Below are 62,718 nucleotides of genomic sequence, written 5' to 3'. Positions count from 1 at the left end.
GTCTTAGTTGTAAGTCGTTCTAGTTCTTCTATGTGGGATGCCACCACAGCACGGCTACTGACAGAGACGGGTGGTGTGGTTCCACAACTGGGAAACGAACCTTGGCCGCCAAAGCTGTGAGAGCTCCGAACCTTAACCACCAGGCCATTAGGGCTGGCTCTTAAGTAATTCTGTCCTCACGGCTCTAAGAGCAGTAAATCTTCAGGTTTTATCGTCTGGAAATGTCTATTTCTCCCTCACTCTTGAACGAGACTTTGTCTGGGTGCAAATTTATTGGTTGACAATTCTTTTCTTTCACTAGTTTGAAGATCTTGACTTCTCAACTCTGATGTTGCCCTGGAAACAAATGCATCCATCTCACTCTTGTTCCTTTGAAGGGGATTTCTCCTCCCTCTCTGCTTGCTGTAAGGTTTTCTCTGTGACTTTGGTGTTCTGCAGTTTCAACCTGATGTGTCCGGGTTAAGTTTATTCTCATATCTCCTCCTCAGGAGTTGTGCATCTTAAATTTGAGGATTTATGCCTTTGATCAATTCTAGAAAGTTCTCAGCCATTATCTCTTTGACTATTGACTCTGCCCATTTTCTTTATCCTCGCATTGTGAATCTCAGATTAGTATATGCTGAGCTTTTTCATTCTGTCTTCTGTGCCTCATAATCTCCTTTCACATGGTGCATACCTTCATCTCATCTTCTGCATCTGGCTGATTTCCAGTGTCAGCCTCCCCAATCACTAGTTGCCTCTTCAGCTCTGTTATTAGCTGGTCAACTTTCCCTGAGGTTTCCATTTCTTACTGCAGACTTTTTCCTCTCTCCCAGAGCCTGGGAACAGACCAGCTTCTTAGCCCTCTCACTCTCTCACTGGGGCCACAGGTAGAGTTTTTCCGGCCCCTATTCCTGTGAGTACAGCCTTTTGAATGCCCAGCTCTGTGCAGGATTCTTAATTTCAACTCTGCTCTTACCAGGCACAGGTCCTTGTCTCCTGACTCTCTGTGGATAGAAAATCTCAAGTGCTTAGACATAAGGGATATTTCTGGGCTCATAACTGCCCCCCAGAGATGCTGCAACGTCAGCTCCTGACCATTCTGGCTTTCAGTTCCCGCTTAGTTTCTGGTACATGGCGATTTCCCCTTACCTCTTATCATCTCAGCTTTGTGTCTGGTTTTGATTTTGTTTTTAGCTAATGATTCTAGGTGTTCCAACTGGTAGAGATGAAGCAGTGATGGTGAGAGGCTGTGAGGAGGCGGAGAAACCAGGACACATCTCAGCAGACTCACAAAGCGAGGGGCGTCCACCGGAGCCCAGGCCTGCCGGGGCCACCAGGATTCTTAAGAGAAAGGGGAGCAGAGAAGAGAACTTGGTGCCAGTCTCCCTCTGAGGCTTCTGCCGACTCTTGTGCTGCACAGGACCGAGAGGCTGGACATAACGTGTCTGAAGGTTGAGCAAAGATTAATAACATTACGGTTCTGGGGAGACAACACTGAATCAGTGAAACAGGATCTCCTTCAAAGGAGGAGGTGCCAGTAGGCTCGCCTGACCCCTATCGGGACCCTGGAGGGCTGCACCCCAGAAGCAAACGAAAGTAGCACAAACCTCATTGCATCCAAAGCCAGCTTCAGGCCAGCCTCGTCCCCAAGTGGGTTGACGGGTCAGCCCCCGCTCCGTGGCGGAGGCGGGTGGTCCTCTCTGATGAAATACGACCCCATCCAGAGACTCTCCTTTTTCACTCACAACGTCTGTGGTTTTAAATCAGGAGTCACCAGACGTGTCAAAAAATAGAACCAAGTATAAAAGCAGGGGGTCCAGGTATCAAACACAAGCTGTGAAATAACTGTGATCGATATGTTCAGAACAATAAATGACAAGATGGAAATGTTCACTTGGAGAAATGAAATATTTTTTTAAAAATCAAATAGAAATTTCAGAACTAAAAATAAAGTAACCAGAGTGAGGAGAGCGGTGGACAGGTTGACGGACAATTGGACAGACCCGGAGGGAGGACTCTGAGTGGCCACTTGGGTCAGCAGAGAATAAAGGACTGACGCTCAGGGGGAAATGTACAGAGAGACGGAGAAGAGTACAAGGGGCGCAGAGGGCAGGGTGTAAAGAAAACCTGAGCCCAAGAAAGGGGAGACTGGAAATGGGGCAGAACAATATCTGAAGAGAAAAGGGGAGACATTTCCGAGGCTGATGAAAGACACAGCAAGCCCCAGATTCAAGAAGTGCCGGAAATTCAACCCAGATAAATACAGAGATACTCCTAGGCACAGCATGGTCAAACCACTGAAAAACTAATAACACAGACAATCCGAGACAGCCAGGAAAAACAGACCCCATCTCGAAGGGATGACAGTGCTTTTGGCTTCTCCCCACGACCAGTGAACTCCAGAGGACGGCGGGCGCTAGGGGGTAAGTGCCGCAAGACGGCGCCTGCCGGCCCAGAATGCTCTATCAAATGAAAGGAAAAGGCAAAAGAAAAACATTTTCAAACACCTGCACCCAGGAAACGGAGAGATGTCGTGACAACAAAACCACACGAGAAACCAAAACTGCTAACGGAGGTCTTCTGGAAAAAGGTCCCAGGTGGGAACATGGAAATGCAGGAGGAGCAGAAGAGGACACTCGGATGAGTTTAGGTGCGTCTGGGCTGTAGAAATTAACAGAACAGTTTATTGTGGGGTTCACAGTCTGTGCGGGATTAAAATGCCTGACCACGACAGCTCAAGTGGTGGCAGAGGCAGACGGGTTGAAAGTGGCACAGGGTCTTTGCGCAGTCCAGGAAGCAGTCAGAGTACACATTTACATGAGGCCCTAATAAGTGGGGGTAGTTTTTTTATTGTGAATTATTTTATAATGGCCAGGAGGTAGTAAATAGAACAATTTATGTGAGACCGTAAGAAGTAAAGGATAAGTTTTCTAACTAACCACTAAGAGTATAATGGAAGTAAGTATTGTAACAAGTAAACAGAGAATGTAGAACAATTAAAAAAATGCAATTAATCCTAAAAAAGATAAAAAGGAAGAAAAATGGAACAAATAACAGACATAATATAGCAGATTTAAGCCTAAAAACTGTAATAAATGCACTAAAAATATTCCGATGAAAAGACAAATATTGTCAAACTGAATTTTTAAAAACAAAATGCACGAAAGTTCAAGTAAAAGGATGGAAAAGGATAAGTGATTATAACATCAGCCAGAAAAAAAGCTGGCATACCTGTGCTAATATCAAAGTAGACTTTAAGGTGAGAAAAAATGACGAGAGATAACAAAGGCTTCATAATGACAAAAGGCCCATCAGCCTGGAATAGAATGGTTCTAACTTGTATGCACCTAATAACATAGCCTCAAAATACATAAAGAAAACCTGACAGAACTGAAAGGAGAAATAGATAAATCCACAATCATAGTGGCTTTAACACAGCCCTGCAGTAACTGGTAGAGCCAGTAGACAAAACATCAGTATGGATATATTTGAAAATGTGAACACAATAAAGCTGATCAAATTGACAAAAGAGAATATATCTCAAAAAAAAAAAAAAAAGGAAGTGTACATCTTCTTTTCAAGGGTACATGAAACATTTAACAAAATTGTCTACATTCTGGGCCGTAAAGCATACTCTATAATACCTTTCAAATGATTGAAATAATTTTAAGTATATGTTCTGACCACAAAAGAATAACTGGAAAATCCTCAAATGCTTGGTAATTTAGCAACACACATGTAAGTAACTCATGGGCCAAGGAAGAAATCATAATGGACTCTAGAAATTGTCTTCCCTGAAAGATAATGAAAATACGATCTAGCAGTCTTTATGGGATCAGCTAAAGCTTACGTTCAGAAGGAAATCTGTGGCCTTAAATCCATGTATCAGAAAAGAAGAAATGCTGAAAATCAACGGGTGTCCATCTCAGGAATTAAAGAAAGAAAGGAGGAAGGGAAGAAAGAAAGTAACACTAAATCAGGGAAGAAAGGGAAAAAGCTAACAAATGAAAATAAAAAATAAGCAGAAATGAACAAAACAGGAAAAAATGTATAACAGAGCAAATCAACAAAACCAAAAAGTTGGTTCTATGAAAGGAATACCAAAATCGATAAACCCCAGAAGGCTGAACACAAGAGAGAGACTGATGGTCACCAACATCAGGAGGGAGCATGAAGGCACAGGAAAAGATCCTACAAGAGTTAAAAGACAACAAGAGCATATTATGAGCTATTTTATGCCAATAAATTCATTTTCTATTCTGTGTTACTTTTTCTAATTCTCCTTGCAGTATAATATACACGTGCAGCGGGCGTGGATTTTCAAGTGTACGGTGCGATGAATTTTTGCGCATGCGTGCACCTGTGTAAGCACCATCTAGATAAGATGGGGGACCGTCCCTCAACCGCCTTCTCAGTCAACACCCTCCTCCGAGAGGCAGCCCCGGGGCGCGAATCCAGGAGGGGAATGGCAGCCTCACGTGCGCCATGCACAGAGCTGCAATAAATTCTGCCAGTTTTCCCAAAATAGTTGACTGCCACCCTCTCACCGGCTTTGACAAGGATCCAGCTTTAGCTCCTCTGGTGGGTGTCGGGGTGTCTCATTGCAGTTTAATTTGTGCATCTCTGATGACAGATGCTGTGGGGCATCTTTGCACAGTTGTCTGGCTGCGTGGTTGTGCCCTGGACAGCGCCTGCTCAGTCTTCTGATCGTTTGTGACTGTGTTGCTTGCCTAGTTCTCTCTGCCTTGTAGTAGTTAGTATATATTTTGGATATGAATCACCTGTTGGGTCTAAGTAGGGAGATCAGGAACCGGGCCACACACCCAGCCGCCGCCCACCCACACCGCCCCTGCTGCTCGGCTGGCCCCACCTCCAGGTCTGGCCCCACCTCCAGGTCGTTAGCCCAGAAACCCGCTGTCCCTCTCACCCTCTCTGATGTCGTCTTGGTGACCGGGTCCCCTCCCCACCGTGGCACCTGCCCTGGTCCAGGCCCACGTCTCCTGTCCCCGCTTGCCTCCCAGCACCGTCCAGTCCCCCTCCACGACATCCCCAAGCACTTTCTCCTCGGCAGCCCCTAAGACCTCACCCAACCCAAGACCTTCCTTGCTCAGATCCAACCAGAAGGGAAGAGCAGCCCCCGGTCCCCAGGGAAAGGCCCAACAGCGAACCCCCAGCCCCTTGCATCTCCGCCACCCCTTCCATGCATAACACAGATCCCAGGGCCGCCAGCCGCTCCAGCCCGGCCACACTTCCGCCTCCAGGGACCTCCCTCCCCCACTGGCCTGGCCTGCACCTCGGAACCGGGAAGGTGGGCTCCAGTGAGTTTCCACAGCTGGAGTGGGCGGGGCCAGGTGCTCGTAGGTCTTCAGGATGACTGGCGGGCCGAGGGGCTGTGTGAGGGTGCCACTCGCCAGCCCCCCGCCTCCTCTGCTTCCGCCTGGCTCTGGGGGGCTGCCATGCACCAGAGAGGTGACCGAGCAGGGAGTGGAGAGGTGGCCTCCTGAAGGTCTCCAACTAGCAAGGGGAACAGAGCTGGCACGGGGAACAGAGCCGGTGTGGGGAGCTGAGCTTGTGTAGGGAACAGAGCTGGCGTGGGGAACAGAGCAGGCATGGGGAACAGAGTTTTACATGGGGAATAGAGCTGGCGTGGGGAACAGAGCTGGGATACTAGTGCTTCCTGTGCTGCTGGTGGGGACCTAGCAAGCAGGCTCTGGTGGCAGGCAGCCATGTGGAGTGCCAGTGCGCTGGACACTTGCTCCCTCTGGACTTGTCCACCCTCCCTCTGGGTCCTCCCTGCAGCTGGAGGTGGGGCCGTGACTGCCCGGGTGTGAAGGCACAGGGCTCTGAGTGCTCGGTGGTGTGCAGTCCCCCGTGATGGGTGAGGTCAGAGACCCTTTGGAGGCCATGAAAAGGGGGACGGGATGGGAGTAGCCGGGTCTTGGCACAGGGCTGTGCCCTCCTGCTGCCGCCTGGACGTTAGAGCGCTCTGGGTGAGCCTCCTTGAATAAAACAGCTTTTCTCTTTGAGACGCAAACATTCGGAGGTTCCCTGCTCCACTTTCTCACCTAGGCCGCCACCTGGTGGCAGTATGCCGCACTGCAGCGTCCCCTGGTCTCGGGGGTCAAATCAGATTTTCCAACCCAGAAAAGGAGACCCCTCGGGCCAAGCATCCCCACGCCCTCCAAACCCCACCAGTAGAGAAACGAGGCCAAGGACACCGACGCCAGGATGTTGCCACGTGATAGAAGAATGATTTATTAGAACAAATTCCATGACAAATCATATAAAATAACCATTTTCTGAGACCTCCATAAGACCACCTGAGGACAAACGCACAGAGGTGCCTCCGAGAAGCCAGACAATAAGTTACCGATCCCAAGTCAAAGACTGGAGGGGAGGAACACGAACTGGTGAATAAAAAAAACCGTACAGCGATCGCCAGGGGGTGTGGGTGCAGGCCGTGGACACAGGGACGGCCACGGCTGCTTCCGGGGGCAGGCTGCGGGCAAGTGTGCGGCATGCAGGGGCGGACCTGGACTAGCACCTCCTCCGTGCGGACACAGCAGGCTCGCGGGCGGGGCCGGGCGGGATCCCCGCCACTCACACACACACACATACACACACGTAAACACCGGGTGGGGACACAGGACCCAAGGGCTCGGCTCCTTGTCAGCTCAATGTAAACACAGGGACACGCTGTCTTGGGGTCCCCCAGCAGGCAGTGCTGTCCTGCAGAGCCCACCCACACCAGGATGGTCCAGGTGGGCCCACCCCACCCCCCGGGCCACAGCCACCGGGCTCTTTGGCTTAGAGGCTCGAGAAACATCAGCCCCCAGGAGGGGGCCGCACTCGGCTCTCCCGGCACGCTCCCAGCTGAAAGAATCCTGAGAAAACAAGACTGTCCCTGGGGCCTCTCTCTGCCCCCCACGGGACCAGGAGCAAAGGGGCCTGTAAGGCCCAAGCCGGGTACAGACACCCAATTAATGCCCACAACATCCGGGAGGCCAGGGGCGAGGTCACAGCAGAAGGTGCGTGTCTAGGGAGCTTCTGGAAGCCTGGTGTCCGGCCACTTTGGTCTAGCGCTCACCCCACCCAGCCTAGAACCCCCAAAGCCGGGTACAGAGGCCCCGCACTGCTCGCAGGGCTGTGCCTGATGCGTGGAGATGTGCTGGGCTGGCCGCGAGCACGGGTGTGTGTGTCTGGCGTGTGCGTGGCCAGCCCCGCAGCAGCCCGCACGATTCGGGGTTTGGCAGTTGTGTTGGCACCAAAGGCTCAAAGCGGCGGGGGTCCTGCCCTGAACGTCTCTACAGGCCACATCCCTGTCCCAGGTTCTGGACTCTGGGGCGGCTGCAAGCGGCCTGCCCAGCTTGCTCCCTGCCTGGTCCCCAAGCCGGGGGAGTCACGAGCCCCCCAGCTCCGTTTGGCACTGAATGACCACACGGCCCAGCCCCTCTTCCTCTGCCTGCCCCGTCCAGCACACGGGGACAGGACAGGTAAGCTCATGGGGCCTCCCAGCAGAACAGCCACTCCCCGGGGGTCGGGGGGGCCCTTCCGGGCCAGGGAGGCTGCCACATGGCACAAACTACTCTTTCCTTGAAAGCGAAAGACGAGAACAACAGAGACAGAGAGGAGGCGGCGCTCGCCTGCAACGCTGGCCCTTGGCAGGGGCCACAGCAGGAGCTGGGCCAGGAGGCCAGCAGGGCTGCCGCGGGGGCTGGACAGTCCGGTTGGGGTGCTGGTTGGGAGCTGGGGGGGGGACCTGGGCATGGAGGCGCCCGCCCAGGGGGTTATGGCACATGTGGGGGTCTCTGATGAGCTGTCCGCAGCCAGGAGGGGCCGGTGCAGGGACAGACGGGCGATGAGGGGCCGCCGGCCTGCCCCCTAGATCAGGAACCGCTCCGCGTCGGGGAGAAAGTCGGGGAGGAAGGTGGCGTCCGAGAGGCCGGGGGCCCCGCAGTTCGCCCGCGGCGGGACGCTTCTCAGGGGCAGGGGCAGGGCCGAGGCGGGCGACGATGGGCTCTGGGCAGCTGGCCGGCCTTTCCCGAGCTGGGCTGAGCCTGCAGAGCCCCTGTTTGCCGTCAGCAGGTCCAGGTTCCCGCTGGGGTCCACGATGGCGTTGATGACTATGGGGGCGGGGAGGGTTAGGCTGGCTGGAGGGTCCTGCACGGCCTCCCAGGCCCACCTAGGGGTCTCCTGGCCGTTAACTCTGGGTATGAGTCAGCTCTCCCACCAAGGTCGCCACCAGCTCCCCCTCCACCTGAACAATGCAGGCAGCCCCGGTGCAGCACCCACAGCCCGGGCCACACCCACCTTCCAGCTGCTTCTGCACACGCCTCAGTTCCTTCAGGATGGAGCTGATCTCCTGGAAGCGGGGCAGGAAGGAGGTAGATAAAGCAGGATCACCAAGGGGGTCACCTCTCCCCGGGGGCTCGAGGGGCAGGAGTCAGGGTCCCAGGCTTGGGCCAGACCCCCAACTCCCTCCTTGTAGCCAGGCAGGCTGAGTGGGCAGGACCCGGGGACCGGCAGGGGCCTCCTGTCCCATCTCATCCCGGTCCCTGTGTCCCAGCCCCCCGGCCCTCACCTTGTTGGATGTCTTCAGGATGGGCACCTCGTTCTCGGCGTTGATCCTGGCTTCCAGCTCCTCCCACGCACGCCCCGTGTTCTGAAAGAGGATCCTGCCCGCCAAGGGGGGGTGGGCGGCAGCAGGCAGATGACGGTGACGATGGAACCTGGGCATGGCACCCAGCCCTCTCCGCCTGCCCCAGGGAAGCTCGTGCCACCCCCTCCTGCGCGCAAAGGGAAACAGGCCAGGAGCAGGACTGGGCTGGCCGGTACCAGAGTCCCTGTCCCTGTGCCCGATAGGGGAGGAATGGGACGGAGGGGGCTCTGCCAGGCTCAGGGTCCGGCTGCCAGGAGCCGTGTAAGCCTGTGTGTGCACATCTGCCCGGGTGCCCTCGGAGGACATCAGCCACGGTACAGTCTCAGCTCGCACACACGTGTTCATGTCTCTGTCTGAGGGGAGTCTGGCGGGGTGTCCACTGAGCGGTGGGTGCTCCTTGGCACCCAGGGGCTCCCACGGGCTGCAGGACATGCAGGTGCCCGACTCACTTCATCTTCTCGGCGAGGTGCTCCGTGTTCTCACGGATGGCCTGAGACAGCTGGGACACGGGGTTCAGCATCAGGTTATCAAAGATCACCTGCAAGGAGGCAGGCATCAGCACGGAGACCCCGCTCCCCCGGCAGCCCTGACTCGGCCCAGGGGGCCCCGTGTGCTCACGGCCGGGCCCGCTCTCAGAGCGGTGGGTGGGGTGCCTGCCTCCTCGCGGTTCCGAGGCCGCGTCTTGGTGGCCAGGGAGTCCTCACGACGGTCATTCATGTTCTGGTCCAAGTCCCGGGAGTTCAGGGAGCCAGGCGGCACCTTCTGGAAGTTGAGGCTGGCCTCAGGGATGCGCTGCACCAGCTGTGGAGACAGGGAGGGGGCGGCGTTGGCCCACCTGGTGGGGGCATCCCCCAGGAGGTGGAGAGCTGCACCTCCCCTGCTGTGACAGCAGGTGGCCAGTGCAGACCCCAAGCCCCCTCTGCTCAGGGTACCTGGACCTGATGGAGGCAGGTCCTGCGCCCGAGTTCTCGGGGTGTCCGTCTGGGGAGCTAAGCACCGAGGGGCCTCAGTGAGGGCTTGTGGCTGTGACCGGTCTCTGCTGAGGAGCGCAGGGGGCCACCTCGGCAGGGCGGGGGCCGGGCTCACCTCCTCTCGGGCAGAGATGGTGGAGGCGGGGGTACTGGGTACGTTGTTGAGGGAGGGGCTGCGGGCGGACCCCGGTGAGCCCAGCGAGTCGCCGTCCCCAGCCACATCGTGGATCTCCCGGGCCAGGATGGCCACGTCCTTCACCAGTGTCTGGCTCAGCCTGCAGCCAGCAGGAAAGAAGGGAGAGCCTGTGAGTGCTCCTGGCTCAGCGCCAGCACGGGGGAGGCTGGGGAGGGGAGCCAGAGAGGACTCAGCGTTCCCCTCCCCAGGCAGATGCTCCCTCCCAGGTCGGGGCGGGAATCCCTCCCAGGAGGCAGCTGCTGGGTGAGGGGCAGGGACTGGCGTATGCAGCCTCCAACCTGGCCCAAACTGCTCCCAGCTGGTCACTGGCAATGCCGGAACTGACGAGGCCCCACCAAGAGGCTCAAGTGCCTGATGCCCCAAGGTGGGGTGGTGGGGGTGGGGCTGGGGGCAGGGCCCAGGCAGAGGGCTGTGCGGAGATACCCACAGCCTCCCAGGCAGGCCACACCACCTCCTCCTCTGGCCACCAGGGCTGGGCATTGGGGCTGCCATAGAAGCCATGGGCCACACAAGCTCCACTCTGCAGGCAGGGAAACTGAGGCAGGGGAGAGGGCGGGGTCACAGACAAGGATCAGAATAGGCCAGACGGTGTGGCAGGCAGACCCAGAGAGGCTGAGGACCTCCCCACAGGGCAGAGAGGCCAAGGAAGGCTGAGCCCCCAGTACCAGCCTGGTCCCCTCACCCTCAGGTTTCCTTGGCACTTCAATGCCTGTAGTCACCCAACCAACGGGGGAGCCGGGGGCCCACCGAGGACCAGGTCTCTGCCCTCAGCTGTCCCAGCTCCACCCAGGTGCCTCCCAGCTGGCCCTCAAGGCGCACCCACTCCCAGCGGCACCTCCAGCCTCTGTCTGGCACAGCCACCCGAGCTCTGCCCCCACCAGCGCTGCCCTCAGCCCCCTCAAGATGGGGGTCCCCAACTTGGTCCCACCCTCCCTACGTCGCAAACACAGAAGAACGTCCCTCAAACTCCCGGTGATACCCAACCGACATGTGCCCCTGCCTCAGTGCCCACCCAGCCCCCTCGGTCCTCTCTCTGCTCCTGCGCTCAGCAGGTTGGTGGGCTCAAGCCCGCCCAGGTTGAAAGCAGGGACCTCAGGAAGCCCAGAGGGGCCTCCACTCCCCACTTCCTCTCTCCCCACCTCCACCACCTTCATCTCTCTCACCCAAGTGCATATCTCCTTCCAGAACCCCACCCTTGCCTTCTCGGCTGGCTCCTCAGCCCCTCCTCGCCACCGTTCTCACAGGTGACTGCCCTCCAACCCCTCCTCAGGCGTCCTGAGGGCTCGGTCCCAGGCCTCCTTCCCTTCGCGCCATCCACGTCCTCTGCACAAGCTCATGTGCTCTACCACCTCAGTCGCCGTCTTCATGCTGACGATACCCATGTCTCCATCCCCCACATGGGCCACTCTCCTAGGAGCCACTGCCTCTGGTCACCTCCTTCCAGGTGCCTCATGGGCTCAAGCTCAGCATCCTCAACACCAAACACTTGCCATCCACCCAGCCCCAGGACTCCTCCTGCCCACTTCTCTGCACCATCCTCCCCTACACCTGGCCCGGAGGTGACTCTTCCACTGAATGACCACAGGAGAGAGTTCACCTTTAAAAATTTTGGTGGAGGCCTTCCTTGTACCAGAGGTCCCCCACCCTCATTCACCCTCAGGCAGATCTGCATTCATCCATTTATCCACCCTTCCATCCATCTACCCATCCATCCACCATCCACCCATCCACCTATCTACCCATCCATTCATCCATTCTCCATCCACCCACCCATTCATCCACCCACCATCTGTCCATTCATCCATCATCTGCCCATCCATCCACCTGTCCATCCTCGCAGCCACCCATCCACCTATCTACCCATCCATTCATCCATTCTCCATCCATCCACCCATTCATCCACCCGTCATCTGTCCATTCATCCATCATCTGTCCATCCATCCACCTGTCCATCCTCGCAGCCACCCATCCACCTATCTACCCATCCATTCATCCATTCTCCATCCATCTACCCACCCATTCATCCACCTATCATCTGTCCATCCATCCTCCCAGCCACCCATCCATCCAACCATCCATCCATCATCCATTCACTCACTCTTCCTCTTTCCATCATCCATGCTCCCAAGCATCCATCTACCCATCTTCCATCCTTCCTATCATCTATCCACCCATCCATCATCTATCCCACCATCGAACTCTCCAACCATCCAATCATCATCCACCCAACCATCCATCATCCATCTATCCATCCAACCATCCATCCATCTGATAAACATTTTCCAAGCCTATTTAGGAAGAGAGCCCCAGCCAAGTTCCTGCCCTCAGGGGCTCTCGGCTCCAGGGGCAGGCACCCAGAGGATCAACGGCTTGTGCTGTCAACTGGCGCCACTCACCTGGCAATCTCAGCAATCTCGGCTGTCTGCACAATGAAACCATAGGGGTCAGGCTCTTCTTCCTCATCATCTGTGTCCCGGAGGCCAGGGGCCCGGGGCCGGGGCCGTCCAGAGCCGCCAGCCCGTGGGGTCTGCGTGGCTGTAGAGGCCTGGGAATGTGTGTGCTTGGGGGAGCCGTGGTGGGAGCCATACTCTTCCTCGGAGGTGGATGTGCAGTCCGAGCCCTGCTGCCGGCGACGTGTACCTGCAGTGAACGGATCATTTGCGGAAGCAAGAATAGACCACAGTAGCATTCAGCACCCTGGGGCAGCCCCAGGGTCCCCCAAAGGCCCAGCGCTGCAGGACAAGCCACACTGCAGCTGGCGCCCCTGCACCCAGAAGCCCTTCAGCTGAAGTGCCAGCAGCTGCTGAGCTCCGGGGACCAGAAGGCCACCACCAGCCAAGAGGCACATGTAGGGACACGCAGCCCGGCATTTCCATAGCCCCTTGGGGAGTAGCCCAGAGCTGTGGTTGGTGGGCCAGTGGGCGGGGGCCATGTGCATCAGATGGGAACCAGCGCCCTTGGTGGCAGGGAAGTGGTGTCCTGAGACACCCCGAATAGGGGTAAACCCCCACCATGTGGGTCGACCCTGGCCCTGGGCCAGACCGTATGAGTGGCCGAGCACGGCCTGTGGTTGGAGCCTGAGCTCGGCCCTCACGACCTCTCCCTGCACCTGCCTGGCCTTCTCCGACCTGACTCCTCGCCCTCCCTGCTCTGAGCTCCTGGGGCGGCTGCAAATGAGGAGGGACAGGCGGGCAGCAGGTTCCTGCCAAGCAAGTGTGGTCCTCAGCCCGCAGCCATGCTGTCCCGCTCCATCCCATCCTCCAGTGAGCCTGTCCCTCCACAGTCCTTGCCCCCAGCAGACCCAGTGGGCAGGGAGGGGCCCCGCGGGGGTGTCAGGTGAGTGGCAGAAGCAGCAGCAAGGAGCTGGGCCAAATTCACTCAGAGGACAGGTGGCTCCCCAGCAGGGCGAGGCTGCCTGAGTGGATGTGGACATCCAGCCCCCCTAGGCAGGACACCAACGCTGGTGGCCACGGCTCCTTCCTTGCGATACGCATGGATCGCAGGTTCCACGGGGCCTCTGCTCGCAGAGGGGTGGGAGACACTGACATAGCCCTCTTCTGGCCACAGATCTGGGCTCACAGAGGGTCCCTGATGGAGCTGCACAACCCCAGCAGCCTGGGGTGGATGGCCCTCCCCAGGCACCCAGCCTAAGAGTGGACAGCTTGGGCCTGCACATGTGCCTCACAAGCCATCGGGCTCCCAGCTGGTGTCTGGATCTCCAGGGAAGAGCAGGCAGGCCCAGCTAGGAGACGGGAGCAGCCGCTCCACCCTGGACATGGTGGAGGCCCTCACGCCAGGACAGCCTGGGGGCTGTGGATGCTGGAGGCCCTGCAGCCCGGCACTGGGCTGCCACACAGGAAGCTGCAGACCCCACTGCCCGGGCCGAGGAGGCTCAGGGCTACCCGCCCGCTCCCAACACTCACTGGGTGAGGAGTACCGGGCACTGCCCGGGCGGGCCCTGCTGAAGGGCTGGCGGGCAGCCGTGGCAGTGGCAGCGGCCTTTCTGGCGGCAGCTCGGGCCTCGGCCATGGTGGGCTTGCGGCCGGCACAGTACAACTCGACGCTGCGGCCGGAGAAGCCAGTGCGGGTGGCAGCTGCCTCTGAGTCGCTGGGCCCCGTGAAGGAGCCGGCCCGCTTCCGGGGCATGGCCAGGATGTCCAGGCGCGACAGCTTCTTGGCCTGATCAGCGGCCGGCCGCCCCGCTGGCTCGGGGTTGACCAGGGGTCCCCGTTCACCATCCGTGGCCTCAGTGTCCGAGGCATCCCCCAGCCGGGCCCGTCTCAGCCGGGAGGCACGCGTGGGCCGAGGGGTGGACAGGCTGTTGGAGCGGGTCAGTGCTTGCTGCACCTTCTGAGCGCCGGCTGAGGGGCGGCTCTGCTCATCCCGGGCAGCCGGGGACGGCGGCGGCGCTGTGGGTTTTCGGCGAGGCCCCGGCCGACCTGCCCCAGTGGCTGCAGGGGTCTCGTGGTCAGAGGTGACCGTGTCTGAGCTGGGTGGGTGGGTGAGACCAGAGCCTCGTTCTTCATCAGGCCAGTCCAAGGACCCCCGGGGACCGCAGCCACGCCGCACGGCCAGGCGCCGTGCTGGCTCTCCGCGGCCCACATCCGTCGGGCCTGATGGGTGGCGCTGCTTCTCTGAGAGTCGCTCCCGGGCGCTGCTCCCTGGGTCTTGTGCTGCTGGCGGGGATGGTGGCTTCTCCTTCTGCAGCCCCGTGGGCTGGGGGCTGGTCGGGCTGGGCCCGTTCTTGCCACTGAGCAGGCTGACGGTACTAGCCGTGTCCACGTCGGAGTCCCCAGACAGGGAGTCCTCTGGTGGACCAGGGGCACTGCCAACCTCACCCTCCGCCTCTTCTGTGGACTTGGAGAGCAGGCGGGCCTCCAGGGCTGCCAGGGCTGTCTCTGTCTCCTTCAAGATCAGGTGGGTGTCCTGGGAGTGGAGGTCCATGCGTGAGGCCCGGGCTGCGGCCAGGTCCTGCAGGAGGGGGTGGCTAGAGATGTGCGGGAGTTGACCAGGTGCTGGGGGGCCACTGGCTGGCTCCTTGGTGAAGCTCTCTTGCCGGATGAAGGCCAGAGCCTCCTTGGGTGGGGCTGGGGCGGGGCCCTCGGGCTCTGGGGACCGCCCTGGCCGCAGCTGGATGACCATTCTCCCGCTGGAGCTCACGTAGACACCATCCCTCGCTGGGAGACTGGGCTGGGCTGCCTGTCCCGGGCCCTCGACCTCCCCTGGAGCCACAGATGGTTTCCTGGGGAAAGTGGCCTCTCCGTTTTGGTCCCCGATGAAGAAAGAGGTGGGGGCCAGCTCCCCGGGGGCCCTCGGCGAGCGCCGGCCCCTCGTCCATGCCAGTCCCTCCTGTGGGCTCCTGCGTCTCTCCTCCTGCAGACCTCCGCCCGGCTCAGGGCCTCGTCCCCCGTCTGACCCACTGGCATCACTGAGGCTGTCGGGTTCCAGGTCCTCCTGGCCCAAGAGGCGGCTGGCCTGTTCACTGCCTGGCTCTGGCGGCCCAGGCCCACTCTTCCTGGCAGCCTCGGGGCCAGCGGGGCTGTCCGCCCTGTCGCTGGGCAGCTGTGGGAGTAGTCGCCGCTGGCGCACAGGAAGGGCCCCCTCGAGCTCCCCAGCTCTGCGCCCAGGGCCGTCGTCTGTGAAGACAAGGGTAGCCCGGTTAGAGTGGTCGCTGGCCTGCAGGCCCTCCTACAGGCATGGCTGGTGTGTGCTCCACCAGCAACCCCAGTCGTTGGCCTTAGGCCACCCTAGCCACTCCCCATCCAGCACTGGAGTCGCTTACCTGCCAGGCCTGGGTCCGAATAGCTGTCAGCCAGGCTGGCCCAGCGGGACACCCACTTCTGACCCCCGGGGGAGCCTGGCAATGGGAGGCCCTGCAGAGAAAACAGCAAAATGCATCTGTGACACAGGCCCCTCGTGGAGGTGCCAGGGGCAGGAGGGAGCATGAAAGGCAGCCCACCCCAACGCCTGAATCCATGCTTGCCAGCCCCAGGCCTGCAATAGGCGCCCCCTGCAGAAACAGCGAGCAGGCCTGCTGTTGCCTTGCTGGGCTTGTGGGACCCCAAATGAGCCTGGTTCAGCAGCTCAGAGGTCAGTCCCTGCGGCTCTGCCTGGCCCGTCGGACTCAGCCCAGCCCCGCCTGTGGGCAGCACACACCCAGGCCCCCGAGCCAACTCGGGGCCTGGCAGAGGACATGCGCCTTAGGAAAAGGTCCAGCCCAGCCTCATCTGGAGTCCGCCTCCAGGCAGGACCAGAGCCTTCCATGCACAGAGGACCCGATGACCGGGGCCCCAGCCCGACGCTGTCCTTCCCCTGCCCGGCCCATCCACAGGGCGGTGTCCGGGCTCCGTCTTGCCCACCTGGAGCTCCCCCTGGGGGACCACGCCCACTGGCCGGGACGCAAACTCCTGCAGCAGGGCCATCCGCTGGACCACTCCATCACCAGACTCGTCTCTGTCCCCTCTGATGACTGGACGGAAGGTGGCCGAGGACACCCTGGAGAGTTCAGGGGACTCAAGTACCCCGAAGACCTACCGGAAGGGATGGTAAGGCACCAGAGGTCAGAGCGCCCAGACCCCTCCCTCCACTCAAACACAGGCTCCATCCCCAGACACTGGGAAAACAGGGGCCCTGGTTGGCCAGAGTGGCCAGTGGCTGGGACATGCAGCCTGGCTGTCCAGTTCATGCATTGGGTGGGAAAACAGCCCCAGCCCTGGGAAAGCAAGAGGTAGGGCCAGAGTGGGCAGCCCACGCCCGAGGCGGACCCCACCCCCACGGCACCTGGTCGATCATCTTGCGGGCCTCCTCCACCTCCTGGTCCTGCGTCTCCGTCTCGATGGTGTACGTCCCTGCATCACTGAGACTGTCATCCTCCTCCTGCTTGCGCGTTTTGCTCAGCTGGGGGTCAGCAGGCGGTGGAGGCGGGGTCGAGGGGGCCACCGGGCTGGCCCCACGGGGCGTCAGGGGGGTGGGCAGTGCTGGGGGTGCCTTCTCGGGGGCAGGCCGGGTGGCCGGGGAGCTGTCCCGCAGGCACTGGGCCATGAAGTCCTGGGCCAGGCGGGAGCGGCGCCCCACGCTGCCGAAGGGGCGAGCAGGGGCCCGGGTGGCGGGCGAGGGACTGCCCAGCCGCTCCTCCGTCTTCTCCCGCTTGAGCGAGCCGGCTCGCTGAGGCCCTGAGCTGCCGCCCGCCCCCCGGGCTGGGGCTGGTGCCCCCGTGCGGTCCCTGTCGGGGGGCCCAGGGCCTCGGCGCTTGTCGGCCTTGGGGTCCCCGGGCGGGGCATGCGTGAAGGACTGGGAGCGTTTCTTGCGGGGTGTGTCCTCATCAAAGAACTCGATGACGAAGGCCTGCTGGTTGTGCAACAGCTCCTGGGGATCCCGCTTGATCTGCCTCTGCAGCCGCACCTGCTCCCCGGTGCTCTCTGCGGCTGCCTTGGCCGCGGGGTCCTCCGAATCGCTCTGTGTGCCATCCTCGTGCTTGTGGCCTGGGGGCAGGAGGGACCCCAACTCATAAGGCCAAGGGAAAGGAAACAGAGCGATGCTGGGGGGCCTCCTCACCCCGTGCCCGAGGGGGATGACACACACAACCACAGCTGTCACACGTGGTTGGGGACACAGCACCCCACACCACATGGAACCCAGCACACGAGGTCGAGATGAGCCACGAGAACACACTGGACTGTCCCAACTGGGCAGGCGATTCTCAGGCAATTAAGAGAAAAACAGAAATCAATCAAGATGATTATGGCCTCCCACGGGCGAGGCAAGCGGGCAGACCTGGGCAGATGTGTGGTCACAGGCCGCCCAGGGGGCCAACCAGCCAGGCACTCACCCTTCAGGGTGCGGGTGTGGACAGGCAGGTCGCTCTTGGTGCTGTGGCGGTCGTCTCCGGGGCCGGCCCGGCGCAGCAGGCTGGGGTCGTTCTGCACCAGCCAGTCGGCCACCTTGGTCTCGGCAGAGACCACCTCGACAGGCGTGGCCTCCTTGCCCTGGGGCCGCCGCTGGCGCAGGGAGAACTTGGTGACGTGGTCCTTGATCTTCACCTTGCCCGGGCTGCAGTCGTCAAACTCGATGGTGAAGGACGCGTGGCTCTGCACCACGGGGGCCACCCCGCCCCCGCCGGGCTCCACGTCCTTGGTGGGTGCTTCGTGCACCGGCACCTCGGGGGGCCTTGGTGGCTGCGGGGCCTCCTTCGTGGGGATCTCGAAGTAGCTGGGCTCCCGCCGGAACGAGTAGCCCTGAGGCTCCGTGGTGGACCGGAAGCCGGCCAACGTCCCAGTGAGCTCCCCATCCTGCTGCGTTAGCTCCTTGGGCCGCTCTGGTGGGGGGAGACGTCCTCAGGCTGCCACAGGGCGGCACCCTCACCCCACCCACCTCTGCGGGGACCGCTGGCTCCGTCTCCCCATGAGCTGACACTGCCAGGCTACCCTCGGGGAGTTTGGGGGTCTCACGGGCAGGCCCCCAGGACCTACCTGGGTAGGGCTCCTCCTGGCGCCGGTCCTCGGGTGAGGTGCCACCATCATCCTCACCCCACCAGGAGGGCTGCCCGTACAGGGGCGTGCGGTAGGTCGCTGCCTCTGCAGGGGGAGAGAGAGTTTGACCCTGGGTCGCCATGGCCCCAACACAGACAGGAGGGGAAACCTGGAACTGGAGGGGACGCTGGGCTCTGGAGGGAGCCTGGCATCACCTGCCAGCTCCAACCTACAGCAACCCAGGACTCTGGTCAGCCACTAAGCACTCTGAGCCCCATTTCTGCATCGATGGGGGGCTGACAAGTGCAGAGAGTCCCGTGGACACTCACCCTCCACCTCCCCCTGTCCCTGCCTGGGCCTCCCTGCAGGTTGGCTGTTCCCTGGGGTGGCACTGTCCTCAGTGCCCCCAACCTGGGGTAGGCAGTCCCTCCAGCCCTGCTCCTGGCCCTTTGCCCCAGAGCCTGCCCAACTGAGAGGCAGGAGGCCAGCAGTGAGCCCACACCCAAGCTGAGCCTCGGCCCCCCTCCAAGGCTCTGTAAATATTTCTGGCCACAAACGGGTGACCCTGGGGGCTGAGTGCCCAAAGTCCAACTGGATCACAGGGAGTGCAGGGGCACAGGTGTGCATGTGGGGGAGCATCTACAGGGGTGCAGGGGGGCATAAGTGAGCATGTCTACAGGGGTGAGGAGGTGCAGACGTGCACAGGTGTCTGAGCTCACACAAGAGCAGGTTTGTGCTCTGGCGGCTGTTGGGGGCGTGAGCCCAGGAGGCCCTGAGAAGTGGGGCAAGGGGTGTGGGCCCCGGGGGTGGGGGTGGGGTGCAGGCCTGCATGCCCAGCTGGCATGCCGTCCCACCTGCTCCTGGTCTCCGGTCACCCCGCTCCGGCCTGGGGGTCGAGGCCTCGCAGTACGGCGTGTGCTCTGGCTGCGCCTCACCCCGCTTGGGTACTGGGCCCCTGACGCTCACCTGCAGTTGGCTGGTGTACTTCTCGTGCTGTGGGCACAGGGCAGGGGGCAGGGGCGACACCTCAGGAAGACATCCCCACCCAGGGCCACCGCCTCTCTTCTCCATCAAGAGTGGGCCCGGCGCTGACTCCTCAGGACCCCCGCAGAGCAGACAGCCGGACACCTGCCCAGGTCAGCAGCTAAGGTGGGGGTCCACGCCCAAGCCTGGGGGCTTCCTCAGGACCACGAAGCCTCTGGGAGGGAGCTGTGCTTGTTTGGGGGGTGAGGAGTGGGCAGCAAGCATCTGGGGGAGACGGTCACCCCAGCCCCCACGGGGAAGAAGGGGTCAGGAGCTGGCGGGTGGGGAGCGGTGGCCTGTCTGAGCAGAGTGCCCATATGCATGTGTGCACTCGTGCATGTATGTATGTGTGCACGTGTGGGCTTTCGTGTACATGCGTGTGTGCATGTGTGCCAGATACAGCAGCAGCTGTGGGCCCGAACTGGCCGAGCTCTGCAGTCATCAGAGTCAGGCTCAACCTGGCCTTGCCCTCACTGGCGTGTGACTCTTGGAAGGCCACTCATGTTCCCTGCGCCACCCGAGGTTCATTTGTAAGATGGGGCTAAGGCCTGCCCGTCTCACATGGGGCTCCCGGGTAAAGCTGTGGGTAGGGTCCCTGAGTCTGTGTTCCATGACTCCTCCAAACGAGCAAGGGGAGATGCCCCACCCGGGACCTTTGTGCCCTCAAGGAGGAAGGGTACCCAGGGGCCCCGATCACTGAGGACCTCCCACAAGGTTGCTGCCGCCAGCCTGCAGACACCCCGTCCTGCCTGTTCTTGGCCACCCCCACCCAGGGGGCCTGACCAGGGTCCTCCCCAGTACCCAAGATGTCAGGTGGGTCTTCTCAGCCACCCCTCTTGCTGAGCACAGCAGCCTCTGCTGGGGCCGCTGCCACGCCCACCATCTGTGGGTGCATCAGCCTCGGGGGGGAATGACTACCTCCCCACCTGCCAGACTGGGCCGTCCGGCAGAGCAGGCTGGGCCGGGCTGACTCACAGCAGCGCAGCCACAGCCACCCAGGCAGCCGAGAGGCCTGGAGTGTGGGCCAGGGTGGGCCGGCCAGTGGGAAGCAGAGGGCTGCGGGGATGCGGGGCCCGGGGGTCAGCACTGACCCTGAGCGCCTCCTCGGGGACACGGTGCTGCACGCGCTCCAGCACGTACATGTTGGAATGTGGCAGCGCGTTAAGGAGAACAGGGAGCAGGAAGAGCCGGGCAGGGCCTCAGACAGCGGCCTCGGGCCATGCAGTGCAGGTGTCCTCAGCCAAAGAGATGAAAGGGCCACTCCCAGGGAGGCAGATCAAGGAGGGGCACGCGAGGCGTCTGTGCTGCCCACCCCAGTGTGGACACCTGCAAGCACGATCTCCCACACCCACACTACCACCTGCCCCGTGTAGGCCTGGGCCTCTGGGCACCCAGCAAGTGTCTACACTGCAGAAGCGGCCTGCAGCCCGTGCTGCGCCCACTCAGAGGGGCAGGACAGGGGCCGCTCCAGGTCACAGCATGCACATGCCCTCAGGCCACGGGCACACTCTCCACCCCTCAGCTCACAGCCCAAAGCACCACGGGTGACGTGCCCAGGAGCCAGGGGGGCCCTGGAGGCCATGGCACATCCAGCTCCCAGCTCCCCTCTCAGACCACCCCTCAGCCCCTGGCCTCCCAAGGTTCCAGGAGTGGGGAGGGCCCATGGGTGGGTGTGCCAATGGGAATGGGGCCAAGGTGGGAGGAGGAGAGGATGCACTCCTGCTGTGCGCCCTGGAGTCCAGGGCAGAGGCACAGCCCCCACCCACCCATGATCTGGGCAGCCCCTGGGTCACGTGGGGACTCCGGGTCCCAGAGAGAGGTCACCCGTTCCTCAGGCCCTGTGAGAGCTCAGGCCAGGCGGACAGTAGGTGCCAGTGGCTGGGACCTCAGATTAGAGGGGCAGGTGGCAGGGGCTGGGGTTCAGGCTGGAGCCCAGCCTGGGGTTCACCCTCACAGCCCTCTGACCTCTGTGGCCCTAGCTGCGACCTCCAAGGCCACCACCTGCTTCTGGGATAGTAGGACTGGGGCTGGGGGACCAAGCGAGAGGCCCCAGGCAGGGTGAGCTGCTGGGAAAGGATATCATAGCCGAATCGGATGACATCGTTGAGCTTCAGCGTGACGTACTTCTGATCCGGGATGCGCACGTCATTCACAAATGTCTGCGGAGAAAACAGGGCGGAACTGAGCCGATGGCAGGTGAGGCACAACTCTGGGGTCCCCAGCAAACGGACAACCCGGGCTCTCCTTCTGTGCTCTGGGCCCGGCACTGTCCCTCCAGCACGTGTGTGCCCAGCCCCTAGCCGGGAAGGGACCAGAAGACAGACAGCCTTGAAGGACTGGCCGAGGGGAGCTGAGGCACCAGGGCTCGCCCAGCGCCCAGGGCCCCTGACACAGCCCTTCAAGCACAAAACCCTTGGGCGTCTTTGTGAAACGGACCCATTCTCCTCCACACAATGCCTCATGCTGGCCCCAGCTCCCCCCTGCCCGACCTCACAATTCCCCCTGGAGTGGCCGAGGCATGTCCACAGTGTGGCCCCATTGCAAGGCGGGTCAGGCTGTGTGAGGCTGTCTGACAACGCCTCCATGCAGGCTGCCTGCTCGCAGGGGAAGCGCCAGTCCCTGGAAACCCTCTTCCCTTCATCAGGGGCTTCTAGTCAGCCGGCCACCGGCCACCATGCTGTGGTCGGATGAAGGAAAGACCCCAGTGCACTCTGAGGGCTTCTGGGGCAGGCCAGGGTGACAGAGGGAAGACAGCTGTGTCCCAGGCATGGCAATTGTGCCCAGAGTCTGGTAGAAGAAACAAGGAACATGAGGAGGGACTGAGGGGACCAGAAGGAGGATGGCTCCCCAGGGAGGCGGCCCAGGCCTGGGGGGCTGCCTGTGCGCAGATGGGAGGGCAGCAAACGTGACTAGAAACATGGAGCAGAGCCTGGGCGCGGGCTCGAGATACAAACTTGGTTTTGGACACAGCGTCCTGGGCTCTGAGCAAGCAGCAGAGGCTACCAGGCCTGGCGTGCGGACAGCAGCGAGTCTCTGTAGACCAGCCCTGCCAGCCTGTGTCCCTGGCTGAGCCTGGTGTCACACGGGCAGGCAGGAGTTGGCCCAGCTCTGTGGACATCACAGGCCTCTGAGAACCGTGTCCCTGCAGGGTCCAGGAGCAGGAACCAGGCCAGCAGTCCTGGGACCCTCTGGAAGCCCATGCAGTCTGGGCCAGCGCCTCAGTGTCACCCACGTGGCAGAGGGCAGGTCTGCGCCTCCTGCAGCCCCATTTGGGTAGGGTCACCTCCTCTGAAAGAAGGCTGAGGGAGGAGGGGCTCACAGGCAGAGAGTGAGACCCCAGTTGGGAACACCCTGAGAGGGGAGCCAGTGGGTGGTGCCCAGCACTTGGGGAGCGCTCCCAGGTGGAGGCAGGGCCAGCCTGAGGCTGCAGTGGGACCCCCAGCTCAGGATAGGGGAGCAGACTGCACAGGCTGGAGAGGGCAGGGGAAGAGCCCTCCTTGGCTCTGGCACAAGGGAACCGAGGCTGGTGGTTTTTCTTTCTTATTGGAACAGTGTTGCAGAGCAGGCTGCTGTCCACCAAATACAGAAAAAAAAGAGGACACCCATACAGGTGGAGGGGATATGGAGGGGCCGGGTAGGCACCGGGAAGGGGCATGGAGAGGGGCAGGGCCTGCACAGAGGGAGGCGCATGGAGATGGGCGGGGCTGGCACAGGAGGGAGGGGCACGGAGATGGGTGGGGCCGGAACAGATGGAGGGGCATGGAGAAGGGCGGGGCTGGCACAGAGGCGGGGCACGGAGAGGGGCGGGGCTGGCACAGAGAAAGGGGGTATGGAGGGTCGGGGGCCGTCACGGGAGGGAAGGACATGCAGAGGGGCAGGGCCAGCACAAAGGGCGGGGTCACGGACAGGGGTGGGGCCGGCACAGAGGGGCTGGGCGCACTCACCCCGTTCAGGCTGCCCAGGTCCTTTACCCAGTGTTCGTCCCTTTCCTGGTCGTAGTTGATGACGGCATGCTGCTTGTCCACGCTGCGGGACTAGGAAGACACAGGTGGCCTCAGGTGCCCTTCCTGGTGAGGCAAGGCCCAAGAGGCAGAGGCACCACCCCACCGGAGCCCCCATCCTCTCCCATACCACCACACTACCAACCCCAGACCCCTGGGCCCCAGAGCTGGCAAGGCCCCAGTCACACTCGCACACCTTGACTGTGCGCACCTGGAAAGCCCACCAAGGCCTGGCCCAGCCAGCCCTCCCGGCCACTGGAGCTGGCCACAGGGATTTTCCAAGATGCCAGGGCCAGTTCCTCTCACCCTGCAGCTACCACCCAGCCCCTCCCCGTGTGACCCCCCTCCCCAGCACCAATAGGCCAGTGCTGCTCCCATCCTGGAGGCTGCTCCTGGGTCAGCCGTGGGAGCGGCTGGGAAACCTCTGATCATCTGGGACACGCTGCTCACTCCCAAGGGCAGGCGGGGGCGGCTAGGCAAGTCGGGCAGAGCCCAGAGGGAGGATCAAAGGGTTGGGGGGCTTCAGGGAGAGGCCTCCCCAACCTGCTGCCCAGCCATCCGCGCAGGGGCACATATAACCTCTCCAAGTGATGCACACGTGCACACACACGCATGTGTGATGCCTCTCAGACCCCACCGCTGTACGCTCACATGCACATAGCTCACACATCCTGAGCACACCCTGCCACCCAGCCTCCTTGCACACGTGCACACAGGCACACACACAGGTACTTCAGCCCTGAGCAATTCTAACTCTTCCCAGGCCCCCGGGACCCCCTCCCTGAGGCCAGTCACCCATCTCCCTCACAGGTCCCCTACCACGTGAGGAGCTGCAGGCCTGGGGCCCAGCTCAGGAGAGGCCAGCAGAAGTGGCCACCCAGGGGCATTGTCCAGCCCTGGCCCAGGTGACAGTCCGTGACCCTGTGGACCTGCCAGGTGGTACGCCACAAGACACCCAGGCCCGCCTCCAGGACGCAAGTGGGAATGATGGGGCCTGCACACTCGTTGTCTGCCTGGACAGGATGGCCCCAGCCCACGAGAGGGTGGCCCAGGACCCAAGTCCCGACGTCACCACACCGCCGGGCGTCTCAGTTCTCACAGGTGAGTGCCCAGTCTCGCATTCCCCCAGAGTCAGCCACAACCACGGAGCCCTCTCTGACACTCCCCACCTGCCCAGTCCCTCCAGCACCATCTTGTAGTGACCAGTTCCAGGGCAGGGCCTCCTTCCTCATCCAGAGACCTGAGGGCACAGCGGGGTCAGGATGGGGGTGGACAGAGGCTCTCCATCAGCCCTGCCCCCACCCAAGGTCACTCAGCTCAGCAGAGATGCCAGGGCGGGCCCTGGAGGAGACGGTAACGGATGGGGCTGGTGGGGGCCACAGCCCTCGACCTGAGCACCGGCCTCCGTGCTCCAGCCTCTCCTGGACTCAGAGGCCCCACGGTGGCTGGCCTGACCCACAACAAGGACACTGCAGTGGGGGACCATGGGGGAGGGGTGGTATGAAGAGAGAGGGGGGCAGGGCCCACACCTCATTCTGCCACCAACCCCTGATCGTCCAGAAGGGGTGCAGGGGCAGTTTAGAGGGCAGAGCAGAGTCTGCGGGGGCCAGCCAGGGCCTCCTTGACACGAGGGCCACCCCAAGCACCTGCCCCAGTGCCGTCCACGTGAACCAGGGAAGCACACGTCAGCAGCTCAGCCTGCTCCAGGTGTCCTCCCTGAGAGGCCCCCAGGACTGCTCCTGATGGCCTCCTGGGGCCAACTCACCTACCTCCCAAAGCCAAGCACCTCTGGCAAGGTGATTCTGACCTTGAGACCTACTCCCTCTCCCCTAGGCATCCCCTCTGCCACCCCCATCCTGAATTCCTCACCCAAAGTTGGCTCCAAAGCTGGACGCTCCTGGCCACAGCCTCTGCCCTGGACGCTGGGCACCATCTCCTCCATCAGACTCCTCAGCCTGTCCCCGACCCAGACCGCCCAGTGCTCACCTCCCCCAGAAGCCAGCCCTGGTGACCCTCCACTGCAGCCCTCCCGGTGGCCCTGGCCTGGGCCTCCCCTACCTGGCACAGGCAGGGGGCGGGGGGACAGGGACCGCTGGGAGATGCTGGCACTCCCTTCTCCTGGCCTCGGTCTCCTGGCTGTAGGGCCTTGAAGGGGCTTCCCCAGGACCCAGCCAGGGGGTGGGGCTGACAAGAATCAGCAGGTCTCCGGGGCTGCCTGGTGCTCAAGCTCACCCACCTCAGGTCAGTGAACTGTCCCCTCGGCGGCCGCTGGCTCAGGCACCACGACTCCTAGAGTCCAGCCTGGCAGCTGGGAGGACGGGGCCTCACCGCCTCCTGTGCGCCCTCCGGTGCTCAGCCCAGGGCTCGAGGACAGGCCAGCTGCCCGCCTCAGCCTGCTCCACACTCGGGTGCCACTGGGCCTGAGGCACCCACTGTCTCCCGAAAGTGGGCCTGAGGGCCAGGCTCTGCCCTCCTCGCGGCCAGACATCAGACCTCCCGGGGGTCCGTGGGTGTGGAAAGGGCTTACCAACTCTGCACCAGGATGCAGTGGGACACGGGCCAGCCCCAGGCTCTGTCTGGCCAAGGCGGACGGGGGTGGGGTGGGCAGCACTAAGGGGATTCTGTCCCTTGGGCTTGGACGCCACCTCTGCTGAGGAGTAATCCCCCAGAGAGGCTTTGGGGATGATCTTTCCAGCGTGACCCACTCCCTTCCCTCCTGAGCCTCAGATCCCCAGCTCCCAGACACATCCCCGGCCACCTTCCGCGTCTCAAGCCCGGCCCGGCCAAACCCAGTTCCTCCCTGCCTGCCTGACCTGATGGCCTTCCCTGGGGAATGCCGCCATCCAAGCCCCCAGTTGCTCCAGCCACGCTCTCCAGCCCCCCAGGCACCAAGGCCCTCTGGCCTTCCTCCTTGGCACCCCTCGGTCCGTCCACCTGCTTCCATCCCCACCTCTGTCCTGTCCTCCCAGCCCCCATCAGGCGCTGCCTGTCCCTCTTCTGCTGAAACTTCCTGGGGCTCCCAGCCGGGGAGGAAAGGCCAGGCTTGTCCCACGAGCCACAGACCCTGGAGGCCTCTCTAAACCTTCCCCTCCCCACCCCGCCCCAGCTGGCCTGCTGGCCAGACCGCTCTGCGGGCTCTGGAGGAGCTCTGCCCTCTCCTAGGCCTGGGTCCTCTGCCCAGGGCCACCACCCTCCCTGAGCCCACCTTCCCTCTCCCAGCGAGAAGCCCCACCCTGCCCACCCACCCACCTTCTGTCTCCTTGGACTTGGCACAGCCCCCTGCTCTCCATTTGCACCCAGAGCCCGGGCTGCCCCATCCACTCCCCCGACCAACACTCTGCTCCCAGCCAGGGCTCCGGCACCAGGCACAGCACCCGTCAAGCCCCTCCCCAGACTGCATGGAGCACAGGGCTCACGGGGAATGGCAGGGAGGACCCCACCTCCGGAGCCCTCCTTCCCAGCCCCGATACCCCAGGCCAGAAGCAGACTCCAACCCATCGAGCCCCAGTGCTCAGAGGCTGGAAGTCCCCTCTGAGGGCTGGAGGTAGCCCCTCGGCCCAGGACTCGAGACTTAAAAGGACACGAATCAGGTCCTCTGGAGAACAGCCTACCGCACAAGAAGAGGAGCGGGTGTGGAACAGACACATAAAACAACCCGAAGAAGCTCCAAACACACAGATTTTTGGAAAAGGGTCTAACTGTTCCTACTCACTTTAAAACAGAATAAACACGAGCTTCCAAAATTCGTGTCTGACACCTTCCGGGGGGGAAAAGCCCCACCCGGCCATGCAGATCCCAGCAGTGCCACAGCCCAGGGCTCTGGGGTCACCCTACTGCCAGCTCAGAGCCAGCGTCACCCAGCGACGCCACAGTGCCCACAGTGATAGGCTCAGCCTGCTGTGTGTGCAGGGGGCCCCAGGGCTCGCTCGCTCAGGGCCACAGTTTCTGGGTGAGGATGCGAGCAGACGGATCCCGGCCGTCACACACTCCCACAGGGTGAGCCGGCAGGAGCAGAGAGGACACCTTGCTATGAGCACGCATACACACGTGCACACACAGACACACATGTGCAACACATCCGCACGCGTGCTTGTGCACATACACACATGTGCATACACGTGTACGTGCGTTTGCGCATGCGTGTGCGCTCACATGTGTGCGCATACACAGCTGCATGTGTCCATGCACACAGGCCCTGCACCAGACCACCTGGGCCGCCCGGGGGCGGGAGCCACAGCAGGCAGTCTCAGCTCTGACACCAGACAGACCTGGGCTGCATCCCTGCTCACATTCGTGTTATTTAACACGCGCTCGCTGGGCACCAGCTCTGTGCCAGACTTGCACTGGGAGCCAGGACACTGTGGTGAGCAAACACAGGCCACTGGGGACACGGGTGGCTCCTGGCCAGGCTGGCAGGCTCTGCCTCCAGAACACAGTTCTCCCCACCTCTTCTGGCCCCCAGCTCCAAGCCACGGCCCCCTCCTGCCTGGAGGCTCCCCAAGGGCCCCCTGCTCCCTGGCCTCCTCCTGGATGGTCCCTTGCTGCTTTGTTTCCCCCTCACCACACTGCCCCCTCTCTCTCCCCTGCAAATGGAGGCCCCTCCCCACCAGCGCCTCTGCCCCGCCCCTGCCCCTCCTCCTGAGCTCTCAGCACAACACCAGCACACCATCCCCGTGTGCAGTCAGCCCCTCAGCCCCCAGTGCCACCTCCTTCAGGTTTCTCCTTGGGGAATCATCGGGCTCCTGCTTACACGTTTGTGGCCAGTCCCCCCTGGAGTGGAGACCAAGGAGGGCAGGGTCCTGCATGGCTCTCTGAGTGCCAGGCACAGCGGAGCCCACAAAAACGACTGAGTTTCAAACGCGGGAATGAACTCAAGGAGCCGCAGAGGGGGCCGTTGGTCTGGGAGCACGGGCAGGGCGAGGTGCACAGGAGCTGCCTGCTGAGGACAGCGCGGGCGACGGCGCCCGAGGGGCTGCAATGGGGCGAGGTGGATCCCGGAGCGGCAGGGCAGGTGTGGGGAGAGGCGGGGCCCGACGGACCAGGGTGCCTCTCCCTGCACCCGCTGGGGTGGGAACAGCATTCAGGGATGTGCGAGGCGCAGGTCAGGGAGAAGGAAGGTCAGGGTCTGACCCTGTATGCGTGGCAGGGACCCTGATGGTGACCCTGGTGGAGGGGAGGAGGATGACAGGTTTCACTCAGTGGCACCAAGTCTGGGCTGCCTCTGAGGCACCGGAGCAGGCTGACGAATGCAGGAGGCAGGAGACACCCTTTGCATCATCTGAGCAGAGGGGGAAACCAAGGCTGCGGGTGTGGACAGCACCTCCAGAGAGAGGTGAGTGGGCAGACAGGGAGAGGCGAGAGGCTGGAGGAAGCCTGGAGCTGCCATCCCAGGAAAGTGCAGTGGAGACACAGGGCTGGGCAGCAGTGTGGACATGAGGCCAGGCATCAGTGGTATGGACTTTGGGCAGGGCGGTGGTGGGGTAGACACAAGGCTGGGCAGTGGTGTGGACTCAGGGCTAGGTGGCAGCAGTGTGGACAAGGGGGGGCCAGGCTGCGGTGTGGACATGGGACTGGATGGCAGTGTGGACTCAGGGCCGGGCTGCGGTGGTGGGAGGGAAGGAACTCTCTAGCGGGGGCTCTAGCACAGTGAGGGGTGAAGGAGGTGGCAGGAGGGCGTGGCCCCTGGGAGGACAAGAGGATGGGGCACCCTGAGCAAGGGGCAGTTGGGCGGGGGCAGGAGGGTGGGGGGCGACTGCAGGGGTGGGGAGGGGACAGCAATCCCACACTCACTCCACACCTGCACGACCTCCCCAAGCCTCGCTTTCCCCACGTGATGGAGACACGGCCACACAGCCCAGGTCAGCAAGGGCCAGAAATGCAGGTATACCCAGGCCAGAGGCCGGCCCAGCACGGAGGGCTGAGGAGCCCCCGTTGCTCCCGCCCTGCTCAGGGCTCCGCCAGTGATTAGCCAGAAATTAGGAATAGGACCCCAGCTCACTCTGAGCACCCTGACCACGCCCCAGCAGTCTCTCCCCCGACACCTGGAGAAAGCAGCAAGCCGAGTGAGGCCTGGTGTGGGGGGACAGGGCCAGGCAGGGGCGGGAGGAGCACCCACGCTGGGGCACCCGCAGGCCCCCAATATCTATTGCCCCTCAGCACCCACAGGCTCCCATCAAGTGCCACCTCCTCCAAGAGGCCCTCCTGGACACCTCGGGTGGAACGGCAGGGCCAACAGGCCACACCAACTCAGCATGGCACACAATAACCCTGCCAGGGGTCAGGGCCGGATGTGGTGACCATTTCAGATCTTCCCATTGAGAGAGAACTGGGGTCACGTCTCATGACACCATCGGGAGACAGCCGCCCAGGTCTGGACCTCACCCCGGCCGCTCCACGACAACTGACTGCTATGAACGGTCTTTATGCTTGAAATGATTTTAAAAAAATCAAAAGACTATTCTATGACACGTGAAGAGGACGTGAAATTGGCATTTCAGCCTCTGTAAATAAAGTGTTACTGGCGCTGCCACGCGTGTGTTTACTACTGCTGAGGCCACTTCCTGGCGACAACAGCAGAGCCGAGTAGCTGTGATGGAGGCGTGTGGCCCGCGAGGCCTCCCGCTGCACCTAATGCTTCACAAAAACGTGCACCCACCCCGTACAGAGCCACCGACTCAGTCCCTCCAACGTCCAGAGGCACGAAGAGAAGAGAAAAAGGGGAGAGGCCGTTCTAGGTAACAGGCGCTTAGGAGACGAACCACCGACGGCAACGAAAGGCCTGGCGGGGTCCAGAGTCAAAAAATCAGAGGATGTCTGGGAACAATCGTTTGCTGCCCATGGGTGGGACCCCCAGCTGCAGCCCAAGCCCACGCATCCTGGGGTGGCTCATGGGAACCAGGACCTGAGCGAGGCCTCACCCTACACCCGAGTGGGCCCCCTGGCCAGACTGGGCAGTGCAGCCCACCCAGGACACCAGTTCCTTCTGAGAGTCCCACAGTGGGGACATGGAGCTCGGGGGCTTGGGAAAAGGGGCCCATGTGCCAGGCTGGGGAGGGGACGGGGCTGCAGGGAGCCCGACTCAATCCACCCATGAGGAGCGGGGAGAAGGACGTCCGAGCTGGTGGACCCTGCAGGGTCAGTCCATCACCCCTCCCTCCTTATTCCCCAACAGCCAGATGTGTGAGCCCCCTGGAGGCCAAACGTGGACTCTGACACGGGGGTAGAGAGAATCCCTGACTGCCGAGCGCCCGGTGCCCTGCCAGCCTCATGTGCCCAAGAAAGGCCCCTGTCCCCTGCTCAGGGCACCTCAAAGGGGCATCAGCCTTCCCCTGGGCAATCTGATGGGCAAAGCTGGCCCTGCAGCTCCCTACCCTGCCTCATGCCACAGGTGGGGCCCCTAGACTACAAGGGTATGGACAGATCTGCCTTCCAGCACCTTCCAAAGATGGGCCCCCAACACCTTGAGAATCAGATAGAAGCCCAAGAGCCCTCTTGTGGGAAAAGGTCCCACTCGCAGAGGTAGGGACCCATGCCCGTGAGCACATGTCCCAGCTGTGCATGTCCACCCAAGGCCTAGAGCTCACCCGTGGGTCCAGGGCCCAGGTGGAGATGCCGGGGCCTGGGGCCGCGTCGAGGCCTCCTCACCAGGTGTCCTGCAGCAAGTGGGGTTGGTGCCTTCCCGGCCCCCAGCCTGATCCCTGTCTTCAGCCCCAGGGCACCCCCACTCACCTGCAGCATGAGCTCACACTCATCACGCCCCACGAAGATGAGCTCTCGGGGGAGCCGGTGGCGGGTGCCACTGCTGCTCACCAGGAACCAGGAGGTGACACTCATCTTGGCGCTGGCGAGGCCCGTGTGGCCCTGGAGGGGGAGGAGTCATCAGAGCAGGGCTCCCCTGCCTGGGCCTGGGCCCCCTGGACACACAGTACACCCAGCACACACCTTGCCCCTGAGGTTCAAGTCCCTTCACGACACCACTGCAGTGGCGGCTTCTAGACATACTGAGCCACATCGGGCCACCTGCCTCCCTGACTGTGTCTGCCCCGTGGACCCCTGCCTGGTGAAGACTCCTGCTCCTCCCTCACGTTCTAGGCCCCACACAAGCCTCTTCCCTCTCTTCTAGGTGCCAGGGGTTGAATTCGTGGGGCACTGGCCATATTGCCTTCGTGTGGACCCATATGTCCCTGTGACCTACCAGGAGTAGCTCTCGGGTGGGACTCAGCGTGGCCCATCAGGTCCCCACAATGCCGGGCCCACAGCACCAGACCCGCCCCAGGACAAAAACTCTGAACCAGAGGATCTGCCTCCCTCAGATGGACATTCTGGGACAGGCTCCGCGCTGGGGTGGGGAGAGGCGCTGGACACAGGAGCCCCGAGCCATCAATACGCCTATCAGCGAGAGGAGACAGAATGTCCCTTGGTAGCCACTGTGGCCGGCCTACAGAGACCCCCAGACCAGAACAGTACTGGGTGATGAGCACATCAGGTAGCCCCTCAGTGCCAAGGAGGGAGGTGGGGCCTTGGTGCCCGAGGTCCCAGGGGCCTTGGTGAGGGAGGAGTCGGAGGGGCTGGGGTGCCCCGGATGGACAGGGAGCACAGGTGGCTTGAGGGGCACAGTGGGGGCAAGTTGAGTGATGACAAGGGCCAATGTTACCCCAAGACCAGGCCCTGGGCAGCCTGAGGCCCTCGGTCCTGCTGCCCCAGGGCAGCACAGGCCCCCATGCAGCCAGTGTCCACATTTCTGCACATGTGTCCTGCTCATCCAGAGCATACAAGCAGAGCTGTGTCATTACACCAGCATGGGTGCACAGGCACCAAATGTGCAGACACGCCCATGCCACATGTGTACACACAGCCTCCCCATGTACCAGAGCCACCCACAAGTGCCCCGGCCACCCTCCTCCGCAAACACACTCACAGTGCTCACACACACACACACACACACACACACACACACACACTGGGTAAAGTGTGTCCTGAGCACCGCCACATGCCAGGCTGTCTCCTGGGCTCTGACAGACAGCTGTGACCAAGACACACAGCATCCCCACCTCCCAGCGCTTCCCTCCAGCTGGGGGGACAGGCGGCAAAGCCCGCAAACGGCTCCGAGAGAAGGTGCGAGAGACTCAGAGAAAAGGGGGCAGGGGAGGGCAGCGAGCAGGAAAGGTGACATCTGAGCGAGGCTGGGAGCAGCAAGGTGGGCATGTGAGCACCTGGGACCTCGGTCCAGGCAGAGGGGCAGCCAGTGCACAGACGAGGGGTCGTACGCCCCTGGGAGTGCTGGGGCTTGTCCTAGAGTGAGAGGGGAGTCCCTGGAGGCCCGGGACACGCTGCATCATTGTGGGGCTCAGTGCGAAATGAAAACGAACAACGCCCTATTCAAAAATTAACAAGAGTTTCAAAACATCGAGAGCAGAGCATCAAAGGAAAGCAGGGTCTGAGCAAGTGTGCCGGCCACACGCCTGTGAGGCTGGCCCTGGAGGCCCTGAGCTGATGTCCGACTGTATGGAGAACAGATGTGGGGTTAGGCGGGAGGCTGGCCAGGAGGCAGACAATAACTAGGGAGAGACATGGTGTGGCACTTGGTGGGGGGGGGGTTCCCCAGGCTCTGTCCCTGCAGTGCCCGTACCAGAGGCCTCAGCTGCCAGGCTCTTTGCCCAGCTCCTTGGGGCGGGGGGACCATCAAGCCCCACCCATCCGTGAAGGCCCAGTGACCACAAATCCCACGGCATACCCTCATGTCACCTCCGGCAGGCAGGTGGGAAGACGTGGGAAAATCCGCCCCAGGAGAAGGCAGCTCCAGCTGGCTCACCCCAGGCCCCCTGGCCTTCCTTCCTCAGGGTCCAGCCAGAGAGGCAGGCACTGGAGCAAGGGGGGCGGGGACTCCCATGCCCCTGCAGCCCTCCGGAGGCCCCCACAACCCTAGCCTGCTAGAACACCCCTCAGCGGTGCACTGAGGGAGATGACAGGGCTCTCTCTCGGAGAGCCCCGCCCCGTCACTGCGTTTCCCAGCCCCCATCCAGCCCCCGGCGCATCCCAGCGCCGCCGCACACTCTGCCATCACCTGCCACCAGCTCCCGCTGGGCAGTAGGCACGGAGACCCCACCCAGAGGAGGCCGCAGCCTCTGCTTAGGGCAAAGAGAAGCCAAGTCCCCAGAGCCTGTGCCGGCGCCAGGCCGCCCCTGCCACCGCAGCCCATCCTGAAAAAGCCCAGGCCTGGGAGCTGTGGACGCTCCAAAAAAGCCTGCGGCCGGCTCGGGGCTGGGCTGGCCATCGTTGCTAGGAGGGAGAATAATAAACACCTCAAACTTGTCCCCTCGGCCGCCCCAGCCAGAAGAGCCACCCGGCTGGAGGTGAGGAGGGGAGGAGGTGGAGTCGCCGAGGGGCTGGGAGAGGCGAGGCGGGCGGGCGGCCGCGGGAAGCAGAGGGAACGGAGGCCGGGAGAGGAGGCAGCGACGGCGGCGGCGAAGGGAAATGAGGAGAGAGGGAGGAGGAGGAGGAAGACGGAGGGAGGGACCGCGGGAGGAGAGACCAGGCCGGGAGGCGGCCGGGCGGGAGCGCCGGGCCCGGAGGGGGAGGGAGCGGCGCCTTCTCCTGAATCAGCGCTCGCCGGGGGCGGCCATGGCCGAGCCGGTGCCTGGGCGGGGACCCCGGCACCCGGGCCTGCGCCCCCCTCTCCAGGCCGCGGAGACGCGCTCCGGGCGGCTCCTCCCGGCCTGGCGGAGACCTCGGCCGCCTCCGAGCCGGCGGGGACCGGCCTGGCCAGGTGCGCCGGCGGCCCCCTAGCCCCGCGCCTTTGTCCGGTCCCGCCGGGCCCCGCGCCCCTGCCCCCTGTCCCCTGCCCCGTCCCCGCAGGCGCGCAGGTGCGGGCGAGGGAGGCCCCGGCGCCGCGGGCACAGGGCGGCGCGTCTTACCTGCGGCTCGGCCCCGGCTCGTCCCGGCTCGGCCCCTGCCCTCCCGCCCGGCCCGCCGAGCGCTGGGCGGGGCCGCCGCCTAGGACATGCCCGGCGCGGCCCGCACGCTCGCGGCAGCCCCGGCCGAGCCCACGCGCAGAGCGGCGGCCCGCGGCCTCGCGCGGCGGGTCCCTGACGTCTGCGGCGCCCGCCCCGCCCCGCCCCGCCCCGCCCCGCCCCGGTCCGGTCCAGCCCCGCCCCCGCCCCGCCCCGGTCCGGTCCAGCCCCGCCCCCGACCCCCGGAAATCCAGGTTAGGGCGGGCCCAGGGCGCCAGGTGAGCGCGGCCCCCGCCCCCAGTGGCGCAGCAGCCCCGCCCCGCGCGCCCACCCGTCGGCCACCTGGGCCCCGCCCTCCTCCCCACTCGTCCCCGGACCCCCTCCCCTCCCCGCCTCGGCTTGGGGAGCCGCCCCTCCTTACCAGGCGGAACCCCGTGACCAAAGCATCCCCGCGTCCTGGCCCTGGGCCCGCGGGTTAACGCTTAAGCTCGCTCCGGGAGCCCAGGCTCCAGCCGCGCCCCGATCCCCAACCTTTGGCCCCGCCCGCCCTAATGAGGGGCGGAGGGTGGAGGAGGTACGGTGAGTCCCAGAGGCGCAGCCCGCCCGGCCCTTATCCCTCCTCCCGCGCCCCCGCGCTCCCTTGCCGGGGGTTCTAGGCCGGGCGAGGGGCGGGGGCGAGGACGCTGTCCTGCGCGGACACCGACTGTGCGCTAGAGTCTGCCGAGGGGCGGGGGTGGTCTGGGGGCTCCGGAGGTGCTCACTGTTCCGGGGGTAAGTTCTCACGGGCTGCTCGCTCCGTGCCAGGCTCTGCAGTACAGGTATCCGGTGTCCCGGGAGCCCGGAGGCGGAGGATTAACGCTGGGGGCGGGGGCGACGTGGGAGACGCCTGGTGGAGGGCTCGAGCGTCCGGCATTCCTCCCTTCCAGGTGCGGGGGGGGGCCTTGAGGAAGGCGCGGAGGTGAGCGGCGAAAGTGGAGGCAAGTCGTGGGAGATGCGCTTGAGGAGGGCGCTGTGCCAGGGGGTCTGGGCCTCACGGCATGGGCAGCATTCACACGCTGCGACAGTGCCCACCGTACCCTGCACCCGGGCCGGCTGCTGCTTCGCCGTGGCACTCCACAAAACGCCGTAACAGCCATCAGGCCCTGCCCCGGGTGGGAGCACGGAGGGAGCCTCACACCCGCTGTGCAGGCGGAAACCCACCTGCAGTGGGGAGGGCTAGGAGAGGCCTGGAGGATGCCAGGCAGCGGGTGGCGCCACTGTGCAGGCTCCCAGGAAGGACCCGTGGTGGGAGCAGACCCGTGGAGGGGTTGAGGTGGGAGTGGGGGAGGAGGCTGGGAACCTGTGGCCCGGGACCTGTGGCCAGGTGATCAAGGAGCTCGGACTTCATCCTAAGGACAGTGTGGCGCCAAAGGAGGGTTTGATGCCAGCTGAGACCTGCTCAGATGAGGGTTTTGGAGAGCTGCCGGGCGCCAAACAGAGTGGATGGGAGAGCAGGACTGGGGGTGGGGATGGTCAGATGTCCACCCAGAGGCCCTGAGCTAGAAGAGGTTGGGGCAGAGGGTAGGGAAGGGGGTGGGCTGGGTATTCGCAGTTTGCTGCCCAGACCTGCCCTCCTCCCTTTCCACCCTCCCAGTGCTCCCGGACAGACAGCCCCATCCCCCACCCACCGCTGGCTTCCTGGTGAGTCTGGCCTCCTGCCCAGAGGTTGGGGAATTTCCCCAGCTCCCTTCCTGCTGGGCGAAGACCTGTCCTCTCCCTGTGAACTTTCCTACCCTCTCAGGGCTCTAGGACCAGCCCCTACCCAGGGCCCTTACCACCCTCTGGTTCGACCCACCCATTGTTGCCACTTTGGTAAATGGCCCTTCATAAAAGTCCTTTTCTCTCTTTGCCTCTTTCTCCTGCCAGGACCCTGACTTCCTCCAAGGTGAGGGAGCGGGGAGACAAGGATGGTGCCCAGTGGTCACCTGAGCCACTGCTGCCACTGGGAAACAGGTGAGCAGGCCAGGAGGGCGGTTGTGTAGGGTCAGCAGTTAAATTTGATCCAGTGTCATGGAGAGACCTGAGGACACTCTGGTGAGCTGTAGGGTAGCATTGGGGAGTTCAGGACAGAGCTGGGGAACAGCTGTTGGCATGGTCGTGTGTGGTGATGCTTAGAACCACAGGGAGGGGGCAGAGGAGACTGGGAAAGGAAAACCAAGGAGGGGTGTGGCCACAGTCCCCCCAAATTGATCCATACATTGAATGCAACCCAGTAAAAGTAGCTGCAGGATGTTTTTCTATAACCGTAGGAACCAATTCTGAAGTCCATGAGGAAAATAAAGGTTCAAGAATAAAGAACCCAAAAAGACTTGAACGGACATGTCTCCAAAGAAAATGCACCAGTGACCAACAAACAGCACATGGAAAGATGCTCAGCATCGTTTGTCACGGGGAAATGCAAATCACACCCTCGGTGAGGTAACACCTCACACCCACTGGGATGGCTACTATCAAAAAAAATCCAAAAAAAGAAAATAGTAAGTGTTGGCAAGGGTGTGGAGAAATTGGAACCCCGTGTTGGGCGTGTAAACGGTGCAGCTACTATGGAAAACAGGATAGTGGTTCCTCAAAAATAGAATTACCATATGGTCCAGCAATCCCACTTCTGAGTATATGCCCAAAATAATTGACAGCAAGGACGTCCATAGATATTGTACACCTGTGTTCATAGCAGCGTTATTCACAGTAGCCGAAAGCTGGCAACAACCCAGATGTCCATTGTTAGATGAATGGACAAGCAAACAATCCATGCGATGGACTATTATGCAGCCTTAAAAAGGAAGGAAATTCTATCACACACTACAACATGGATGAACCTTGAAGACATTATGCTAAGTAGAATAAGCCAGTCACAAAGGGACAAATTCTTTATGATTCCACTCATGCGAGGTCCCTAGGGCAGTCAAATTCATAGACAGAAAGCGCAATGGTGGGGGCCGGGGGCCAGGGAGTGAGTGTCTAATGGGGACAGAGTCAGTGTGGGAAGATGGGAAAGTTCAGGAAACGGACGGCGGTTACGGCTATACAATGATGTAAACGTACTTAATGCCACTGAACAGTGCACGTAAAAATGGTTAAAATGGTAAATTTTAGGTATATTTTATCACAATTAAAAAAGTAAAAAAAAAGAAAAAAGACAAGCCTATAAAATTCTGAGAAAGAAGGCTGTAGTCCTGCCCGAGGGTGGACTGTCATAGAACCGATTGGAATATTTTGTTATGGGCGGTAGACTGGACACACAGATCGGAGGTCTGTGTGACTCTTTAACATAGAATTCTTTGGCATTTAAATCCATGAGGAAAATGGCATTATTTAATAAAGGGTACTGGGACAAGGAGTTGGCTGTCTGGGGAAAAAAACATGACACTGGTCTCCTCACTCCAAAATAAATTCCATATGGACCAGAAATATAAAGGCAAAAAAAGCTGCGCCACGAAAGCATTCGGAAAACCGCAGGAGGCAGCTTTACAGGCTCAGGGTGAGGAAGGCTTCCCTCCGCATGACACAAAAGCAGAAGCCAGAAAAAAAATTTCTGATGCATTTAATTAAATTACAAGTTGTGACATTTTGCACAGATGTAACCTTTTAAGCCAAAGGATGTGCGACAAACTGGGAAGAACTGTGTCTAACTCATCTGGCTGACAAAGGGCCGCTTTGCTCCCACGGCGCTCCCGTCAGTGAGTAAGGACTGCCGTCAGGCGGCCTACACGCAGTGTGCAAGAGCAAACCCGGGCCGCTGCTTGCTAAAGGCTCCTTGACTTCACCCATAAGCAGAGAAATGTAAACACAGGCTGCCCAGAAAGAGTATTGTCACCTACGGACTGCGGGTTTTGAGAGGGGCCGGGAGGGCAGGGTGGGGAGACAGGCACCCCCAGTTACTGGCCAGAGTTTGAGTCTGAGATTCAGGGAGGAGAGACAGTGCCCATCAACTTAACCAAGGCCCAGGTCCAGCCAGCCTTTCCCCTGCCCGGCTCCATCCTGGGGGATGTTCGCCTGCGTGCACATGCTCTAGGCAAAGCTGGAAACACCTGGACGCGTATCCATCTGAGGGCACCAGTGAGTGAGGGTGGATGCTGTGCAGCCTGAGGCACCATGCGGCACCTCACAACCCAGAGCCATTGCCTCGATGTTCTAAGTGAGCCCACAGCCCCCTCACTCTTCCACATGTCTGGTCACGGTGGTGGCCTCTGCCCCTGGGAACTAGCGACAGGGGAGACCTTGTTTCCATGTCTGCCCTTGGTTCAGCCTGAATTTTTTTTTTTTTGAGGAAGATTAGCCCTGAGCTAACTGCTGCCAGTCCTCCTCTTTTTGCTGAGGAAGACTGGCCCTGAGCTAACATCCGTGCCCATCTTCCTCTACTTTATATGTGGGATGCCTACCACAGCATGGCGTGCCAAGCGGTGCCATGTCTGCACCTGGGATCCCAACCAGCAAACCCTGGACCGCTGAAGCGGAACATGCGAACTTAACCACTGTGCCACCAGGCCGGCCCCCAGCCTGAATTTTTTAAACCAGGAAGCTGTATTAAGGATTACAAAAATTGCTGTATTCTTTAGGGAAGAGACAGTCAGGAGGGGGCGGGGGTCCCCCTGCGGAATGTGGCAGAGTCAAGAGAGTGCCCAGCAGGTCCGGTGGGCTTGGGGCCAAGGACGCATGGTTTCAGGGCCAGGAGGGACCTGAGCTGGTGCCCAGGGCTTGAGGTGGAGTGTGCAGATGCCCTCTTCGGGGGATGGGAGTGGAGCCAGGGGATGAGCAGAAGAGATAAAAGCAGGGGGTTTGTGGGGGCAGAGGCCTCCCCGCCCCCTCCCAGCCTGTCCCCAGCCCCCAGGCTCTGCAGCCCCCACTGGACTTGGCAGCCTTTACTTGGGGCTGGGACCGGGACCAACGTCAGCCCCCGTTCCCTCCAGTCTCCTCCTGAACCCACACGCTGCTCTCCAGTGCTCCTCAGGATTCCGGAGGGGTCTCTGGCTGAACTTGCATAAGCCGGGCCTCCCTCAGCCCGGCTGCCCTGTCCCCTTGGTCAGGGACTGTGGGCTCCAGCCGTCCCTCCAGCCTTTGGATTTTTGCATTTAGTCCCTAGTTGCAAATATGTTAAAAGCTTCCAGCCGCCAGCAGAGCACTACAAACTGGGTGTGGTTGCTGCTAGGGGAGAAGGAATCCTCCGTGTAGACAGACAGCAGGACCGGAAGGTGACAGACACAGACCCTGGCAGAGGAGACGTGCCCAGAGGCTGGCTCTTTCCCCTCTGTTGTCTGCCCGGGCCAGGCACACCCTTACTGGTGACCAGCAGCCAAGGACCAGCTGCAGCCAGGAGCTGGGCCTCCCAGAGGTGAGGCCACTTAGCGCCTGGGCTGTGAGCAGACCAACGACTTCCCCATTTTATGTGTCGTCTGCGTGGCTGCCCCGGTCCGTGCATATGTCTCCAGCCCAGCAGAGGACAGGAGCCGTCTGCAGGCCGGGCCCCGCCAGCCCCCAGCTGGGAGAGTCCTCGGTGGCGCTTGTCTGCAGCCTGGGCAGCTGGAACGGGGGCTGCACACAGGGACAGGCGGCAAGTGGCCTAGCCAGGGCCCTCCCCTCCGGCCTGGCTCCTCCTCAGGCCCGTGGAGGGCCCTGGCCGTGCTCCCAGGCCTGCCGGCCTGCCCGTCTGAGACGCCGTCTTCTGGACGCAGGCTGAGACCCGCCGCTGGGACAATTATCCCCAAACAGCGGGAGGGCCGCTCCGCAAAGCCAGAGCTGCATTGTGTCCACGTTTAATGGTCCGCCCCAGCTGAGACCAGCTGGGCCACGGCAGGATGCTCGTTAGTCCCAAGACCACTGAGGCGAGGGTGCCAGGCTGTCACCCCTAATCCCACTCTGAGCCTCTCTCCTGAAGGGCATGGGGTCTGTTGCACCCCTTGCAGGAGTCACCCCTACACAGGGAATCCAAGAGCAGGAGGGCAGTGGCCATGTCCCCCATTCAGGCCCGCCTATTTAGGCCCCCACTGCCCCCACATTCACGCCCCACTCCACATTCATGCCCCCATGCATGCCCCGACTGTCCCCATTCATACCCCCACTGTCCCCTATTCCTGCCCCACTCAACATTCATGTCCCCATTCATGCTCCCACCCCACATTCATGCCCCCACTGCCCTCCATTCATTCCCCACTTCACATTCATGCACCCATTCGTGCCCCTCACTGTCCTAATTATGCCCTCACCCCACATTCACACCCCCACCCCATAGTCGTGCCCCCATTCATGCCCCCACTGCCCCCATTCATGCCCCCTTGCCCCTGGCGTGGGCTGTGGTCCGTGTTCTGTCTGGGGCACAGAGTCGGACAGTGGCGAGCTAGGAGACCGCCCATTCACGAAGCTGGTCCTCGTCTCTGGCACCCTCAGGCTGGAGCACAGAGCCCGTCTCCGCTCGGGGTCCGGCTCACTGTCCCCCCCACGCCCCCATACCCTGCGGCTCCTGTGATGGACTGGTGGGTGGAGAAGGACTCGGGGAGTCGCCTCCTGCCTGCTCACGGGGGCCTTGCTCAGGGTTCCTCGGGGCCCACCTTCTGCAGCTCGCTGCCTCCGCTCCCCACCATGGGGGGCACTGAGGGCTCTGCCCCAGCACCTCTCCCCCTCGTTCCTCCAAACAGAACCGGGGCCTTTCAGCCACCAGTGGAGAGGGAGCACTCTTGATCTCGGCGGGGAGGGGCCGGGCCCAGTTTTCAGCCCAGGAGATGTGAGGGGAGGTCTACTGTGGGCAGCCGGGTGGGGAAAGGCGCTTCTGGGAATGCCGTTCATCCCATTTAAGAGGTGAGTTGAGGTAAGACACTCTGCCCTCCACTCACTGCCTTTGCCAGATGAGGATGTGATGCTTGGAGCTGCAGCAGCCATCAGACAACCAAGAGGAGAAGACCAGGAACAGAGCAGAGAGACCAGTCCAGATTCCTGCCATTGCTGACCTGGACCCAGCGCCGATAAACGCCTTTCTCTTATTCAGTCAAACAGGCAAAAAGCCCTCACTGTCGTTTAAGCTCCTTTGGGTTGAATGTTCTGTTACTTGCAGTCCAAACATCTGTGTATCATAGTGTGTTTAGATCAGCTTTCTCCAGACTGTTGTTTAGATATTAGTGGTAAATGTTTCTGTAAAAGAAAAGTCAATTTTAGTGATATATGTATATATTTTTAAAAATAAAAATGTGTTATCCCTGCCCCGCCCCGCCCCGGGCGTGACCTCTGGGCACTGAGCCTCTGTTTCTGGCGACCGCCACGATGCGGTCTCTTCTCTTTAGGGAGGGGGAAGTTGGGAAGAAACTCCTTGAGGGCTTCTCCAGGATGACCCGTGAGCCAGGATACCTGCAGAACGGGCTGGGACCGAGCTCTCGAGAACCTCCCTGTGACGTCCGTCCATTCCATCAGCCCTACGTACGCACTGCGCAGCCCGGAGCGTGGCCGTGGGAGGACGGGCAAAGAAAGGCACGTCCCATCAGGGAGATGTCTGGAGCACCGGCCCCTCTGACAGCGAGTTGGGGACATCCCACGGATCATGGATGCAGCTGTGGATGGAGGCACCGAGAACACAGCCAGGAAGAGGGGCAGCCTCCCCACCCCGTCATTTGGTGGACTTGTGTGGCAGTTCTCTGCGTCGTGTGTTAATCCTGGCATGGGCGGCATGCACACCGACAGTGGGCAGGAACGGGGTGATGGTGGTGATCGCTGCCACTGTATTAGCAGAAGTGACCGTCCCGAAGCTCTTCTCCCGGGGCCTTTCTCACCCACCCCTGCCCAGACTGAGACCTGCCCGCGGGTCTCCGAGGGCTCTCTCAGGAAGCAAGCAGACTCCCGACAGGTCGGGGTGCCTGAGTGATGGCGGCACTTGTCCAGTGGGTGGCCTTCCTCGTGGTCACTTGGATTCTCCTCCTGCCTGGGAAGCGGGACCGTGCAAAGCCAGCCCTGGCACTGTGGGGACGACTTGGCTCACACATGAGTCACCGGAGGAAAGCCGGGCCTGGAGACGAGGTCCCCCCAGTGAAAGTTGACGCTGTGACACCCGTGGGTGACTTTGTCGAATGGCTAGTGAAAAACTGACTCATTTGCTGCCCACAGATGTGGCACCGTGTGCACATACGTGTGGTCACCTGCTGGGGCCGTGGGGTGATGTTCTGGTCCCTTCTGTAGTCAGCAAGCCGGCAGTGGAGCTTCGAATGAAGACTGGCGGGAGAGTCCCCCGGCCCTGGGAACTGAAGGCTTCCGCATTCGTCAAAAGACCACTTTTTGTGAAGCAAAGTGCCTTTCGATTTTGAGTCACAGAATGGAAGTTTTTGTTTCATGTCTCGGATTGATTTTGTATTTTTTGACACTTCACACTTATTTCCTTTGTGTGTTTTAACTCATGCACATATGCTCTTTGAATAGCATTAGACCTTTAATAAAAGTCAGCATGTTTTTTTAAATGTGTTACAACATTTACAGGTGTTGTTAGGCACAACCGTCCTTCGATCCCCGCACACACCAGCCTGGAGCCCAGCGCCTGCTCGTCCCTGTCCAGGCGGCACCGCCGGCCGCGCCTGCTCCCGTTCCAAGCCAGCATCTCGCCTTGCAATTTCAGCACGTGTCACGGTGCCCTTCAGTGTCCGCTGCGCACCAAACGTGTGCGCTGTGCAGATTGGTTTCTCCCGGTTCTGTGGCTTGTCAACAAAAATCTCTGGAATATGGGAATTAGGTTAGGAAAGCTTTATTGCTTGTATGGTTTACAAACCCGGGAGACGCAGCCCTCGGGAGCAAACGGAAGTAGGCGCCCCGGTTTGCGAACTGTGTGAGCAGTAGAGCTTTCCTGAGTTCTGGTATGGCGGGGATTTTTGTTGACATTCTTTGGTGTCAGTTCTGTGGCTCAAATAGGGAAGCATTAAGCGAAACGTAGCAGGCTCTTATGGTCTCAAACTGGACCCGAATCAAATCAGGCGGAGATGGGAATTCCTCCAAGTAAAGACAAGGAGCTGCCGCCTCCTGGGGGCGGGCAGGCCCCGGTGTCAGAACAAGGCGTCCCGGGTGGCCGGCAGGCTGCTTCCCTTTGCTGCAGGGAAACCCCGGTTTTCAGACCATTCTGGAGTGAGATTCAGGCTGCGCTTAGTGTAAGTTTCCCACCCGGGAACCACACGCCGGTGGGGGGTCAGACAGGCCTGGGTAAGGGTCTTGCTCTCTCTCGGGTGAAATTTTATGAGGAGGAGAAGAAAAGAAAAATGAATACTCTATCTCTATATGTTTTCTTTCTTAACACGGTTCTTGGTAAAATAGATGCCACCTTATCTCTCATTATTCTGTTACAAAATTTAAAACACATACATATACAATTTAAATAATTTTTACATCAATTAAATCATGCAGTAGATTATATTTGCCAAGCAAATCTACAGCACTCATTGTAGGTTATTAGACCATTTACTTTTTAATAATAATGATTAAACTCTATTCACCCGAAGTAAGATTAAAGAAAACCTTCTGCCTCTGCCTGTGATGAGCAGCAAATAGCAGACAAAACTTTGCACCACAAGCAACTCTAAAGGCCAGACTTAAAAACACACGGCTGTTGGGAGGCATCAGGGAGCAACCGAGGCAGCCAGGACTTGAGCCCCTGCCCAGAGGGAATCGCACTGAGGCGGCCCGGCCTTCTCAGCCGGCTTCCTCCTCGGGGCGTTTGCTAATGTGTGGCTGGTGCTGGCAGCTCTAAGCTCTCGTCAACGGTCTCTTGGGCCTGGGGAGACAAATGTTGGTGCTGGGAGTTGCCACCCAACCTTCGGTGCCTCTTTTCTTAAGGTGTTGGCCCATTTCTAAGCTGTTTGGGGTAAAAAGCCAAGCAGAAAGTGGCAGCTAAAAGCCTAAAAATCTAAGCAGAATGATGTTCGAGAGAGAAGTCAGTTCTGGCATCAAAGAGAAGGCACCTTGGAAATGAGGCCCCTGGATGTGACTCTCCAGCAAACCAGAAATACACATCGTCCCCACCCTGGACAGTTTTGCATACACAATGTCCAACACGCCCTCAAAAATCACCAGGCGCCAGGGCCAGCCCGGTGGTGTAGTGGTTAGGTTTGCACACTCCACTTTGGCAGCCCAGGGTTTGCAGGTTTGGATCCTGGGCACAGACCTACACACGACTTATCAAGCCGCACTGTGGCAGCATCCCACATAAAATAGAGGAGGATTGGCACAGATGTTAGCTCAGGGCCAATCTTCCTCACCAAAAAAAAAAAAAAAAATCACCAGGCATGGCAGGAGACAGGAAAAAAAGACCAAAAAAAAAGAAAGAAAGAAAGGAAAAAACAAGAAAAAATTAAAAGAAACAGACTCACAAATGATCCAGATATGGGTGCTATCAGACATGGATTTTTAAATAATTATGATTAAAACATTCATGAAATAAAGGGACCTGGAATCGATGAAAAAAACTATCAGATGGAAATTCCAGAATTAGAAATAAAATAACTGAAATGGAGAGCTTGATAGACAAGGCTCAATAGCTGATCAGCCCAAGGACAGCCCTCAGCCGGCCCAGAAGGAGCCACTGCATCTGGACCGCGCCCTTGCTCCCTGGAGGGGCAGCTCCCAGCTCTCTCCCCGAATTCCCCTGGAGATGAGACTCTGGCCGCCCACCATGGCTGCCTTCTGTCCACACCTCACTCACCCCCTTTCTGGTCTCAAGGCCTGCCTCTGGGACACCCTGCAGACGTGCAGTGTCCCCACCGTGTGGGAGTCCTCACTCTGGGGGTGAGGGGTGCTGGGCCCGTGGGGCCACAGGCACAGTGAGAATAGGAGGGTCTGGGCAGGCCTGACTCGGGGGGCTCCGGGGGGGTGCTGGTTGGAGAAGGAGGAGCCCTGCTTTCTCCAGAACACCCCACTGCCTCCCCTCGTCTGGACAGGAGGGGACAGAGGACGGGAGCTTATTCCTCCAGATCCTGGGACACTGGGGCAGCCGATGGCAGGGGCCTGGCCTCCTTCGCCCCTCATCCCCACCCTGTGCTCTGGCTCCCATCTCTGCCCAGCAGAGATTGGCCGCCCCAAAACACAGACTGGCTCCCCGTGGCCCACGGGGTCAAGGGGCGTACCTGAGCCGGGTAGGAGACCACCCGACCTGGTCCCTCACCACTGGCCTCATTGCCTGTCTTGAAGCTCCAGGCCACCACTCTCCCGACTCTGAGCTTTTGCACATGCCGTTCCACCGCCCTTCCCTCCCTTCAAGGGCTGTGTCCCACACGCCCTCTGGCCCTGGCTTAACTGTCTGTTCCCCCAGGAGACATTGTTGACTCCCACTCCTCAGTCTGCCCCGGCTGTTTGCTCCTGCAGGCCCTGGATGTGCCCCGCTGTCATGCATTTGCCACATGTGGGCGTGGCTGGGTGTGGAGGGGAAGAAGCTAGTGGGCAGAGCGCACCCTCCACCAAGGTCCTTGCCTCCACTGAGGGTGGGTCAGCCCCTCCGCCTTCCCAGGCGGGCTCCAGACACAAGGGAACGTCCCCTCTGCGCCCACTCTGCTCTGAGTTGGTTCCCAAACTAGGAAGAACAGACGCCCTTTCCCTGGACAAACTCGCTGCCGGAAAGGCCTCCTGGAGGTGAGTGAGTCTGGGCGTAGAGAGGCATCCCGGAGACAGCTGCCCCCGGAAAAGAGGGAGGGATGGGTGGGTGACGCTGTGCAGACAGAAGCCCTGCTGTCGCAGAGGAGAGGGTGAAGGGGCACTCCAGCCCCACCCCACTAGCTGGTGATTTGAAGCAAGTCACATGGCGGCTCTGTGACTCAGTTTCCTCACCCTGCCATCAGGAAGACCAAATGTGGCCTTGTCCGGTGGCATGGAGCCTGTGGGATGGAGGCCGTCACTTGGTGCCACATACCAGGTGCCGACCGGGCACAGGAAGGGTAGCCTGGCTGGGCAGAAGCAGCCCCGCCTGGCGGCTGCAGGGCTAGAAGCCCAGGGCAGAGGGGAGCTGGGAGATGGGATGCATGGGGGCGAGGAGCCGGGAAACTGCCCCCAGGCCAGTGGGGACAGATGAGATGGTTTCTAAGGGTGCGCTCTCTTTTCCTACAAGAAGCGTCGCAAAACCGCATTTCCGCAGAGCAGCGCCAGCTTCTTTTCTTCTAGTTCCCGAGTCCATGGCCGGGACTCTAGTCTCAAAGCCAGCGTGTTCTTCCTTTCCAGCAGCTGGGTGCCCGGGAGAGAAGGGGTTTTCTGGGATCCCAGCAGTGCAGCTCTGCTGATCGCGGAGCAGCCCCTGACCTGGGCAGAGCTTCTCCCTGGGGTTAGCGGTTGGGGGGACTGGCTGCATTTGTTTCTCAGGATGGGGAGCCTGCGGTGAAGGGTGTCAGTGGAGAGGGTGCAGATGCCGGGAAGAGGGAGCCCCCGGCTGGCAGGGGGGGGGCGGGAATCAGGGGCCCAGGGGCCCTGGGTGGAGCAAGGGGGCTCCACTCTGGCCAGGAGGGAGGGACACTTCCAGGATTGAGCACCTCAGGGCCCTGCGAAGCCCTGGCCTACGTGGACGTCGTACATCGCCTCCCCTTACAGGTGGGCTGGGCCGGGGAAGTCTCCATGACCCTGATGGTGACAGCACGCTCGGCAGGAGAGCTGACTTGGCTCCTCTGGGGGCCCCCAGGACAGTGGGTTCTGGGCTTTTCCTTCTCAGCCCCCAGGCCTACAAGTTGGGGCTCACACTTGCACCCCAGGCTGAGAGGAGCCATCAGCTGAAGGGCCTGGCCTGTCCCACAGGACCCCTGGCTCCAGGCCGGCAGGAAACAGTCATCAAAACCTCCACTGACGAGCGGAGGACGGGCCAGGAGCCGGTGGGGAGCTGCTGGATTGTCCTGCGGGACCCAGACCAGGCGGTGAGCAGAGGCGCTGGGAGACGCAGGGGAGCAGAGCTCTGCCTGCCTTTAGAGAACAGACAGTCCTGAGTACTGACTATTCCATCCCAGAGGGAAAGGCGGGACCCCCCCGGCTGATAACAGATGGTACAGAAAGAGAAGGCAGCCCTCCCACTTATGAATATAGATGAACGTGAGACAGTTGGCATAAACGCTGAGAAGGGAGAATGGCAAAGCCGGCTCTTGCTCAGGATGACGTGCTCGGACGTCCGGACCATCTAAGAGTCTAGTAAAAACTACCGGCGCCAATAAAATCCTCTGGAGATTGGCAAGAAAGAAGGGTATGGAATAATCAATCATTCTTTTCTATTCCAATAATGAGCTTCTAGAAATGGAAAATCTGGGGCTGGCCCCGTGGCCGAGTGGTTAAGTTCGCGCGCTCCGCTGCAGGCGGCCCAGTGCTTCGTTGGTTCGAATCCTGGGCGCGGACATGGCACTGCTCATCAAGCCACGCTGAGGCAGCGTCCCACATGCCACAACTAGAAGGACCCACAACGAAGAATATACAACTATGTACCGGGGGGCTTTGGGGAGAAAAAGGAAAAAAATTTAAAAAACAATCTTTAAAAAAAAAAAAAAGAAATGGAAAATCTGTTCCATTCACTACAGGGACAAAGAGATATAAAATATTAAGAAGACCACTGAGGAAGGCACAGGACCGATATGAGGACAGCTGTAAAATCTTAGAGAGCAGATCTTACAGAACGGGGTCAAAGCCATAGAGCAGCACGGCCACTTAGAACCCCAGAAGGTCCTTCAATGGCTAAAAGGATCTTCAAACTTACACGGAGGAATAAATGCCCAAGAGCAGACAAGAAAAGAATGAAAAAGAGCAAGAGAGGCTCCGCCTTCCCAGATACTAGCCATCTCTAAAGCTACCAACAGATGTGGTGTCGACTTAGGAATAGACAGGGAGACCCACGGACCAGAACAGGAATTCCAAAAACAGACGGCACGGAACAGGGCAACGGCATTCCTGACAGAAGAGGAGGGTGAGTTTGCGGGAAAGAACGGGTCATCTAACCAGCGGGGCTGGCACAACTGGGTAACCGTCTGTGAGAGAAACTTACAGAGGATGTCAATGTGAAAGCCAGACTGATTAAATCATTAAATGGAGAAATAAAAAGAATTGGAAGAGACTCGATCAGCACATACGTAATCTAGGGTTGAGAAGAACGTCTTAACTTAAGCTGGGTACCCTAGAACTGTGAGAAAAAGGTGGATGTATTTGACTGCATAGAAATAATAAATTTTGTTTGGAAAAAGAAGCTATAAACAAACTCGATATAAAAGTGATAAATTTGGAAAAACACATGTTTGTAAAGTAGATGACAGAAAAATGATGAATATCTATAATATACAGAAGGCTCTTGGAAATTGACAAGAAATGGATTTTTAGAAACCCATGGAAAGATGGACAAAGGATATAAATAAGCATTTCGCAGAAGAGCAAAGACATGTGATGATGTTCAAACTCACGGGCCATCAGGGAAGTGCCGATAAAGCACCCCTGACACAGGGCTGCACCGCCAGGCTGCCAGACCTTGAGAATGAACGAGCTAGCTGGGGGGTAAGGGATCGGGGACCCTCGTACGCTGATGGCAGAAATGAGAACCGTTACAGCAGCTTGAATAGCAGACTGTCAACCACAAATGCAATTAAAAAGACCAATGGGCATCCATCCCCTGACTGAGAATTTCTGCCATAAAAATAAAATCTCCACTGCAGAAAATACATGTTCACAGCTGTCTAGTGCAGCATTCTTTGTAGTGGCACAAGAACAAAATGATGGTAAATAGAGTGAGTAGCAATATAGGTAAATGATTCCTTCATTCATGAATCTGGCCAACAATGACATACTGAACTATGGGCCTGATGCAGTTTTAAGATTCGAGACTAGGGCAATAAACAAATCAAAGCTCTATCCCTCATGGGAGTTTTATTCTTGTAAAGGAGATAGAAAAAAACCAAATAACTATATTTAAAATGTTAGGTAGTGGTAAGTACTAAGATCAAAAATAATTCCGGAGAGAAAAGGAAATTAAGAAAGTAATGCCACCTAAAATAGCGTCTAAAAGAATTAAATACATAGGAATAAGTCTAACCAAGTTGGTGAAAGCCTTGTATGTTAATAACCACAAAACATTGCCAAAAGGAATGAAAGAAGAACTAAGGACATGGGGAGACATCCCATGTTCATGGATAGGAAGACTCAACGTTGTTAAGACATCAGTACTGCCCAAAGCAATCTACAGATTCAGCACAGTCTCTCTGAAAATTCCGACAGGCTTTTCCCACAGAGAAACAAAAGCCAATCCTCAAATTCTTATGGAATTGCAAGGGGCCCCAAATAGCCAAAACCGTCTTGAAAAAGAATAAAGTTGGAGGACGCATGCTTCCTGACTTTGAAACTTACTCTAAAGCTATGGTAATTAAAACAGCATGGTACTGGCTGTGGACAGATGTCCAGACCACTGGAATAGCACACACAGTCCAGAAATAAACCCTCATATATACGATCAATTGATTCATGACAAAGTTGCCAAGACCATTTAATCGGGGAAAGGACAGTCTTTTCAACAAAAGGTGCTGGGAAAATTGGATCTCCACATGCAAAGAATGAAGATGGACCCTTTCCCGCCACCATAGACAAACATTAACTCAACATGCATCAAAGACCTACATGTAAGGGCTAGAGGCATAAAACTCTAGGAAGAAAACAGAGGTAAACATCCACGACCTTGGATCAGCCAACTTTTTCTTAAATATGACACCAAAAGCACGAGCAACAAAAGAAAAAGTAGATAAATTTGACTTCCAAAAAATTAAAAACTTTTCTGCTTCAAAGGACACGATCAAGAAAATGAAAAGACAACACACACACAAATGGGAGAAAATATTTGCAAATCTTACATCTGAGAAGTCTAGTAACCAGAATGTATAAAGAACTCTTACAACTAAATAATAATAAAACAACAATCTAACTAAAACATGGGCAAAGGATTTGAACAGACATTTGTCCAAGGCCAATGAGCACATTAACAGATACTCAATCTCACTGGTCATTAGGGAAATGCAAATTTAAAGCACAGTAAGATACCATTTCACAACCACTAGGATGGCTATAATGAAAAATAACCAGTGCTGGTGAGGATGCAGAGAAAGTGGAGCCCTCATCCATTACTGCTGGCAATGGAAAATGGTGCAGGCATTCCAGAAAACAGTTCCGCGGCTCCTTGACAAGTTAAGCAGAGAATTACCATATGACCCAGAAATTCCACTTCCAGATAGATAACCAGGAGAACTGATAACATATATCCACAGAAGACGTGCACATGAATGTTCAGAGCAGCATTAGTCAAATAGCCCAAAAGAGAAACAGCCCACATGTCCATCAACGGATGAATGAATAAACAAAATGTGGCCCGCCCATCCCCTGGACTATTACTCAGCCATAAAGAGAAATGATGTGCTCGCACGTGCCGTATCACGGATGAACCTGAAATCATCATGCTAAAGTGAAAGAAGCCAGACACAAAGGGCCACATATTGTTTGATTCATTTATATGAAATTTTCAGAAGAGGGAAATCTATCGAGACAGAAAGTGGATTCGTAGTTGCCAAGGGCTGGAGGGAGGAAAGGAAACGACAGCTAATGGGTACAGGGTTCTTTTGGAGGTGATGAAATGTTCTGGAATTTGGTTGTGGGGATGGGTGACAGATGCACAACTCTGAAATAAAAACCACTGAGTTGTACACTTTCAAGGGGTGAATTTTATGACATACGAATTAAGTCTCCATTTTTAGAGTTCTTAGAAAGAGAATGACAAGAGAGGCATCAGAGGCATGGTGTACAGGTGATATTCCACAGGTATTTTGCAGTAAAGATCTGTGCCTTTTATTGCAGGTAAATTATACAGAATTATATCTAATAAAAATAAATTAAAAAACCACAATAACAGCAAAAAGTGTACAAAATAATGATGAGGAGGAGGAACAAGAAGATGGCATTTACTAGTGACGCATTGACAGCGAAAATGTAAAAAATCTAACATGTGATCAGTGAATACTGGAAACCAGAACTACAAGAGAATAAAGATATGGTAAAAAGTTAAAGGCAGAGTTATTTTTTAAAACACAAAAAGCTTGGAAATTACATTAGCACCTCACTGGAACCTGTGTCCAGAAAAAGATCAGCTCTCGAAGGGAACACAGCTGAAGACTAAAGAGAAAAGTGAAAAGATGCGATACGTGAGGAAAGATGTTACCCAACACGCAGAGAGCGCTTACGCACGGGACGGAGGCACGCGCCCAGGTGGCAGGCAGGGCGGAGGCATACGGGCCCCACAGGAGGGAACCGCATGCAGGTCAGCAGGGGCGAGTACGTGCAGAGCTGCCTGTCGTTCTGATGAAAAGTTAAGGAAACATCCACTTTCAATGGTCCTTTCACGCAAACCTAAAATCCTACATTAAACAGTGACCAGAGCACAGGAAAGTGTACATGTAACTGACAAGTTAGTTGTAAATAAGTCAGAGGTCTTTTTTTCCAAAACATATGAAGAAACTCAACAGTGAAGTTATGGAATTTATGACCAAGATATATGATCTGGCTTTAAATACGAGGAGCTCATCCAAAGGACTCACACCGTCGGGACTGCAGTGTCTCACGACCGTGAGCCGAGCACTGCAACCAGAATATTGGAGGGTCTGTTGTTGACAAGTATAAATATGTCCCAAACCTCACGAAAGCCAGACTTCATTCTTAAATGGCATCTTTTTTCCCTTTCCACTCCCTGGGAGCTGGCAGAGTTCTGTGCCGCCTTTTTCCTGTTGGATGGCCAGCTCCTGCAGGACCAGGTCTTTGCGCTGCCTCCCCCTTTCCGTGGTCATATTGGTGAAAACTTCATTTGGCATCTTCTTAATAAAAGTTTCATGAATGAATGAGTAAAAATGGAGAAATTTGCACTAAAATGAATAAGAGAGTTGTTAAAAAAAAACAACACAATAAGCACATCCTTATATCCATCAAAAGAACAATCAGAGTGGCTTTATTCCTAAGAACCCAAAATTGGAAACAACCACCCAGAGGTCCACGGACAGGGAAGTGGGTATAGTCACGCATGGACCTCGGCTGAACGATAAAAAAAACAACTTTTGCTCCAGGCAACATGGATGGATCTCATGCACATAGTTTTGAGAAAAAAAAAAAGTTGGCTGCAAAAGAGAATAAACTGTATGAGTCCATTTAGATGAAGTTCAAAAACAGGTGAAGCTCATGTGTGGTGTTGAGGTCAGGGGAACGGCTGGCTTGGGGCCACAGAGTGGGCACAAGGGTGCCCGCTGGGGGCACGTGAACACAGATGTCTACAGGGGCGTCTACACAGGTAAAAATGATCTAACTGTCCACTTTAGATTTGGGGGCCCAGCGTCATGTAAGTTATACTCAATGGAAACACGTTAAATCAGGAAAGAAACAGCATGATTTTTAGCACATTGCTATTCATGTAAGTTTAAAACACACACATGAAACAAGCTTAAATATTTTTTAAAACAAACATGAAGACTTTATTCTGGGAGCAGCCGACGCCCGGAGCGACCCCGGGAGGTGGGCCAGGGTAAACGGATGGCGGCGGCGGCGTGGACCAGGAGCTCACGCCGGCCCGGGCGCAGCCCTCCGCTCTGCGCCCCGTTGAGGCTGGGCGCACCTCTCCCTCCCCGGCCAGGGCACACGCCACCTGCCTGGCCCGCCCTCTCTCTGTCCAAACCGCTCCCCCCCAACCCCCCGCCCCGAGTCTCCCAGCTGGGGCCGCGCAGGGACCCGGCAGTAACCTGCGCGCCACCTGCCCGCCGCTGCGGCCACCGTGCCACACCCACCCGCGCCGGCCACTCCTGGGACCGGGTTCCGGGAGAGGCTGCGGGCAGTTTTCCCCAGGATAGATTCCGACAGCACCTGCGGCCACCCGCGGCAGCGCCTGGGGGAGGTGGAGGCGCGGGAGGACGGGCGTCCCATCACGGAGACCCCAGAGGGAGCAGCTTTGCGGAGAGGCTGCGGTGACTCACTCAGAGACAGTTGAGCAGAGGAGGGAGCCCAGGGCACCGGTGTGCCCCAGAGGCCTCAGCCCCGGACTGCCCGGGCCCCCGACGGGCCGGAGAGGAGGAAGGGAAGGGGGCAGGCTGGGCGAGGGGACCGGAGGCTTCCTTGAGGACCCCCGGCCGTCCGAGGGCACGTGGAGCCTCTACGGCTCTTGCCTCGGGCTGCCACCCCCACCCTGCATGGAGACCTTTGCCGGGTCCTTACCCAAACCCGGCCTGTCATCGCCCCGCGCCCTCAGAAACGCGGGCCACCTCTCCACGTGCCCCTCCTCCAGTCCTCCTGCACTGCCCCCCACCCCCGCCTCCCCCAGCCCTCCCCTCGATTCGGCACAGGCCTGTGCTGGCCGCTCCCCAAGCCCGGTTCCCACCAAGCCTCTCTCTGCCCCTCAGGTTCCACCACAGCTCCCCACTCAGGGCGAGAGCTGAGGCCACCGCCCCGGTGACCCCAAACTTCCCTGTCCACCTCATACCCGCCCTGGGCACCGCCCCACTGCCCCCTCCCGTCCTCCCTCCACACCGGGTCGGCCACCAAGGCATTCACCACTGCGGGGCGGTCCAGGCCTGGTCCTCGCCCCCGGAACAGGGCGGCCACCTCCCATCTCCACTCAGTACACAAAGCAACCCTCCTACTCATGCAGAGCCCACCTGGGCGCGCGCCTACTCAAATCTCCCCCGCTTCCCCATTCCTCCTAGGACCCCCCCCCCCCAACACACACACACACACACACACACACACACACACACACACACATGATTCAGCCCCGTTCACCCCGCTCCTCTCTGGTATCCTCAGCCCCAGGGCTGCTGCTGCGCCCCGGTGTCTGCGGGACTAAACGTCCTGGCTGCCGGCCTGGTCTTGGCACCTGCGGTCACCTCCACCGCGACGCCCTCCCCTTCCCGGAGAGCTCGGGCCCATCCTCCCAGCGCCCCCCGAGCGCCCCCCGCCCCCGCAGACCCTCGCTGCGCTCTCGGGGGGGGGGGGCCCTCTTGCCCAGCGCGGATGGAGAGGGGCGCCCCAGGTCTACCGCCGCCTGAGCCTGCTCCCCCAGACCCCGCGGCAGGGCGGGGACCCAGATTCCACCGGCGTCAGCTGTGGTCAAAGGGCTGCATTTTCCTTCGCTTCCGCGCTCCGAGGGCGGTGGGGGTTTCCACGGAGAAGCCCCTCAGCGCAGCCCGGGAGGAGGGGAGCCCGGAGCGGGCGCTATTGCGAGGTGACGCCGCCAGGTGGCGCGCTGGTCGCGGGAACCAGGCTGGCCGGCCTCGTGGAGTGCCCTCCGGACGCTGAGAGTGTCCTGGGATGCTGAGAGTGCCCCCGAGACGCTGAGAGTGCCCTGGGATGCTGAGAGTGCCTCCTCAGGACGCTGAGAGCTCCGGGGATGCTGAGAGTGCCCCCGGGACGCTGAGAGTGCCCTGGGATGCTGAAAGTGCCCCTGGGATGCTGAGAGTGCCCCTGGGATGCTAAGAGCACCCCCTCAGGTTGCTGAGAGCTCCGGGGATGCTGAGAGTGCTCCCGGGATGGTAAGAGCTGCCCAGGATCCTGAGAACGCCCTGGGGTGCAGAGAGCGCTCAGGTGGGGTGGGCACTGCCCCTAGGAGAGTGGGCCATGGCTCTCCCAGGCCCTGCGAGGTAAACTGAGCGCTTTAAAGTTCCCAAATGAGGGCTACTGGGTGAAGGGTTTAGTCCATCTGGAAAGCTGTGCAGACTAGGACAGTTGGGCGGGGGTCCCAAGTCATCCCCCAGCCCCACAGTGGCCAGCCCCATACTCTCGCTCCGCAGCTCCCCAGGATGGAACCCAGTGTCTGCAAGGAAAGGCCCCTTTCGTCCAGGTGCTCAGGCTCTCTCAACACAGGGGGTGGAGGGGGCGTGGGGGGCACGCTCAGCATCCATCCTTATCCCCATCCACATATCCATCTATTCATCCATCCTTATCCCCATCCACTCAATCTTGATCCATCCAATCATCCAAACATCCTTCTGTCCATCCATCCTTCCATCATCCATCCGTCCATCCTTCTATCCTCAATCTTTCCAATCACCCACCTGGACCTATTCTTTTGAGGCACCCCATCGTGCTCTGTCCAATGCCCCCTTTTCATCCTGTAACTACATCTCAGGCTCAGGCAGGGTCCACAACGTTCAGGTATCAACACAGCCCAGTCAGTTTAAAATACCCAACTTAAGCCCCCATCCGCTGCTAATCCCTCACTTCTGGCCACACCTGTGACGCAAGGGGTCTAACTTGGGGTGGCAGTGGGGTCTCATTCACTCATTAGCTCCAGCACGTGGGGCCAAGAAGGAGAGGAATGGATCTCCCTCTGGGACAAGCCTCGACCTCCCTCCCTGGGTCTTGGCCCTCCGCGGTTGGGGGCATGGAGGAGAGGTGGGGAGGCAAGGATCAACGCTGTGTGGACCTGTCCCTGCTCCTGCTCTGGCTGGTCTTGTTGCCCCTACAATTTGATGTCCCTACAGAAGCAGAGGCCATGGTTGTCTCGGGACAATGCTCAGCTTCAGCTGAACCCTTCCATTGCTGAGACCCCCAGGGGGCAGCTGCATGTCTTGGACCCACCAGTAGTTCCTGGCTTCAAGCTCTTCACCAAGATGGCATCCTCCAACCGGCCTGACCACCTGGGGGGTCTCATTTCCTGGTCCCCCTTTAACCCCTCGCTGCTGCCCTTGGAGCCTCTGCCTGCTCTGTGCCCCAGGAGGCTGACGGCTTGGGACAGCACCAATGTGGGCTCCCACGCCAGCTGACTTCTGGCTGGGTTCAGCCCATGCCTGGGGCAGGGGATTCCTAGGCGGCTGAGTGCTTCTCCAGCTCCCTCCCAGCTTTAGTGCCACGTCTCTGGCAGCAGCCACACCTGCCATGTTGACGACAGTCCCCCGGGCAGCCCTCCTGCACGGCCCAGCTCTTCATGGGCTCTGGAAACATTCTCCGCTACCTCTGTCCTTTCAGCTCGAAAGATGGGAATGGCCTTCTGCTTTGGAGGGCCTCTGGGTGCCTCGCCATCTCACCACCCCTCCTTTGCTCCCCGAGGCATGCCCACACCTCTGCAACCAGTGCCTTCTGTCCCATTTCTGCATTGGCACTGGCTGGGCTGAAGCCGGCTTCCTGACTGACCCAGCACTGGCCACTGGAGTGGCCCCAGGAAACAGACCTTCCAAATGCAACTTGGGGCTGGTGAGAACCCACTGACTCCATGAGGGGACCGTGGGGCACCGAGACCCCATGGCATGTGGTGCCCACAGCTACTCAGGTCATCACCAGAGGCGGGCAGAGAACCAGTGAGGGGCAAGGTAGAGAGACCAGTGCAGTTGGCCTCGGTGCCACGGTGACGACAAAGATGATGCAGTGGTGTGGTGGTTTCTGGCTGCACTATGGTGGTCCTGGAAGAGTCCCTCAGCTCATGAACCCCAGGGAAGACGTGGCTAGGACTTGGCCTCGGACGGGGTCGTGAGGCTGCAGAGCTGCTGAGCACGTTAGAGGCCAGCCCTCAGCAAGTCTTCAGGCAGAGTTTGGGGGGACTGGGTGGGAAGAAATGGGGACATACGTGCAGACACACATGAAGGAACTTGAACTCCCATATCCCCACCTAGCCTCCTTTGCCAGAAGAAAGAGCTGCCTCGATGGAGAAAATGCGACCATCTTTGAATAACGCCACCTGGGACAGTCCCCTTGTAAGAGGACCCTGGCTTTCCAGGCTAACCACTGTCACTGTCGTCGCTTCCAGGCCAGCTGCACGGCCAAGGGGACAATTCAAATGTGCTCCTGGGGGAGATAACAGGGCTTGCTAACCTGTATCGGCAGGAACCTGCAGAATCGTTCTGTCTGTGAAAACAGAGTCTGCAGGGGTAGGAGCCAGGCGGGTGGAACACCAGACTGGGGGGCTGCATTTGCCCAGGGGGGTGCCCTCAGGCAGGATCTGGAGTTGATGCCGCAACAGAGCAGCAGGGAGCAGCCCCAACAGCTTGCTCGATTGGTTAGTCAAAGCAGAACGCCGACTCCAGTCACCAGACTGGGAATCCAAGACCCTCACCCAGTTCCCAGCCCGAGCCAGGTCCCGGACCCCAAGCCCCTTAATGGGAGGGGAGGCTGGGTCCCTCTGAGGAAGGGTGCCACTGCAGGTCACACGTGTCTACTGTCAGTCTTTCTCCAAGCCTTCCCCAGGGGACTGTGGCCACCCAGGGGGGACTGTGAGGAGGAGGAAACAGCCACACCCTCCGGGCATTGTCACCACCGGCTCTGAATTGACACCAACCCCTGGGGCTTCCAAGGGCCACCGAGTCAGAGTGGAGGCTGACGGAGGTAAGTGACAAAGGAGTTCGGTGCAAGTCTGTCTCAGCAGGGACCAGTCCTGGGGCATTTCCCCACTTCTGCATGGACTGAGGTCAGCTCACTTGGCCACTGGCCTGGTCTCCTTTCTGGCTCCCTGATCTGTGGAGCAGGAGCTAATAAGCCAGGGTAAAGGAAGCTGTATTTTTCTCTTCTCAGTACTTCTGACACCAGATGTAGGCGGGGGGTGGTTTCCCACATCAAGGCGTTCTCTGATTCTGAGAGAACAGGCTGGGGGTCCTACAAACTTAACTCAATTCTGACACTATGTACCGGGCAATAGCCCCAGACCCCACAGGTGGAGGACCCCACCTGAGATGCCAATTGTAAGTCCAGGCTGTCACCTGAGCTTCTGACCGAGAGCCTATTAATCGGGGTTCTCCTGATCCTCTCCTCGGGTTCGACAGTTTGCTAGAATGGCTCGCAAAACCCAGGGAAACATTTACTTACGTTTACCTTTTCCTTTTAAAGGATACAGATAAAGCAGTCCATAGGGTGAGGACCGGAACCAGCGTGCCTCTACCTGGCAGGGGTGTCAGGACATCCTGGTGATCTTCCCACGATGGCGCTAACCCCCAGCTTCTGTCACAGGGTCCCAGGGGCCTCGGTCATACTGATGTCCCGCCAAACCTCAGCTGTAGGGTATTGTCCTCATCGGATCAGGTCTCCGGGAAGTGCTAAGCACACCAGATGTCCTGTCCAGGCCTGTGTGCCCAAGGGAGGGCAAGGAGCCTCATGGAATCTCAGGTGGCGACATTTCCAGGGGTCTAGCGATCTGGGGCGGGCAATGATCCCTCCCCCTAAAGTGCAGGGTGAGTTGCTACATGGCCCCCCCACCCCCACACTCGCTGAGACCCTTGGGAGCTGGAGGCAGCACATCGCCTTTTGGACGAGCCTCCCCAGCACGTTTCCTAAGTAACACACGGGCTCCAGGGTCGAGGGGGGCCCAGAGCGAGAGAGCACTCCTCTGGGGCCCGGCAGCAGTCCAGGCTGTGCTGCCAGCTGGGACTTAGGACCCACTGGGGTCCTAAGTGCTGCCTGCAGGGCCCGTAGAAGGTGGGGTTCTGTATGAGCCTCTGGTAAGCCCCCATGGGAGAATCACAATGAAGTCCCCTCGATGTCTGCAGCAAGGTCATGCTCGCACCAGCTGATGACATTCTCCGTCTGAGAGGCAGCCCCCAGCTTGGCTCCTGGGCTCTGAAGACCCGACCACGGGTCATGAAGCGACCGCACAGGCGGCTTGGCGTGGACCGGGGATGTTCGATAGAATGAAACATGCCCTGCAGCGTTCCTATCGTTGAATGAGGACACAGACGTGAGACCCGGCGCATAGGTCCAAAGGCGCAGGTGTTCACGTGAGCAGAGGCGGGTGCCTCCGTTGACATTGAGGCCTGCTGCTCAGATCATTCCCCAGGTGAGACATGTTATGGCCTCAGGGGGCACCTGGTTGGCTGGCTAACAGAAAAGAACTGAACTGGTTGACATAGGGGTCTGAGTGGCCAGCTGCCACCACAGCTGCTGCATCCCCCGCAGGGAAGGCCCCGAAGGACGGTGTGAAGGGCAAGCACGCAAATACCTGGAACACGGATCTACATGGCTTCGTGAGGTGGAGCGCCCAGGCAGGATGATTTGGCAGAAACAAGTTGGGGTGATTGGCGGCATGGAGGTTTGGGGAGGGGTCTTCTGATGAGTCACTTGAAATGGGCAGAGCGAGAAGATATTTGTGCTCCACGGAGATGCCCCCAGAAGGATCCCCTGCAGAGGAGGCTCTCCAGAATCAGTCGACAGAATAGTACCTCCTGCGGGTGTCAGTCAGCTCCCTGCCAAGGCACCCCAGGCCTGGCACAAGAGCAGGTGTGGTGGCAATCCAGGCTCTGCACTCACCCGGATTCTTCCAGCAGCTCTGACTGCTGGGTGGTCATCTCACCACCGCAGGGGCAAGGCCAGCGCCCCTGGTGTGGACCATTCCCCAGGGGGCCAGGATTGCTCTGCTCCGACAGGGGTGTTGGGGGTCTGCGGGCTCTGCAGCTCAGCAGGCTTCCAACTGGGGCACCAGATGCCGGTCTCCTCGTCCTGCAGGTGTTTCAACAGCACTTCTGAGCGGTCTTTTGGAGCACACCCTCACTCTGCTTCAGGCGCGATGGGAGGTGGCAGTCACTGCACCTGTGCACACTGCGCTCCTGTAAAGCCAAGGGCTCCCCCCACTTCTTGCCTCCCCAGTCCTCCCCGTAGGTGGACAGTGTGTGTGAGGATGGCTGCCACACTGGCAGTTCTGCTTCTTGGAAAGCGCAGAGGGAGGAGTCTGGCCCGGTGGTGCCATCTCCCTTCGGGATGCGCGCAACCTCATCACTCAGCAAATCCCACCACTCAGGACGGGGCTGCATGCCCGCCCACCCGCCCTCCCTTCCACTCGCATGGACACTGTCGTTTGGGGTGCTTAGTTGCTGTATCAGTGTCCCATGGCTGTGGTAACAACGTATCACAAACTGGGGGGCTTCAAAGAGTAGAAGTTCATTCTCGCACATTCTGGAGGCCAGAAGTCCAAAGTCAAGGCGTCGCTCCCTCTGACGGCTCCTGGGGAGGACCCTTCCTCGCCTCTCTCCTAGCTGCTGGTGGTAGCTGCCGGTCCTGGTGTTCCTCGGCCAGTGGCTGAAGCACCGCCATCTCTGCCTCCTTCATCACATGGTGATCCCTCCCTGTGTGTCTGGGTCCAAATATCCCTCTTTTTATAAGGACACCAGTCATATTGGATGGGCCCACTCTAATAACCTCTTCCTAACTTGATGACATCTGTAAAGACCCTATTTCCAAATAGGGTCACATTCACAGCCAGCGGGGATTAGGTCTTCAATATAGCGTTTGGGGGGACACAATCCAACCCATAACACTCGCAGCTAATAGGATCCCTTCTGGCGAGTTTAAGCAGAAATGGGTTTATAAGGAGCTGTAGGATGGCTCAGGGATCAGGTTAGGCTTCCAGGAACAGTGCCCAGACCGCCTGCCGGCACCGGTCTGGGTAAGGGATCTGCTGCCCCACCAAGCCCAGAATGGCTGCATCTCCATGGCAGCAGGAAGCGGACACCAGCAGCCCAACCCTAGAAAGATGCTGCCTTTGCCAGGACCAGATCCAGCCATACGGTCGCCCCAGCAGCCCACCGGGGTCCTGGTGTAGCAGCCCGTCACACATCAAGTCAGACATCTGCCACTAGAGGCCAGGGAGGCAGGGCGGCGTAACCCTTCTGAATTCTAAGTGGGAAAGACAGGATTCACATGTGGGAACGGGGGATATTCAACAGCCTGGGCAGCCCCAGGGACAGATGCCCACCACAGTGGTTAACTCCACCACCTTCTCCCCTTCTCGCTTTCACTAGAAACACTGGAAAAGCTTAGTGCCACTCTCCCAACTATGCTGCAGTAGCATTGGTCTTGTGACATAGTTCTGAGCAGTGAGATGTAGCTGGAGGCCTATTGGGGAGCTTCTGGGAGTGGTTTTTTTTTTTTTTCATGATAAAAGAGAAAAAAAGACATCTCTGTCATGATGCTTTCCACCCTTCACCCAGCCTGGAACGTGGAAGTGATGTCTGGAGCTATAGCAACCTTCTGTGACCATGAGGGAAAGGCCAATAGGATTGCAGAAATGCTGGGCTGACACCTCTGGGCTGTGGAACTAACAGCCATGCCTGCCTCCAGACTTCTTGTTATGGGAGAAAAATAAACCTCTACTGATTCAAACACTGCACTTGTCAGAGTCTCTGCCATTTGAAGCCAAAATTGCTGATACACTAGCCACCCACCCATCCACCATCCATCCATCCATCCATCCATAATCCAACCATCCATCCATCCAGCACAGAGTTAACAAAGCTTTTAAGCAAAGGAGTTAATTTGCTTAAATTTACTCTAGTGAGTTTAAGAAGCAAGTTAAGTTTGCTTTTCAGAAAGGAGTGGAGGAAAGGACAGAGGCGGCATAGAGACCAACTGGAAGGTAGAAGTGGGAATGCAGATTAAGGAGTTTATTCCAGAGAGGTCACCTGTAGAAAGTCGTTTACTGTCAGGAGGAGGATTGGGGAAATGGAAAGTTTTGAAGGATTCCTAGATTTGAACCAAACCAAGCTCTCCCATGCGGATCCCACATGCACTAGAACCCTCTCAAATAGTGGTGGTTTTTCTCTTGGAGCTCACTATCTTAGCCTTTGGCGACAGAGTCAGAATTCTCCTCCATCCCACTGCTGCCTCCAAACCATTCCTCTGTCCGGGAGAGAAATTCACGCTCCACCTGGAGCCATCTCGGTTGCATCACCCTCTTCCCGCCCAGCCCTGGCCTGGTGAGGCCCAGGATGAGCCCAGCCAGGGACAAACCCAAGAACGTCTTCCCCAAGCTGGGCCCAGTCAGGCTGGTGGAAGGGTCCTATCTAGACAGACGAGGACTGGAAGAGCTGAGGAGGAAATGCAGACAGCCGTGGGTGCGGAGGGTCAGGCCCAGAGCACCCTGCCTGGAACCCAGGGCCGAGCAAGCACCAGACCATGTCGTGGCTCCTCATCGGGACGGCTGGAGCCGCACCGGGGAAGAGGAGGGCTCGACACCAGGTGTGAGGCCTCAGTGAAGCCACAGACTCGGCAGACCCCATCAAGTGTGCAGGCTGGGGTTCCCCCACATTCAGAGGGCGGACCCTAGCCTGCAGCTCACCGTGCCCCTCTGCCTCAGGGCCTGCTGTCACACTGGGTGGCCGCAGCGTGCGTGCGTGAGGATAACCCATCTCCCACGCCTCCCTACTCAAGCCCCCAATATTAAGTGACAGTGCCAGGCACCGATGGACATGCCAAGAAAGACAGGGGCCCTGCCCTCAGGCCGGCCACTGCAGGCCCGGGAGGAGCCCACCAGGAAGATCCCAGGGGAGCGGGCGCCGAGGCCCGGGCGCCGCCCGCCTGCGCGTGCTCAGGTAGCCACGCGGAGCGCGCAGGACGCGCGGGTGTCGGCAGCCCGCCCCGCCCCCCGGGCCACGTGGCAGCAGACGTCACAGAGGCGACACGTGATCCAACCCCCAGCGCCGGGGGGCGGAGCCCGCGGCCCCACGGCTCGCGTTTCCGGACGGGACTTCCCGGGCCGCTCGCGCGCCCTCCCACGTGAC

The 62,718-nt window shown here is 59.3% G+C and overlaps 1 protein-coding gene and 1 long non-coding RNA gene across 15 annotated transcripts; one reads left to right on the top strand and one right to left on the bottom strand.

Annotated features, from left to right (window-relative positions):
• Positions 1 to 6,213: 6,213 nt before the first annotated feature.
• On the bottom strand, positions 6,214 to 34,794 carry CEP170B (centrosomal protein 170B). 6 transcript variants are annotated; one of them, XM_023628543.2, is made up of 19 exons: positions 34,671 to 34,794; positions 31,029 to 31,160; positions 23,244 to 23,333; positions 21,380 to 21,458; positions 20,391 to 20,449; positions 19,131 to 19,269; positions 18,277 to 18,381; positions 17,637 to 18,122; positions 16,589 to 17,289; positions 16,168 to 16,338; positions 15,591 to 15,681; positions 13,732 to 15,444; positions 12,205 to 12,448; positions 9,728 to 9,887; positions 9,260 to 9,442; positions 9,091 to 9,179; positions 8,564 to 8,657; positions 8,293 to 8,344; positions 6,214 to 8,105 (listed from the first exon to the last, which is right to left on the bottom strand). In XM_023628543.2, exons 2-19 carry the CDS (start codon positions 31,131 to 31,133, stop codon positions 7,864 to 7,866), a joined length of 4,803 nt encoding a protein of 1,600 aa, XP_023484311.1. In that variant the 5' UTR covers positions 31,134 to 31,160; positions 34,671 to 34,794; the 3' UTR covers positions 6,214 to 7,863. The 6 variants fall into 6 exon arrangements, with proteins under 6 accessions (XP_023484311.1, XP_070105991.1, XP_023484308.1 ...); XM_070249890.1 differs by having other exon boundaries at positions 9,299 to 9,442; XM_023628540.2 differs by lacking the exon at positions 34,671 to 34,794 and adding an exon at positions 34,214 to 34,383.
• On the top strand, positions 33,389 to 42,717 carry LOC106782533 (uncharacterized). 9 transcript variants are annotated; one of them, XR_011432173.1, is made up of 5 exons: positions 34,689 to 34,823; positions 35,176 to 35,226; positions 36,155 to 36,241; positions 36,538 to 36,765; positions 41,125 to 42,717. It is a non-coding gene; the product is annotated as an uncharacterized lncRNA (long non-coding RNA). The 9 variants fall into 9 exon arrangements; XR_011432168.1 differs by lacking the exons at positions 34,689 to 34,823; positions 41,125 to 42,717 and adding an exon at positions 33,389 to 33,652 and having other exon boundaries at positions 36,538 to 36,769; XR_011432167.1 differs by lacking the exon at positions 41,125 to 42,717 and having other exon boundaries at positions 36,538 to 36,769.
• Positions 42,718 to 62,718: the final 20,001 nt, after the last annotated feature.

The sequence above is a fragment of the Equus caballus genome, chromosome 24 (assembly GCF_041296265.1).
Source record: "Equus caballus isolate H_3958 breed thoroughbred chromosome 24, TB-T2T, whole genome shotgun sequence".
NCBI lineage: Eukaryota > Metazoa > Chordata > Mammalia > Perissodactyla > Equidae > Equus > Equus caballus.
The sequence above is the reverse complement of the archived record's forward strand: the minus strand, read 5'-3'. Positions and strand labels throughout refer to the sequence as shown.

Bases quoted from the DNA above. Each gene is read 5' to 3' on its own strand.
- CEP170B (XM_023628539.2), bottom strand. The intron at 18,123-18,276 runs GTAGGTCCTGGG...TCCCCCCACCAG, and splicing joins CCAGGAGGAGCCCTACCCAG to AGCGGCCCAAGGAGCTAACG. The intron at 8,106-8,292 runs GTGGGTGTGGCC...CCGCCCCCATAG, and splicing joins TGTGCAGAAGCAGCTGGAAG to TCATCAACGCCATCGTGGAC.